Genomic DNA, 67,785 nt, shown 5'->3' with positions numbered 1-67,785 from the left:
CTGTAGAGCAGCTCCGCTGACATGGTTCTCTCTCTCTAAAGAAGCTATGCTGACCTGGTTTTTCTGGCTCTAGAGCATCTCTGCTGACCAAGTTCTCTGGCTCTAGAGCAGCTCTTCTGACCCAGTTCTTAGGCTCTAGAGCAGATCTGATGACCTGGTTCTCTGCCTCTAATGCAGATCTGCTGTCCTGGTTCACTGGCTGTAAAGCAGCTCTGCTGACGTGGTTCTCTCCCTCTAAAGCAGCTCTGCTGACCTGGTTTCTCTGGCTCTACAGCAGCTCTGCTGACCTGGTTCTCTGGCTCTAGAGCAGCTCTGCTTACCTGGTTCTTAAGCTCTAGAGGATCTCTGCTGACCTGGTTCTCTGGCTCTAGAGCAGCTCTGCTGACCCGGTTCTTAGGATCTAGAGGAGCTCTGCTGACCGGGTTCTCTGGCTCTACATCAGCTCTGCTGACCTGGTTCTGTGGCTCTAATGCAGCTCTGCTGCCGTGGTTCTTTGGCTCTAGAGCGACTCTGCTGACCTGGTTATCTGGCTCTTGAGCAGCTCTGCTGACCTGGTTCTCTGGCTTTAGAGCTGCTCTGCTGACCCAGTTCTCTGGCTCTAGAGGAGCTCTGATGACCTGGTTCTATGGCTCTACAGCAGCTCTGCTGACCTGGTGCTATGGCTCTACAGCAACTCTGCTGACCTGTTTCTCTCCCTCTAAAGCAGATCTGCTGACCTGGTTCTCTGGCTCTAGAGCAGCTTTGCTGACCTGGTTCGTAGGCTGTAGTGCAGCTCCACTGACCTGGTTCTTAGGTTCTAGAGCAGCTCTGCTGACCTGGTTTTCTGGCGCTAAAGCAGCTCTGCTGACCTGGTTCTCTGGCTCTAAAATAGCTCTCCTGACCTGGTTCTCTGGCTCTAGAGCTGCTCTGCTGACCTGGTTCTCTGCCTCTAAAGCAGCTCTGCTGACCCAGTTCTCTGGCTCTAGAGGAGCTCTAATGACCTGGTTCTATGGCTCTACAGCAGCTCTGCTGACCTGGTTCTATGGCTCTACAGCAACTCTGCTGACCTGTTTCTCTCCCTCTAAAGCAGCTCTGCTGACCTGGTTCTCTGGCTCTAGAGCAGCTCTGCTGACCTGGTTCTTAGGCTGTAGAGCAGCTCCGCTGACCTGGTTCTTAGGTTCTAGAGCAGCTCTGCTGACCTGGTTTTCTGGCGCTAAAGCAGCTCTGCTGACCTGGTTCTCTGGCTCTAAAGTAGCTCTGCTGACCTGGTTCTCTGGCTCTAAAGTAGCTCTCCTGGCCTGGTTCTTAGGTTCTAGAGCAGCTCTGCTGACCTGGTTTTCTGGCGCTAAAGCAGCTCTGCTGACCTGGTTCTCTGGCTCTAAAGTAGCTCTCCTGGCCTGGTTCTCTGGCTCTAGAGCAGCTCTGCTGACCTGCTTCTCTACCTCTAAGGCAGCTCTGCTGACCTGGTTCTCTGGCTCTACAGCAGCTCTGCTGACCTGGTTCTATGGCTCTACAGCAACTCTGCTGACCTGTTTCTCTCCCTCTAATGCAGCTCTGCTGACCTGGTTCTCTGGCTCTAGAGCAGCTCTGCTGACCTGGTTCTTAGGCTGTAGAGCAGCTCCGCTGACCTGGTTCTTAGGTTCTAGAGCAGCTCTGCTGACCTGGTTTTCTGGCGCTAAAGCAGCTCTGCTGACCTGGTTCTCTGGCTCTAAAGTAGCTCTCCTGACCTGGTTCTCTGGCTCTAACGCAGCTCTGCTGACCTGCTTCTCTACCTCTAAGGCAGCTCTGCTGACCTGGTTCTCTGGCTCTAAAGTAGCTCTCCTGACCTTGTCTCTCTGGCTCTAGAGCAGCTCTGCTGACCTGCTTCTCTACCTCTAAGGCAGCTCTGCTGACCTGGTTCTCTGACTCTAAAGCAGCTCTGCTGACCTGTTTCTCTCCTTCTAAACAGGCTATGCTGTCCTCGTTTTTCTGGCTCTACAGCATCTCTGCTGACCTAGTTCTTTGGCTCTAGAGCAGCTCTGCTGACCCATTTCTTAGGCTCTAGAGCAGATCTGCTGACCTGCTTCTCTACCTCTAAGGCAGCTCTGCTGACCTGGTTCTCTGGCTCTAAAGTAGCTCTCCTGACCTGGTCTCTCTGGCTCTAGAGCAGCTCTGCTGACCTGCTTCTCTACCTCTAATGCAGCTCTGCTGTCCTGGTTTTCTGGCTCTAAAGCAGCTCTGCTGACATGTTTCTCTCCCTCTAAAGCAGCTCTGCTGACCTGGTTTCTCTGGCTCTGCAGCAGCTCTGCTGACCTGGTTCTCTGGCTCTAGAGCTGCTCTGCTGGCCTGGTTCTTAGGCTGTAGAGCAGCTCTGCTGACCTGGTTCTCTGGCTCTACACCAGCTCTGCTGACCCGGTTCTCTGGCTTTGAAGCAGCTCTGCTGACCTGGTTCTCTGGCTCTAGAGCAGCTCTGCTGACCTGGTTCAAGCCCTGTAAAGCAGTTCTGCTGACCTGGTTCTCTGGCTCTACAGCAGCTCTGCTGACCTGGTTCTCTCCCTCTAAAGCAGCTCTGCGTACCTCGTTTATCTGGCTCTACAGTAGCTCTGCTGACCTGGTTCTCTGGCTCTAGAGCAGCTCTGCTGACCTGGTTCTCTGGCTCTAAAGCAGGTCTGCTGACCTGATTCTAGGGTTCTAAAGCAGCTTTGCTGACCTGGTTCTGAGGCTCTAAAGCAGCTCTGCTGACCTGGTTCTCTGGCTCTAAAGCGGCTCTGTTGACCTAGTTCTCTGGCTCTAGATCAGCTCTGCTGACCTGGTTCTCTGGCTCTATAACGGCTCTGCTGACCTGGTTCTCTGGCTCTGCAGCAGCTCTGCTGACCTGGTTCTATGGCTCTACATCAGCTCTGCTGACCTGGTTCTCAGGCTCTAAAGCAGCTCTGCTGACCTGGTTCTCTGACTCTAAAGCAGCTCTGCTGACCTGGTTCTATGGCTTTAAAGCAGCTCTGCTGACTTGGTTCTCTGGCTCTAGAGCAGCTCTGCTGACCCAGTTCTTAGGCTCTAGAGCAGTTCTGCTGACATGGTTCTCTGGATCTAGAGCAGATCTGCTGACCTGGTTCTCAGGCTCTAAAGCAGCTCTGCCGACCTGGTTATCTGACTCTAAAGCAGCTCTGCTGACCTGGTTCTATGGCTTTAAAGCAGCTCTGCTGACTTGGTTCTCTGGCTCTAGAGCAGCTCTGCTGACCCAGTTCTTAGGCTCTAGAGCAGTTCTGCTGACATGGTTCTCTGGATCTAGAGCAGATCTGCTGACCTGGCTCTCTGTCTCTAATGCAGCTCTGCTGTCCTGGTTTTCTGGCTCTAGAGCTGCTCTGCTGGCCTGGTTCTTAGGCTGTAGAGCAGCTCTGCTGACCTGGTTCTCTGGCTCTACACCAGCTCTGCTGACCCGGTTCTCTGGCTTTGAAGCAGCTCTTCTGACCTGGTTCTCTGGCTCTAGAGCGGCTCTGCTGACCTGGTTCAATCCCTCTAAAGCACTTCTGCTGACCTGGTTCTCTGGCTCTAAAGCAGCTCTGCTGACCTGGTTCTCTCCCTCTAATGCAGCTCTGCTGTCCTGGTTCTCTGGCACTAAAGCAGCTCTGCTGACGTGGTTCTCACCCTCTAAAGCAGCTCTGCTGACCTGGTTTCTCTGGCTCTGCAGCAGCTCTGCTGACCTGGTTCTCTGGCTCTAGAGCTGCTCTGCTGACCTGGTTCGTAGGCTGTAGAGCAGCTTTGCTGACCTGGTTCTCTGGCTCTAATGCAGCTCTGCTGTCCTGGTTCACTGGCTCTAAAGCAGCTCTGCTGACCTGGTTCTCTACCTCTAAAGCAGCTCTCGGTACCTCGTTTATCTGGCTCTACAGCAGCTCTGCTGACCTGCTTCTCTGGCTCTAGAGCAGCTCTGCTGACCTGGTTCTTAGGCTCCAGAGGAGCTCTGCTGACCTGGTTCTCTGGCTCTAAAGTAGCTCTCCTGACCTTGTCTCTCTGGCTCTAGAGCAGCTCTGCTGACCTGCTTCTCTACCTCTAAGGCAGCTCTGCTGACCTGGTTCTCTGACTCTAAAGCAGCTCTGCTGACCTGTTTCTCTCCTTCTAAACAGGCTATGCTGTCCTCGTTTTTCTGGCTCTACAGCATCTCTGCTGACCTAGTTCTTTGGCTCTAGAGCAGCTCTGCTGACCCATTTCTTAGGCTCTAGAGCAGATCTGCTGACCTGCTTCTCTACCTCTAAGGCAGCTCTGCTGACCTGGTTCTCTGGCTCTAAAGTAGCTCTCCTGACCTGGTCTCTCTGGCTCTAGAGCAGCTCTGCTGACCTGCTTCTCTACCTCTAATGCAGCTCTGCTGTCCTGGTTTTCTGGCTCTAAAGCAGCTCTGCTGACATGTTTCTCTCCCTCTAAAGCAGCTCTGCTGACCTGGTTTCTCTGGCTCTGCAGCAGCTCTGCTGACCTGGTTCTCTGGCTCTAGAGCTGCTCTGCTGGCCTGGTTCTTAGGCTGTAGAGCAGCTCTGCTGACCTGGTTCTCTGGCTCTACACCAGCTCTGCTGACCCGGTTCTCTGGCTTTGAAGCAGCTCTGCTGACCTGGTTCTCTGGCTCTAGAGCAGCTCTGCTGACCTGGTTCAAGCCCTGTAAAGCAGTTCTGCTGACCTGGTTCTCTGGCTCTACAGCAGCTCTGCTGACCTGGTTCTCTCCCTCTAAAGCAGCTCTGCGTACCTCGTTTATCTGGCTCTACAGTAGCTCTGCTGACCTGGTTCTCTGGCTCTAGAGCAGCTCTGCTGACCTGGTTCTCTGGCTCTAAAGCAGGTCTGCTGACCTGATTCTAGGGTTCTAAAGCAGCTTTGCTGACCTGGTTCTGAGGCTCTAAAGCAGCTCTGCTGACCTGGTTCTCTGGCTCTAAAGCGGCTCTGTTGACCTAGTTCTCTGGCTCTAGATCAGCTCTGCTGACCTGGTTCTCTGGCTCTATAACGGCTCTGCTGACCTGGTTCTCTGGCTCTGCAGCAGCTCTGCTGACCTGGTTCTATGGCTCTACATCAGCTCTGCTGACCTGGTTCTCAGGCTCTAAAGCAGCTCTGCTGACCTGGTTCTCTGACTCTAAAGCAGCTCTGCTGACCTGGTTCTATGGCTTTAAAGCAGCTCTGCTGACTTGGTTCTCTGGCTCTAGAGCAGCTCTGCTGACCCAGTTCTTAGGCTCTAGAGCAGTTCTGCTGACATGGTTCTCTGGATCTAGAGCAGATCTGCTGACCTGGTTCTCAGGCTCTAAAGCAGCTCTGCCGACCTGGTTATCTGACTCTAAAGCAGCTCTGCTGACCTGGTTCTATGGCTTTAAAGCAGCTCTGCTGACTTGGTTCTCTGGCTCTAGAGCAGCTCTGCTGACCCAGTTCTTAGGCTCTAGAGCAGTTCTGCTGACATGGTTCTCTGGATCTAGAGCAGATCTGCTGACCTGGCTCTCTGTCTCTAATGCAGCTCTGCTGTCCTGGTTTTCTGGCTCTAGAGCTGCTCTGCTGGCCTGGTTCTTAGGCTGTAGAGCAGCTCTGCTGACCTGGTTCTCTGGCTCTACACCAGCTCTGCTGACCCGGTTCTCTGGCTTTGAAGCAGCTCTTCTGACCTGGTTCTCTGGCTCTAGAGCGGCTCTGCTGACCTGGTTCAATCCCTCTAAAGCACTTCTGCTGACCTGGTTCTCTGGCTCTAAAGCAGCTCTGCTGACCTGGTTCTCTCCCTCTAATGCAGCTCTGCTGTCCTGGTTCTCTGGCACTAAAGCAGCTCTGCTGACGTGGTTCTCACCCTCTAAAGCAGCTCTGCTGACCTGGTTTCTCTGGCTCTGCAGCAGCTCTGCTGACCTGGTTCTCTGGCTCTAGAGCTGCTCTGCTGACCTGGTTCGTAGGCTGTAGAGCAGCTTTGCTGACCTGGTTCTCTGGCTCTAATGCAGCTCTGCTGTCCTGGTTCACTGGCTCTAAAGCAGCTCTGCTGACCTGGTTCTCTACCTCTAAAGCAGCTCTCGGTACCTCGTTTATCTGGCTCTACAGCAGCTCTGCTGACCTGATTCTATGGCTCTAAAGCAGCTTTGCTGACCTGGTTCTGAGGCTCTAAAGCAGCTCTGCTGACCTGGTTCTCTGGCTCTAAAGCAGCTCTGCTGACCTAGTTCTCTGTCTCTAGAGTAGCTCTGCTGACCTGGTTCTATGGCTCTACAGCAACTCTGCTGACCTGTTTCTCTCCCACTAAAGCAGCTCTGCTGACCTGGTTCTCTGGCTCTAGAGCAGCTCTGCTGACTTGGTTCTTAAGTTCTAGAGCAGCTCTGCTGACCTGGTTTTCTGGCGCTAAAGCAGATCTGCTGACCTGGTTCTCTGGCTCTAAAGCAGCTCTCCTGACATGGTTCTCTGGCCCTAGAGCAGCTCTGCTGACCTGCTTCTCTACTTCTTAAACTGCTCTGCTGACCTGGTTCTCTGTCTCTAAAGCAGCTCTGCTGACATGGTTCTCTCCCAATAAAGAAGCTATGCTGACCTGGTTTTTCTGGCTCTACAGCATCTCTGCTGACCTGCTTCTCTACTTCTTAAGCTGCTCTGCTGACCTGGTTCTCTGTCTCTAAAGCAGCTCTGCTGACATGGTTCTCTCCCAATAAAGAAGCTATGCTGACCTGGTTTTTCTGGCTCTAAATCAGCTCTGCTGACGTGGTTCTCTCCCTCTAAAGCAGCTCTGCTGACCTGGTTTCTCTGGACCTGCAGCAGCTCTGCTGACCTGGTTCTCTGACTCTAGAGCTACTCTGCTAACCTGGTTCTTAGGCTGTAGAGCAGCAATGCTGACCTGGTTCTCTTGCTCTAGAGCAGCTCTGCTGACCTGGTTCTCTGGCTTCGAAGCAGCTCTGCTGACCTGGTTCTTTGGCTCTAGAGCAGCTCTGCTGACCTGGTTCTCTGGCTCTAGAGCAGCTCTGCTGACCTGGTTCTCTGGCTCTACATCAGCTCTGTTGACCTGGTTCTGTGGCTCTAATGCAGCTCTGCTGACGTGGTGTCTCTGGCTCTACAGCAGCTTTGTTGACCTGGTTCTCTGGCTCTAGAGCAGCTCTGCTGACCTGGTTCTTAGGCTCTAGAGGAGCTCTGCTGAGCTGTTTCTCTGGCTCTAAAGCAGCTCTTCTGACCTAGTTCTCTGGCTCTAGAGCAGCTCTGCTGACCTGGTTCTCTGGCTCTAGAGCGGCTCTGCTGACCTGGTTCTCTGGCTCTAGAGCAGCTCTGCTGACCTGGTTCTCTGGCTTTAGAGCTGCTCTGCTGACCCAGTTCTCTGGCTCTAGAGGAGCTCTGATGACCTGGTTCTATGGCTCTACAGCAACTCTGTTGACCTATTTCTCACCCTCTAAAGCAGCTCTGCTGACTTGGTTCTCTAGCTCTAGAGCAGCTCTGCTGACCTGGTTCTTAGGCTGTAGAGCAGCTCCGCTGACATGGTTCTCTCTCTCTAAAGAAGCTATGCTGACCTGGTTTTTCTGGCTCTAGAGCATCTCTGCTGACCAAGTTCTCTGGCTCTAGAGCAGCTCTTCTGACCCAGTTCTTAGGCTCTAGAGCAGATCTGATGACCTGGTTCTCTGCCTCTAATGCAGATCTGCTGTCCTGGTTCACTGGCTGTAAAGCAGCTCTGCTGACGTGGTTCTCTCCCTCTAAAGCAGCTCTGCTGACCTGGTTTCTCTGGCTCTACAGCAGCTCTGCTGACCTGGTTCTCTGGCTCTAGAGCAGCTCTGCTTACCTGGTTCTTAAGCTCTAGAGGATCTCTGCTGACCTGGTTCTCTGGCTCTAGAGCAGCTCTGCTGACCTGGTTCTTAGTCTCTAGAGGAGCTCTGCTGACCTGGTTCTCTGGCTCTACATCAGCTCTGCTGACCTGGTTCTGTGGCTCTAATGCAGCTCTGCTGACGTGGTGTCTCTGGCTCTACAGCAGCTTTGTTGACCTGGTTCTCTGGCTCTAGAGCAGCTCTGCTGACCTGGTTCTTAGGCTCTAGAGGAGCTCTGCTGACCTGGTTCTCTGGCTCTAGAGCGGCTCTGCTGACCTGGTTCTCTGGCTCTAGAGCAGCTCTGCTGACCTGGTTCTCTGGCTTTAGAGCTGCTCTGCTGACCCAGTTCTCTGGCTCTAGAGGAGCTCTGATGACCTGGTTCTATGGCTCTACAGCAACTCTGCTGACCTGTTTCTCACCCTCTAAAGCAGCTCTGCTGACTTGGTTCTCTAGCTCTAGAGCAGCTCTGCTGACCTGGTTCTTAGGCTGTAGAGCAGCTCCGCTGACATGGTTCTCTCTCTCTAAAGAAGCTATGCTGACCTGGTTTTTCTGGCTCTAGAGCATCTCTGCTGACCAAGTTCTCTGGCTCTAGAGCAGCTCTTCTGACCCAGTTCTTAGGCTCTAGAGCAGATCTGATGACCTGGTTCTCTGCCTCTAATGCAGATCTGCTGTCCTGGTTCACTGGCTGTAAAGCAGCTCTGCTGACGTGGTTCTCTCCCTCTAAAGCAGCTCTGCTGACCTGGTTTCTCTGGCTCTACAGCAGCTCTGCTGACCTGGTTCTCTGTCTCTAGAGCAGCTCTGCTTACCTGGTTCTTAAGCTTTAGAGGATCTCTGCTGACCTGGTTCTCTGGCTCTAGAGCAGCTCTGCTGACCCGGTTCTTAGGATCTAGAGGAGCTCTGCTGACCGGGTTCTCTGGCTCTACATCAGCTCTGCTGACCTGGTTCTGTGGCTCTAATGCAGCTCTGCTGCCGTGGTTCTTTGGCTCTAGAGCGACTCTGCTGACCTGGTTCTTTGGCTCTAGAGGAGCTCTGCTGACCTGGATATTTGGCTCTTGAGCAGCTCTGCTGACCTGGTTCTCTGGCTTTAGAGCTGCTCTGCTGACCCAGTTCTCTGGCTCTAGAGGAGCTCTGATGACCTAGTTCTATGGCTCTACAGCAGCTCTGCTGACCTGGTGCTATGGCTCTACAGCAACTCTGCTGACCTGTTTCTCTCCCTCTAAAGCAGATCTGCTGACCTGGTTCTCTGGCTCTAGAGCAGCTTTGCTGACCTGGTACGTAGGCTGTAGTGCAGCTCCGCTGACCTGGTTCTTAGGTTCTAGAGCAGCTCTGCTGACCTGGTTTTCTGGCGCTAAAGCAGCTCTGCTGACCTGGTTCTCTGGCTCTAAAATAGCTCTCCTGACCTGGTTCTCTGGCTCTAGAGCTGCTCTGCTGACCTGGTTCTCTGCCTCTAAAGCAGCTCTGCTGACCCAGTTCTCTGGCTCTAGAGGAGCTCTAATGACCTGGTTCTATGGCTCTACAGCAGCTCTGCTGACCTGGTTCTATGGCTCTACAGCAACTCTGCTGACCTGTTTCTCTCCCTCTAAAGCAGCTCTGCTGACCTGGTTCTCTGGCTCTAGAGCAGCTCTGCTGACCTGGTTCTTAGGCTGTAGAGCAGCTCCGCTGACCTGGTTCTTAGGTTCTAGAGCAGCTCTGCTGACCTGGTTTTCTGGCGCTAAAGCAGCTCTGCTGACCTGGTTCTCTGGCTCTACAGCAACTCTGCTGACCTGTTTCTCTCCCTCTAATGCAGCTCTGCTGACCTGGTTCTCTGGCTCTAGAGCAGCTCTGCTGACCTGGTTCTTAGGCTGTAGAGCAGCTCCGCTGACCTGGTTGTTAGGTTCTAGAGCACCTCTGCTGACCTGGTTTTCTGGCGCTAAAGCAGCTCTGCTGACCTGGTTCTGTGGCTCTAAAGTAGCTCTCCTGACCTGGTTCTCTGGCTCTAACGCAGCTCTGCTGACCTGCTTCTCTACCTCTAAGGCAGCTCTGCTGACCTGGTTCTCTGGCTCTAAAGTAGCTCTCCTGACCTGGTTCTCTGGCTCTAGAGCAGCTCTGCTGACCTGCTTCTCTACCTCTAAGGCAGCTCTGCTGACCTGGTTCTCTGACTCTAAAGCAGCTCTGCTGACCTGTTTCTCTCCTTCTAAACAGGCTATGCTGTCCTCGTTTTTCTGGCTCTACAGCATCTCTGCTGACCTAGTTATTTGGCTCTAGAGCAGCTCTGCTGACCCATTTCTTAGGCTCTAGAGCAGATCTGCTGACCTGGCTCTCTGTCTCTAATGCAGCTCTGCTGTCCTGGTTTTCTGGCTCTAAAGCAGCTCTGCTGACATGTTTCTCTCCCTCTAAAGCAGCTCTGCTGACCTGGTTTCTCTGGCTCTGCAGCAGCTCTGCTGACCTGGTTCTCTGGCTCTAGAGCTGCTCTGCTGGCCTGGTTCTTAGGCTGTAGAGCAGCTCTGCTGACCTGGTTCTCTGGCTCTACACCAGCTCTGCTGACCCGGTTCTCTGGCTTTGAAGCAGCTCTGCTGACCTGGTTCTCTGGCTCTAGAGCAGCTCTGCTGACCTGGTTCAATCCCTGTAAAGCAGTTCTGCTGACCTGGTTCTCTGGCTCTACAGCAGCTCTGCTGACCTGGTTCTCTCCCTCTAAAGCAGCTCTGCGTACCTCGTTTATCTGGCTCTACAGTAGCTCTGCTGACCTGGTTCTCTAGCTCTAGAGCAGCTCTGCTGACCTGGTTCTCTGGCTCTAAAGCAGGTCTGCTGACCTGATTCTAGGGTTCTAAAGCAGCTTTGCTGACCTGGTTCTGAGGCTCTAAAGCAGCTCTGCTGACCTGGTTCTCTGGCTCTAAAGCAGCTCTGTTGACCTAGTTCTCTGGCTCTAGATCAGCTCTGCTGACCTGGTTCTCTGGCTCTATAACGGCTCTGCTGACCTGGTTCTCTGGCTCTGCAGCAGCTCTGCTGACCTGGTTCTATGGCTCTACATCAGCTCTGCTGACCTGGTTCTCAGGCTCTAAAGCAGCTCTGCTGACCTGGTTCTCTGACTCTAAAGCAGCTCTGCTGACCTGGTTCTATGGCTTTAAAGCAAATCTGCTGACCCAGTTCTTAGGCTCTAGAGCAGCTCTGCTGACCCAGTTCTTAGGCTCTAGAGCAGTTCTGCTGACATGGTTCTCTGGATCTAGAGCAGATCTGCTGACCTGGTTCTCAGACTCTAAAGCAGCTCTGCCGACCTGGTTATCTGACTCTAAAGCAGCTCTGCTGACCTGGTTCTATGGCTTTAAAGCAGCTCTGCTGACTTGGTTCTCTGGCTCTAGAGCAGCTCTGCTGACCCAGTTCTTAGGCTCTAGAGCAGTTCTGCTGACATGGTTCTCTGGATCTAGAGCAGATCTGCTGACCTGGCTCTCTGTCTCTAATGCAGCTCTGCTGTCCTGGTTTTCTGGCTCTAGAGCTGCTCTGCTGGCCTGGTTCTTAGGCTGTAGAGCAGCTCTGCTGACCTGGTTCTCTGGCTCTACACCAGCTCTGCTGACCCGGTTCTCTGGCTTTGAAGCAGCTCTTCTGACCTGGTTCTCTGGCTCTAGAGCAGCTCTGCTGACCTGGTTCAATCCCTCTAAAGCACTTCTGCTGACCTGGTTCTCTGGCTCTAAAGCAGCTCTGCTGACCTGGTTCTCTCCCTCTAAAGCAGCTCTGCGTACCTCATTTATCTGGCTCTACAGTAGCTCTGCTGACCTGGTTCTTTGGCTCAAGAGCAGCTCTGCTGACCTGGTTCAATCCCTCTAAAGCACTTCTGCTGACCTGGTTCTCTGGCTCTAAAGCAGCTCTGCTGACCTGGTTCTCTCCCTCTAAAGCAGCTCTGCGTACCTCGTTTATCTGGCTCTACAGTAGCTCTGCTGACCTGGTTCTTTGGCTCAAGAGCAGCTCTGCTGACCTGGTTCTCTGGCTCTAAAGCAGGTCTGCTGACCTGGTTCTAGGGTTCTAAAGCAGCTTTGCTGACCTGGAGTTGAGGCTCTAAAGCAGCTCTGCTGACCTGGTTCTCTGGCTCTAAAGCAGCTCTGCTGAACTAGTTCTCTGGCTCTAGATCAGCTCTGCTGACCTGGTTCTCTGGCTCTATAACGGCTCTGCTGACCTGGTTCTCTGGCTCTGCAGCAGCTCTGCTGACCTGGTTCTATGGCTCTACATCAGCTCTGCTGACCTGGTTCTCAGGCTCTAAAGCAGCTCTGCTGACCTGGTTCTCTGACTCTAAAGCAGCTCTGCTGACCTGGTTCTATGGCTTTAAAGCAGCTCTGCTGACTTGGTTCTCTGTCTCTAGAGCAGCTCTGCTGACCCAGTTCTTAGGCTCTAGAGCAGTTCTGCTGACATGGTTCTCTCGATCTAGAGCAGATCTGCTGACCTGGCTCTCTGTCTCTAATGCAGCTCTGCTGTCCTGGTTTTCTGGCTCTAAAGCAGTTCTGCTGACGTGGTTCTCTCCCTCTAAAGCAGCTTTGCTGACCTGGTTTCTCTGGCTCTGCAGCAGCTCTGCTGACCTGGTTCTCTGGCTCTAGAGCTGCCCTGCTGACCTGGTTCTTAGGCTGTAGAGCAGCTCTGCTGACCTGGTTCTCTGGCTCTACACCAGCTCTGCTGACCTGGTTCTCTGGCTTTGAAGCAGCTCTGCTGACCTGGTTCTCTGGCTCTAGAGCAGCTCTGCTGACCTGGTTCAATCCCTCTAAAGCAGCTCTGCGTACCTCGTTTATCTGGCTCTACAGTAGCTCTGCTGACCTGGTTCTCTGGCTCTAGAGCAGCTCTGCTGACCTGGTTCTCTGGCTCTAAAGCAGGTCTGCTGACCTGATTCTAGGGTTCTAAAGCAGCTTTGCTGACCTGGTTCTGAGGCTCTAAAGCAGCTCTGCTGACCTGGTTCTCTGGCTCTAAAGCAGCTCTGTTGACCTAGTTCTCTGGCTCTAGATCAGCTCTGCTGACCTGGTTCTCTGGCTCTAGATCAGCTCTGCTGACCTGGTTCTCTGGCTCTATAACAGCTCTGCTGACCTGGTTCTCTGGCTCTGCAGCAGCTCTGCTGACCTGGTTCTATGGCTCTACATCAGCTCTGCTGACCTGGTTCTCAGGCTCTAAAGCAGCTCTGCTGACCTGGTTCTCTGACTCTAAAGCAGCTCTGCTCACCTGGTTCTATGGCTTTAAAGCAGCTCTGCTGACTTGGTTCTCTGGCTCTAGAGCAGCTCTGCTGACCCAGTTCTTAGGCTCTAGAGCAGTTCTGCTGACATGGTTCTCTGGATCTAGAGCAGATCTGCTGACCTGGTTCTCAGGCTCTAAAGCAGCTCTGCCGACCTGCTTATCTGACTCTAAAGCAGCTCTGCTGACCTGGTTCTATGGCTTTAAAGCAGCTCTGCTGACTTGGTTCTCTGGCTCTAGAGCAGCTCTGCTGACCCAGTTCTTAGGCTCTAGAGCAGTTCTGCTGACATGGTTCTCTGGATCTAGAGCAGATCTGCTGACCTGGCTCTCTGTCTCTAATGCAGCTCTGCTGTCCTGGTTTTCTGGCTCTAGAGCTGCTCTGCTGGCCTGGTTCTTAGGCTGTAGAGCAGCTCTGCTGACCTGGTTCTCTGGCTCTACACCAGCTCTGCTGACCCGGTTCTCTGGCTTTGAAGCAGCTCTGCTGACCTGGTTCTCTGGCTCTAGAGCAGCTCTGCTGACCTGGTTCAATCCCTCTAAAGCACTTCTGCTGACCTGGTTCTCTGGCTCTAAAGCAGCTCTGCTGACCTGGTTCTCTCCCTCTAAAGCAGCTCTGCGTACCTCGTTTATCTGGCTCTACAGTAGCTCTGCTGACCTGGTTCTTTGGCTCAAGAGCAGCTCTGCTGACCTGGTTCAATCCCTCTAAAGCACTTCTGCTGACCTGGTTCTCTGGCTCTAAAGCAGCTCTGCTGACCTGGTTCTCTCCCTCTAAAGCAGCTCTGCGTACCTTGTTTATCTGGCTCTAGATCAGCTATGCTGACCTGGTTCTCTGGCACTATAACGGCTCTGCTGACCTGGTTCTCTGGCTCTGCAGCAGCTCTGCTGACCTGGTTCTATGGCTCTACATCAGCTCTGCTGACCTGGTTCTCAGGCTCTAAAGCAGCTCTGCTGACCTGGTTCTCTGACTCTAAAGCAGCTCTGCTGACCTGGTTCTATGGCTTTAAAGCAGCTCTGCTGACTTGGTTCTCTGTCTCTAGAGCAGCTCTGCTGACCCAGTTCTTAGGCTCTAGAGCAGTTCTGCTGACATGGTTCTCTGGATCTAGAGCAGATCTGCTGACCTGGCTCTCTGTCTCTAATGCAGCTCTGCTGTCCTGGTTTTCTGGCTCTAAAGCAGTTCTGCTGACGTGGTTCTCTCCCTCTAAAGCAGCTTTGCTGACCTGGTTTCTCTGGCTCTGCAGCAGCTCTGCTGACCTGGTTCTCTGGCTCTAGAGCTGCTCTGCTGACCTGGTTCTTAGGCTGTAGAGCAGCTCTGCTGACCTGGTTCTCTGGCTCTACACCAGCTCTGCTGACCCGGTTCTCTGGCTTTGAAGCAGCTCTTCTGACCTGGTTCTCTGGCTCTAGAGCAGCTCTGCTGACCTGGTTCAATCCCTCTAAAGCACTTCTGCTGACCTGGTTCTCTGGCTCTAAAGCAGCTCTGCTGACCTGGTTCTCTCCCTCTAAAGCAGCTCTGCGTACCTCATTTATCTGGCTCTACAGTAGCTCTGCTGACCTGGTTCTTTGGCTCAAGAGCAGCTCTGCTGACCTGGTTCAATCCCTCTAAAGCACTTCTGCTGACCTGGTTCTCTGGCTCTAAAGCAGCTCTGCTGACCTGGTTCTCTCCCTCTAAAGCAGCTCCGCGTACCTCGTTTATCTGGCTCTACAGTAGCTCTGCTGACCTGGTTCTTTGGCTCAAGAGCAGCTCTGCTGACCTGGTTCTCTGGCTCTAAAGCAGGTCTGCTGACCTGGTTCTAGGGTTCTAAAGCAGCTTTGCTGACCTGGAGTTGAGGCTCTAAAGCAGCTCTGCTGACCTGGTTCTCTGGCTCTAAAGCAGCTCTGCTGAACTAGTTCTCTGGCTCTAGATCAGCTCTGTTGACCTGGTTCTCTGGCTCTATAACGGCTCTGCTGACCTGGTTCTCTGGCTCTGCAGCAGCTCTGCTGACCTGGTTCTATGGCTCTACATCAGCTCTGCTGACCTGGTTCTCAGGCTCTAAAGCAGCTCTGCTGACCTGGTTCTCTGACTCTAAAGCAGCTCTGCTGACCTGCTTCTATGGCTTTAAAGCAGCTCTGCTGACTTGGTTCTCTGTCTCTAGAGCAGCTCTGCTGACCCAGTTCTTAGGCTCTAGAGCAGTTCTGCTGACATGGTTCTCTCGATCTAGAGCAGATCTGCTGACCTGGCTCTCTGTCTCTAATGCAGCTCTGCTGTCCTGGTTTTCTGGCTCTAAAGCAGTTCTGCTGACGTGGTTCTCTCCCTCTAAAGCAGCTTTGCTGACCTGGTTTCTCTGGCTCTGCAGCAGCTCTGCTGACCTGGTTCTCTGGCTCTAGAGCTGCTCTGCTGACCTGGTTCTTAGGCTGTAGAGCAGCTCTGCTGACCTGGTTCTCTGGCTCTACACCAGCTCTGCTGACCTGGTTCTCTGGCTTTGAAGCAGCTTTGCTGACCTGGTTCTCTGGCTCTAGAGCAGCTCTGCTGACCTGGTTCAATCCCTCTAAAGCAGCTCTGCGTACCTCGTTTATCTGGCTCTACAGTAGCTCTGCTGACCTGGTTCTCTGGCTCTAGAGCAGCTCTGCTGACCCAGTTCTTAGGCTCTAGAGCAGTTCTGCTGACATGGTTCTCTGGATCTAGAGCAGATCTGCTGACCTGGTTCTCAGGCTCTAAAGCAGCTCTGGCGACCTGCTTATCTGACTCTAAAGCAGCTCTACTGACCTGGTTCTATGGCTTTAAAGCAGCTCTGCTGACTTGGTTCTCTGGCTCTAGAGCAGCTCTGCTGACCCAGTTCTTAGGCTCTAGAGCAGTTCTGCTGACATGGTTCTCTGGATCTAGAGCAGATCTGCTGACCTGGCTCTCTGTCTCTAATGCAGCTCTGCTGTCCTGGTTTTCTGGCTCTAGAGCTGCTCTGCTGGCCTGGTTCTTAGGCTGTAGAGCAGCTCTGCTGACCTGGTTCTCTGGCTCTACACCAGCTCTGCTGACCCGGTTCTCTGGCTTTGAAGCAGCTCTTCTGACCTGGTTCTCTGGCTCTAGAGCAGCTCTGCTGACCTGGTTCAATCCCTCTAAAGCACTTCTGCTGACCTGGTTCTCTGGCTCTAAAGCAGCTCTGCTGACCTGGTTCTCTCCCTCTAAAGCAGCTCTGCGTACCTCGTTTATCTGGCTCTACAGTAGCTCTGCTGACCTGGTTCTTTGGCTCAAGAGCAGCTCTGCTGACCTGGTTCAATCCCTCTAAAGCACTTCTGCTGACCTGGTTCTCTGGCTCTAAAGCAGCACTGCTGACCTGGTTCTCTCCCTCTAAAGCAGCTCTGCGTACCTCGTTTATCTGGCTCTAGATCAGCTCTGCTGACCTGGTTCTCTGGCACTATAACGGCTCTGCTGACCTGGTTCTCTGGCTCTGCAGCAGCTCTGCTGACCTGGTTCTATGGCTCTACATCAGCTCTGCTGACCTGGTTCTCAGGCTCTAAAGCAGCTCTGCTGACCTGGTTCTCTGACTCTAAAGCAGCTCTGCTGACCTGGTTCTATGGCTTTAAAGCAGCTCTGCTGACTTGGTTCTCTGTCTCTAGAGCAGCTCTGCTGACCCAGTTCTTAGGCTCTAGAGCAGTTCTGCTGACATGGTTCTCTGGATCTAGAGCAGATCTGCTGACCTGGCTCTCTGTCTCTAATGCAGCTCTGCTGTCCTGGTTTTCTGGCTCTAAAGCAGTTCTGCTGACGTGGTTCTCTCCCTCTAAAGCAGCTTTGCTGACCTGGTTTCTCTGGCTCTGCAGCAGCTCTGCTGACCTGGTTCTCTGGCTCTAGAGCTGCTCTACTGACCTGGTTCTTAGGCTGTAGAGCAGCTCTGCTGACCTGGTTCTCTGGCTCTACACCAGCTCTGCTGACCTGGTTCTCTGGCTTTGAAGCAGCTCTGCTGACCTGGTTCTCTGGCTCTAGAGCAGCTCTGCTGACCTGGTTCAATCCCTCTAAAGCAGTTCTGCTGACCTGGTTCTCTGGCTCTAAAGCAGCTCTGCTGACCTGGTTCTCTCCCTCTAAAGCAGCTCTGCTGACCTGGTTCTCTGGCTCTGGAGCAGCTCTGCTGACCTGGTTCTCTGGCTCTAGAGGACCTCTGCTGACCTGGTTCTCTGGCTCTAAAGCAGCTCTGTTGACCTAGTTCTCTGGCTCTAGATCAGCTCTGCTGACCTGGTTCTCTGGCTCTATAACGGCTCTGCTGACCTGGTTCTCTGGCTCTGCAGCAGCTCTGCTGACCTGGTTCTATGGCTCTACATCAGCTCTGCTGACCTGGTTCTCAGGCTCTAAAGCAGCTCTGCTGACCTGGTTCTCTGACTCTAAAGCAGCTCTGCTGACCTGGTTCTATGGCTTTAAAGCAGCTCTGCTGACTTGGTTCTCTGGCTCAAGAGCAGCTCTGCTGACCCAGTTCTTAGGCTCTAGAGCAGTTCTGCTGACATGGTTCTCTGGATCTAGAGCAGATCTGCTGACCTGGTTCTCAGGCTCTAAAGCAGCTCTGCCGACCTGGTTATCTGACTCTAAAGCAGCTCTGCTGACCTGGTTCTATGGCTTTAAAGCAGCTCTGCTGACTTGGTTCTCTGGCTCTAGAGCAGCTCTGCTGACCCAGTTCTTAGGCTCTAGAGCAGTTCTGTTGACATGGTTCTCTGGATCTAGAGCAGATCTGCTGACCTGGCTCTCTGTCTCTAATGCAGCTCTGCTGTCCTGGTTTTCTGGCTCTAGAGCTGCTCTGCTGGCCTGGTTCTTAGGCTGTAGAGCAGCTCTGCTGACCTGGTTCTCTGGCTCTACACCAGCTCTGCTGACCCGGTTCTCTGGCTTTGAAGCAGCTCTTCTGACCTGGTTCTCTGGCTCTAGAGCAGCTCTGCTGACCTGGTTCAATCCCTCTAAAGCACTTCTGCTGACTTGGTTCTCTGGCTCTAAAGCAGCTCTGCTGACCTGGTTCTCTCCCTCTAAAGCAGCTCTGCGTACCTCGTTTATCTGGCTCTACAGTAGCTCTGCTGACCTGGTTCTTTGGCTCAAGAGCAGCTCTGCTGACCTGGTTCTCTGGCTCTAAAGCAGGTCTGCTGACCTGGTTCTAGGGTTCTAAAGCAGCTTTGCTGACCTGGAGTTGAGGCTCTAAAGCAGCTCTGCTGACCTGGTTCTCTGGCTCTAAAGCAGCTCTGCTGACCTAGTTCTCTGGCTCTAGATCAGCTCTGCTGACCTAGTTCTCTGGCTCTGCAGCAGCTCTGCTGACCTGGTTCTATGGCTCTACATCAGCTCTGCTGACCTGGTTCTCAGGCTCTAAAGCAGCTCTGCTGACCTGGTTCTCTGACTCTAAAGCAGCTCTGCTGACCTGGTTCTATGGCTTTAAAGCAGCTCTGCTGACTTGGTTCTCTGTCTCTAGAGCAGCTCTGCTGACCCAGTTCTTAGGCTCTAGAGCAGTTCTGCTGACATGGTTCTCTGGATCTAGAGCAGATCTGCTGACCTGGCTCTCTGTCTCTAATGCAGCTCTGCTGTCCTGGTTTTCTGGCTCTAAAGCAGCTCTGCTGACGTGGTTCTCTCCCTCTAAAGCAGCTTTGCTGACCTGGTTTCTCTGGCTCTGCAGCAGCTCTGCTGACCTGGTTCTCTGGCTCTAGAGCTGCTCTGCTGACCTGGTTCTTAGGCTGTAGAGCAGCTCTGCTGACCTGGTTGTCTGGCTCAACACCAGCTCTGCTGACCTGGTTCTCTGGCTTTGAAGCAGCTCTGCTGACCTGGTTCTCTGGCTCTAGAGCAGCTCTGCTGACCTGGTTCAATCCCTCTAAAGCAGTTCTGCTGACCTGGTTCTCTGGCTCTAAAGCAGCTCTGCTGACCTGGTTCTCTCCCTCGAAAGCAGCTCTGCGTACCTCGTTTATCTGGCTCTACAGTAGCTCTGCAGACCTGGTTCTCTGGCTCTAGAGCAGCTCTGCTGACCTGGTTCTTAGGCTCTAGAGGACCTCTGCTGACCTGGTTCTCTGGCTCTAGAGCAGCTCTGATGACCTGGTTCTCTGGCTCTACATCAGCTCTGCTGACCTGGTTCTCAGGCTCTAAAGCAGCTCTGCTGACCTGGTTCTCTGACTCTAAAGCAGCTCTGCTGACCTGGTTCTATGGCTTTAAAGCAGCTCTGCTGACTTGGTTCTCTGGCTCTAGAGCAGCTCTGCTGACCCAGTTCTTAGGCTCTAGAGCAGTTCTGCTGACATGGTTCTCTGGATCTAGAGCAGATCTGCTGACCTGGTTCTCAGGCTCTAAAGCAGCTCTGCCGACCTGGTTATCTGACTCTAAAGCAGCTCTGCTGACCTGGTTCTATGGCTTTAAAGCAGCTCTGCTGACTTGGTTCTCTGGCTCTAGAGCAGCTCTGCTGACCCAGTTCTTAGGCTCTAGAGCAGTTCTGTTGACATGGTTCTCTGGATCTAGAGCAGATCTGCTGACCTGGCTCTCTGTCTCTAATGCAGCTCTGCTGTCCTGGTTTTCTGGCTCTAGAGCTGCTCTGCTGGCCTGGTTCTTAGGCTGTAGAGCAGCTCTGCTGACCTGGTTCTCTGGCTCTACACCAGCTCTGCTGACCCGGTTCTCTGGCTTTGAAGCAGCTCTTCTGACCTGGTTCTCTGGCTCTAGAGCAGCTCTGCTGACCTGGTTCAATCCCTCTAAAGCACTTCTGCTGACCTGGTTCTCTGGCTCTAAAGCAGCTCTGCTGACCTGGTTCTCTCCCTCTAAAGCAGCTCTGCGTACCTCGTTTATCTGGCTCTACAGTAGCTCTGCTGACCTGGTTCTTTGGCTCAAGAGCAGCTCTGCTGACCTGGTTCAATCCCTCTAAAGCACTTCTGCTGACCTGGTTCTCTGGCTCTAAAGCAGCTCTGCTGACCTGGTTCTCTCCCTCTAAAGCAGCTCTGCGTACCTCGTTTATCTGGCTCTAGATCAGCTCTGCTGACCTGGTTCTCTGGCACTATAACGGCTCTGCTGACCTGGTTCTCTGGCTCTGCAGCAGCTCTGCTGACCTGGTTCTATGGCTCTACATCAGCTCTGCTGACCTGGTTCTCAGGCTCTAAAGCAGCTCTGCTGACCTGGTTCTCTGACTCTAAAGCAGCTCTGCTGACCTGGTTCTATGGCTTTAAAGCAGCTCTGCTGACTTGGTTCTCTGTCTCTAGAGCAGCTCTGCTGACCCAGTTCTTAGGCTCTAGAGCAGTTCTGCTGACATGGTTCTCTGGATCTAGAGCAGATCTGCTGACCTGGCTCTCTGTCTCTAATGCAGCTCTGCTGTCCTGGTTTTCTGGCTCTAAAGCAGTTCTGCTGACGTGGTTCTCTCCCTCTAAAGCAGCTTTGCTGACCTGGTTTCTCTGGCTCTGCAGCAGCTCTGCTGACCTGGTTCTCTGGCTCTAGAGCTGCTCTGCTGACCTGGTTCTTAGGCTGTAGAGCAGCTCTGCTGACCTGGTTCTCTGGCTCTACACCAGCTCTGCTGACCTGGTTCTCTGGCTTTGAAGCAGCTCTGCTGACCTGGTTCTCTGGCTCTAGAGCAGCTCTGCTGACCTGGTTCAATCCCTCTAAAGCAGTTCTGCTGACCTGGTTCTCTGGCTCTAAAGCAGCTCTGCTGACCTGGTTCTCTCCCTCTAAAGCAGCTCTGCTGACCTGGTTCTCTGGCTCTGGAGCAGCTCTGCTGACCTGGTTCTCTGGCTCTAGAGGACCTCTGCTGACCTGGTTCTCTGGCTCTAAAGCAGCTCTGTTGACCTAGTTCTCTGGCTCTAGATCAGCTCTGCTGACCTGGTTCTCTGGCTCTATAACGGCTCTGCTGACCTGGTTCTCTGGCTCTGCAGCAGCTCTGCTGACCTGGTTCTATGGCTCTACATCAGCTCTGCTGACCTGGTTCTCAGGCTCTAAAGCAGCTCTGCTGACCTGGTTCTCTGACTCTAAAGCAGCTCTGCTGACCTGGTTCTATGGCTTTAAAGCAGCTCTGCTGACTTGGTTCTCTGGCTCTAGAGCAGCTCTGCTGACCCAGTTCTTAGGCTCTAGAGCAGTTCTGCTGACATGGTTCTCTGGATCTAGAGCAGATCTGCTGACCTGGTTCTCAGGCTCTAAAGCAGCTCTGCCGACCTGGTTATCTGACTCTAAAGCAGCTCTGCTGACCTGGTTCTATGGCTTTAAAGCAGCTCTGCTGACTTGGTTCTCTGGCTCTAGAGCAGCTCTGCTGACCCAGTTCTTAGGCTCTAGAGCAGTTCTGTTGACATGGTTCTCTGGATCTAGAGCAGATCTGCTGACCTGGCTCTCTGTCTCTAATGCAGCTCTGCTGTCCTGGTTTTCTGGCTCTAGAGCTGCTATGCTGGCCTGGTTCTTAGGCTGTAGAGCAGCTCTGCTGACCTGGTTCTCTGGCTCTACACCAGCTCTGCTGACCCGGTTCTCTGGCTTTGAAGCAGCTCTTCTGACCTGGTTCTCTGGCTCTAGAGCAGCTCTGCTGACCTGGTTCAATCCCTCTAAAGCACTTCTGCTGACCTGGTTCTCTGGCTCTAAAGCAGCTCTGCTGACCTGGTTCTCTCCCTCTAAAGCAGCTCTGCGTACCTCGTTTATCTGGCTCTACAGTAGCTCTGCTGACCTGGTTCTTTGGCTCAAGAGCAGCTCTGCTGACCTGGTTCTCTGGCTCTAAAGCAGGTCTGCTGACCTGGTTCTAGGGTTCTAAAGCAGCTTTGCTGACCTGGAGTTGAGGCTCTAAAGCAGCTCTGCTGACCTGGTTCTCTGGCTCTAAAGCAGCTCTGCTGACCTAGTTCTCTGGCTCTAGATCAGCTCTGCTGACCTAGTTCTCTGGCTCTATAACGGCTCTGCTGACCTGGTTCTCTGGCTCTGCAGCAGCTCTGCTGACCTGGTTCTATGGCTCTACATCAGCTCTGCTGACCTGGTTCTCAGGCTCTAAAGCAGCTCTGCTGACCTGGTTCTCTGACTCTAAAGCAGCTCTGCTGACCTGGTTCTATGGCTTTAAAGCAGCTCTGCTGACTTGGTTCTCTGTCTCTAGAGCAGCTCTGCTGACCCAGTTCTTAGGCTCTAGAGCAGTTCTGCTGACCTGGTTCTCTGGATCTAGAGCAGATCTGCTGACCTGGCTCTCTGGCTCTAGAGCAGCTCTGCTGACCTGGTTCTCTGGCTCTGCAGCAGCTCTGCTGACCTGGTTCTATGGCTCTACATCAGCTCTGCTGACCTGGTTCTCAGGCTCTAAAGCAGCTCTGCTGACCTGGTTCTCTGACTCTAAAGCAGCTCTGCTGACCTGGTTCTATGGCTTTAAAGCAGCTCTGCTGACTTGGTTCTCTGTCTCTAGAGCAGCTCTGCTGACCCAGTTCTTAGGCTCTAGAGCAGTTCTGCTGACATGGTTCTCTGGATCTAGAGCAGATCTGCTGACCTGGCTCTCTGTCTCTAATGCAGCTCTGCTGTCCTGGTTTTCTGGCTCTAAAGCAGCTCTGCTGACGTGGTTCTCTCCCTCTAAAGCAGCTTTGCTGACCTGGTTTCTCTGGCTCTGCAGCAGCTCTGCTGACCTGGTTCTCTGGCTCTAGAGCTGCTCTGCTGACCTGGTTCTTAGGCTGTAGAGCAGCTCTGCTGACCTGGTTGTCTGGCTCAACACCAGCTCTGCTGACCTGGTTCTCTGGCTTTGAAGCAGCTCTGCTGACCTGGTTCTCTGGCTCTAGAGCAGCTCTGCTGACCTGGTTCAATCCCTCTAAAGCAGTTCTGCTGACCTGGTTCTCTGGCTCTAAAGCAGCTCTGCTGACCTGGTTCTCTCCCTCGAAAGCAGCTCTGCGTACCTCGTTTATCTGGCTCTACAGTAGCTCTGCAGACCTGGTTCTCTGGCTCTAGAGCAGCTCTGCTGACCTGGTTCTTAGGCTCTAGAGGACCTCTGCTGACCTGGTTCTCTGGCTCTAGAGCAGCTCTGATGACCTGGTTCTCTGGCTCTACATCAGCTCTGCTGACCTGGTTCTCAGGCTCTAAAGCAGCTCTGCTGACCTGGTTCTCTGACTCTAAAGCAGCTCTGCTGACCTGGTTCTATGGCTTTAAAGCAGCTCTGCTGACTTGGTTCTCTGGCTCTAGAGCAGCTCTGCTGACCCAGTTCTTAGGCTCTAGAGCAGTTCTGCTGACATGGTTCTCTGGATCTAGAGCAGATCTGCTGACCTGGTTCTCAGGCTCTAAAGCAGCTCTGCCGACCTGGTTATCTGACTCTAAAGCAGCTCTGCTGACCTGGTTCTATGGCTTTAAAGCAGCTCTGCTGACTTGGTTCTCTGGCTCTAGAGCAGCTCTGCTGACCCAGTTCTTAGGCTCTAGAGCAGTTCTGTTGACATGGTTCTCTGGATCTAGAGCAGATCTGCTGACCTGGCTCTCTGTCTCTAATGCAGCTCTGCTGTCCTGGTTTTCTGGCTCTAGAGCTGCTCTGCTGGCCTGGTTCTTAGGCTGTAGAGCAGCTCTGCTGACCTGGTTCTCTGGCTCTACACCAGCTCTGCTGACCCGGTTCTCTGGCTTTGAAGCAGCTCTTCTGACCTGGTTCTCTGGCTCTAGAGCAGCTCTGCTGACCTGGTTCAATCCCTCTAAAGCACTTCTGCTGACCTGGTTCTCTGGCTCTAAAGCAGCTCTGCTGACCTGGTTCTCTCCCTCTAAAGCAGCTCTGCGTACCTCGTTTATCTGGCTCTACAGTAGCTCTGCTGACCTGGTTCTTTGGCTCAAGAGCAGCTCTGCTGACCTGGTTCAATCCCTCTAAAGCACTTCTGCTGACCTGGTTCTCTGGCTCTAAAGCAGCTCTGCTGACCTGGTTCTCTCCCTCTAAAGCAGCTCTGCGTACCTCGTTTATCTGGCTCTAGATCAGCTCTGCTGACCTGGTTCTCTGGCACTATAACGGCTCTGCTGACCTGGTTCTCTGGCTCTGCAGCAGCTCTGCTGACCTGGTTCTATGGCTCTACATCAGCTCTGCTGACCTGGTTCTCAGGCTCTAAAGCAGCTCTGCTGACCTGGTTCTCTGACTCTAAAGCAGCTCTGCTGACCTGGTTCTATGGCTTTAAAGCAGCTCTGCTGACTTGGTTCTCTGTCTCTAGAGCAGCTCTGCTGACCCAGTTCTTAGGCTCTAGAGCAGTTCTGCTGACATGGTTCTCTGGATCTAGAGCAGATCTGCTGACCTGGCTCTCTGTCTCTAATGCAGCTCTGCTGTCCTGGTTTTCTGGCTCTAAAGCAGTTCTGCTGACGTGGTTCTCTCCCTCTAAAGCAGCTTTGCTGACCTGGTTTCTCTGGCTCTGCAGCAGCTCTGCTGACCTGGTTCTCTGGCTCTAGAGCTGCTCTGCTGACCTGGTTCTTAGGCTGTAGAGCAGCTCTGCTGACCTGGTTCTCTGGCTCTACACCAGCTCTGCTGACCTGGTTCTCTGGCTTTGAAGCAGCTCTGCTGACCTGGTTCTCTGGCTCTAGAGCAGCTCTGCTGACCTGGTTCAATCCCTCTAAAGCAGTTCTGCTGACCTGGTTCTCTGGCTCTAAAGCAGCTCTGCTGACCTGGTTCTCTCCCTCTAAAGCAGCTCTGCTGACCTGGTTCTCTGGCTCTGGAGCAGCTCTGCTGACCTGGTTCTCTGGCTCTAGAGGACCTCTGCTGACCTGGTTCTCTGGCTCTAAAGCAGCTCTGTTGACCTAGTTCTCTGGCTCTAGATCAGCTCTGCTGACCTGGTTCTCTGGCTCTATAACGGCTCTGCTGACCTGGTTCTCTGGCTCTGCAGCAGCTCTGCTGACCTGGTTCTATGGCTCTACATCAGCTCTGATGACCTGGTTCTCAGGCTCTAAAGCAGCTCTGCTGACCTGGTTCTCTGACTCTAAAGCAGCTCTGCTGACCTGGTTCTATGGCTTTAAAGCAGCTCTGCTGACTTGGTTCTCTGGCTCTAGAGCAGCTCTGCTGACCCAGTTCTTAGGCTCTAGAGCAGTTCTGCTGACATGGTTCTCTGGATCTAGAGCAGATCTGCTGACCTGGTTCTCAGGCTCTAAAGCAGCTCTGCCGACCTGGTTATCTGACTCTAAAGCAGCTCTGCTGACCTGGTTCTATGGCTTTAAAGCAGCTCTGCTGACTTGGTTCTCTGGCTCTAGAGCAGCTCTGCTGACCCAGTTCTTAGGCTCTAGAGCAGTTCTGTTGACATGGTTCTCTGGATCTAGAGCAGATCTGCTGACCTGGCTCTCTGTCTCTAATGCAGCTCTGCTGTCCTGGTTTTCTGGCTCTAGAGCTGCTCTGCTGGCCTGGTTCTTAGGCTGTAGAGCAGCTCTGCTGACCTGGTTCTCTGGCTCTACACCAGCTCTGCTGACCCGGTTCTCTGGCTTTGAAGCAGCTCTTCTGACCTGGTTCTCTGGCTCTAGAGCAGCTCTGCTGACCTGGTTCAATCCCTCTAAAGCACTTCTGCTGACCTGGTTCTCTGGCTCTAAAGCAGCTCTGCTGACCTGGTTCTCTCCCTCTAAAGCAGCTCTGCGTACCTCGTTTATCTGGCTCTACAGTAGCTCTGCTGACCTGGTTCTTTGGCTCAAGAGCAGCTCTGCTGACCTGGTTCTCTGGCTCTAAAGCAGGTCTGCTGACCTGGTTCTAGGGTTCTAAAGCAGCTTTGCTGACCTGGAGTTGAGGCTCTAAAGCAGCTCTGCTGACCTGGTTCTCTGGCTCTAAAGCAGCTCTGCTGACCTAGTTCTCTGGCTCTAGATCAGCTCTGCTGACCTAGTTCTCTGGCTCTATAACGGCTCTGCTGACCTGGTTCTCTGGCTCTGCAGCAGCTCTGCTGACCTGGTTCTATGGCTCTACATCAGCTCTGCTGACCTGGTTCTCAGGCTCTAAAGCAGCTCTGCTGACCTGGTTCTCTGACTCTAAAGCAGCTCTGCTGACCTGGTTCTATGGCTTTAAAGCAGCTCTGCTGACTTGGTTCTCTGTCTCTAGAGCAGCTCTGCTGACCCAGTTCTTAGGCTCTAGAGCAGTTCTGCTGACCTGGTTCTCTGGATCTAGAGCAGATCTGCTGACCTGGCTCTCTGTCTCTAATGCAGCTCTGCTGTCCTGGTTTTCTGGCTCTAAAGCAGCTCTGCTGACGTGGTTCTCTCCCTCTAAAGCAGCTTTGCTGACCTGGTTTCTCTGGCTCTGCAGCAGCTCTGCTGACCTGGTTCTCTGGCTCTAGAGCTGCTCTGCTGACCTGGTTCTTAGGCTGTAGAGCAGCTCTGCTGACCTGGTTGTCTGGCTCAACACCAGCTCTGCTGACCTGGTTCTCTGGCTTTGAAGCAGCTCTGCTGACCTGGTTCTCTGGCTCTAGAGCAGCTCTGCTGACCTGGTTCAATCCCTCTAAAGCAGTTCTGCTGACCTGGTTCTCTGGCTCTAAAGCAGCTCTGCTGACCTGGTTCTCTCCCTCGAAAGCAGCTCTGCGTACCTCGTTTATCTGGCTCTACAGTAGCTCTGCAGACCTGGTTCTCTGGCTCTAGAGCAGCTCTGCTGACCTGGTTCTTAGGCTCTAGAGGACCTCTGCTGACCTGGTTCTCTGGCTCTAGAGCAGCTCTGATGACCTGGTTCTCTGGCTCTACATCAGCTCTGCTGACCTGGTTCTCAGGCTCTAAAGCAGCTCTGCTGACCTGGTTCTCTGACTCTAAAGCAGCTCTGCTGACCTGGTTCTATGGCTTTAAAGCAGCTCTGCTGACTTGGTTCTCTGGCTCTAGAGCAGCTCTGCTGACCCAGTTCTTAGGCTCTAGAGCAGTTCTGCTGACATGGTTCTCTGGATCTAGAGCAGATCTGCTGACCTGGTTCTCAGGCTCTAAAGCAGCTCTGCCGACCTGGTTATCTGACTCTAAAGCAGCTCTGCTGACCTGGTTCTATGGCTTTAAAGCAGCTCTGCTGACTTGGTTCTCTGGCTCTAGAGCAGCTCTGCTGACCCAGTTCTTAGGCTCTAGAGCAGTTCTGTTGACATGGTTCTCTGGATCTAGAGCAGATCTGCTGACCTGGCTCTCTGTCTCTAATGCAGCTCTGCTGTCCTGGTTTTCTGGCTCTAGAGCTGCTCTGCTGGCCTGGTTCTTAGGCTGTAGAGCAGCTCTGCTGACCTGGTTCTCTGGCTCTACACCAGCTCTGCTGACCCGGTTCTCTGGCTTTGAAGCAGCTCTTCTGACCTGGTTCTCTGGCTCTAGAGCAGCTCTGCTGACCTGGTTCAATCCCTCTAAAGCACTTCTGCTGACCTGGTTCTCTGGCTCTAAAGCAGCTCTGCTGACCTGGTTCTCTCCCTCTAAAGCAGCTCTGCGTACCTCGTTTATCTGGCTCTACAGTAGCTCTGCTGACCTGGTTCTTTGGCTCAAGAGCAGCTCTGCTGACCTGGTTCTCTGGCTCTAAAGCAGGTCTGCTGACCTGGTTCTAGGGTTCTAAAGCAGCTTTGCTGACCTGGAGTTGAGGCTCTAAAGCAGCTCTGCTGACCTGGTTCTCTGGCTCTAAAGCAGCTCTGCTGACCTAGTTCTCTGGCTCTAGATCAGCTCTGCTGACCTAGTTCTCTGGCTCTATAACGGCTCTGCTGACCTGGTTCTCTGGCTCTGCAGCAGCTCTGCTGACCTGGTTCTATGGCTCTACATCAGCTCTGCTGACCTGGTTCTCAGGCTCTAAAGCAGCTCTGCTGACCTGGTTCTCTGACTCTAAAGCAGCTCTGCTGACCTGGTTCTATGGCTTTAAAGCAGCTCTGCTGACTTGGTTCTCTGTCTCTAGAGCAGCTCTGCTGACCCAGTTCTTAGGCTCTAGAGCAGTTCTGCTGACCTGGTTCTCTGGATCTAGAGCAGATCTGCTGACCTGGCTCTCTGTCTCTAATGCAGCTCTGCTGTCCTGGTTTTCTGGCTCTAAAGCAGCTCTGCTGACGTGGTTCTCTCCCTCTAAAGCAGCTTTGCTGACCTGGTTTCTCTGGCTCTGCAGCAGCTCTGCTGACCTGGTTCTCTGGCTCTAGAGCTGCTCTGCTGACCTGGTTCTTAGGCTGTAGAGCAGCTCTGCTGACCTGGTTGTCTGGCTCAACACCAGCTCTGCTGACCTGGTTCTCTGGCTTTGAAGCAGCTCTGCTGACCTGGTTCTCTGGCTCTAGAGCAGCTCTGCTGACCTGGTTCAATCCCTCTAAAGCAGTTCTGCTGACCTGGTTCTCTGGCTCTAAAGCAGCTCTGCTGACCTGGTTCTCTCCCTCGAAAGCAGCTCTGCGTACCTCGTTTATCTGGCTCTACAGTAGCTCTGCTGACCTGGTTCTCTGGCTCTAGAGCAGCTCTGCTGACCTGGTTCTTAGGCTCTAGAGGACCTCTGCTGACCTGGTTCTCTGGCTCTAGAGCAGCTCTGCTGACCTGGTTCTCTGGCTTTAAAGCAGGTCTGCTGACCTGATTCTAGGGTTCTAAACCAGATTTGCTGACCTGGTTCTGAGGCTCTAAAGCAGCTCTGCTGACCTGGTTCTCTGGCTCTAAAGCAGCTCTGCTGACCTAGTTCTCTGGCTCTAGAGCATCTCTGCTGACCTGGTTCTCTGGCTCTGCAGCAGCTCCGCTGACCTGGTTCTATGGCTCTACATCAGCTCCGCTGACCTGGTTCTCAGGCTCTAAAGCAGCTCTGCTAAACTGGTTCTCTGACTCTAAAGCAGCTCTGCTGACCTGGTTCTATGGCTCTAAAGCAGCTCTGCTGACCTGGTTCTTAGGCTCTAGAGCGGCGCTGCTGACCTGGTTCTCTGGCTCTAAAGCCGCTCTGCTGACCTGGTTCTGTGGTTCTAGAGCAGCTCTGCTGACCTGGTTCTTAGGCTCTAGAGGAGCTCTGCTGACCTGGATATTTGGCTCTTGAGCAGCTCTGCTGACCTGGTTCTCTGGCTTTAGAGCTGCTCTGCTGACCCAGTTCTCTGGCTCTAGAGGAGCTCTGATGACCTGGTTCTATGGCTCTACAGCAGCTCTGCTGACCTGGTTCTATTGCTCTACAGCAACTCTGCTGACCTGTTTCTCTCCCTGTAAAGCAGCTCTGCTGACCTGGATCTCTGGCTCTAGAGCAGCTCTGCTGACCTGGTTCGTAGGCTGTAGTGCAGCACCGCTGACCTGGTTCTTAGGTTCTAGAGCAGCTCTGCTGACCTGGTTTTCTGGCTCTAAAGCAGCTCTGCTGACCTGGTTCTCTGGCTCTAAAGTAGCTCTCCTGACCTGGTTCTCTGGCTCTAGAGCAGCTCTGCTGATCCGCTTCTCTACCTCTAAGGCAGCTCTGCTGACCTGGTTCTCTGGCTCTACAGCAGCTCTGCTGACCTGGTTCTATGGCTCTACAGCAACTCTGCTGACCTGTTTCTCTCCCTCTAAAGCAGCTCTGCTGACCTGGTTCTCTGGCTCTAGAGCAGCTCTGCTGACCTGGTTCTTAGGCTGTAGAGCAGCTCCGCTGACCTGGTTCTTAGGTTCTAGAGCAGCTCTGCTGACCTGGTTTTCTGGTGCTAAAGCAGCTCTGCTGACCTGGTTCTCTGGCTCTAAAGTAGCTCTCCTGGCCTGGTTCTCTGGCTCTAGAGCTGCTCTGCTGACCTGGTTCTCTGCCTCTAAAGCAGCTCTGCTGACCCAGTTCTCTGGCTCTAGAGGAGCTCTGATGACCTGGTCTATGGCTCTACAGCAGCTCTGCTGACCTGGTTCTCTGGCTCTAGAGCAGCTCTGCTGACCTGCTTCTCTACCTCTAATGCAGCTCTGCTGACCTGGTTGTCTGGCTCTACAGCAGCTCTGCTGACCTGGTTCTATGGCTCTACAGCAACTCTGCTGACCTGTTTCTCTCCCTCTAAAGCAGCTCTGCTGACCTGGTTCTCTGGCTCTAAATCAGCTCTGCTGACCTGGTTCTCTGGCTCTAGAGCTGCTCTGCTGGCCTGGTTCATAGGCTGTAGAGCAGCTCTGCTGACCTGGTTCTCTGGCTCTACACCAGCTCTGCTGACCTGGTTCTCTGGCTTTGAAGCAGCTCTATTGACCTGGTTCTCTGGCTCTAGAGCAGCTCTGCTGACCTGGTTCAATCCCTCTAAAGCAGTTCTGCTGACCTGGTTCTCTGGCTCTAAAGCTGCTCTGCTGACCTGGTTCTCTCCCACTAAAGCAGCTCTGCGTACCTCGTTTATCTGGCTCTACAGTAGCTCTGCTGACCTGGTTCTCTGGCTCTAGAGCAGATCTGCTGACCTGGTTCTTAGGCTCTAGAGGAGCTCTGCTGACCTGGTTCTCTGGCTCTAGAGCAGTTCTGCTGACCTGGTTCTCTGGCTCTAAAGCAGGTCTGCTGACCTGATTCTAGGGTTCTAACGCAGCTTTGCTGACCTGGTTCTGAGGCTCTAAAGCAGCTCTGCTGACCTGGTTCTCTGGCTCTAAAGCAGCTCTGCTGACCTAGTTCTCTGGCTCTAGATCAGCTCTGCTGACCTGGTTCTCTGGCTCTATAACGGCTCTGCTGACCTGGTTCTCTGGCTCTGCAGCAGCTCTGCTGACCTGGTTCTATTGCTCTACATCAGCTCTGCTGACCTGGTTCTCAGGCTCTAAAGCAGCTCTGCTGACCTGGTTCTCTGACTCTAAATCAGCTCTGCTGACCTGGTTCTATGGCTTTAAAGCAGCTCTGCTGACTTGGTTCTCTGGCTCTAGAGCAGCTCTGCTGACCCAGTTCTTAGGCTCTAGAGCAGTTCTGCTGACATGGTTCTCTGGATCTAGAGCAGATCTGCTGACCTGGCTCTCTGTCTCTAATGCAGCTCTGCTGTCCTGGTTTTCTGGCTCTAGAGCTGCTCTGCTGGCCTGGTTCTTAGGCTGTAGAGCAGCTCTGCTGACCTGGTTCTCTGGCTCTACACCAGCTCTGCTGACCCGGTTCTCTGACTTTGAAGCAGCTCTGCTGACCTGGTTCTCTGGCTCTACACCAGCTCTGCTGACCCGGTTCTCTCCCTCTAAAGCAGCTCTGCGTACCTCGTTTATCTGGCTCTACAGTAGCTCTGCTGACCTGGTTCTTTGGCTCTAGAGCAGCTCTGCTGACCTGGTTCTCTGGCTCTAAAGCAGGTCTGCTGACCTGGTTCTAGGGTTCTAAAGCAGCTTTGCTGACCTGGAGTTGAGGCTCTAAAGCAGCTCTGCTGACCTGGTTCTCTGGCTCTAAAGCAGCTCTGCTGACCTAGTTCTCTGGCTCTAGATCAGCTCTGCTGACCTGGTTCTCTGGCTCTATAACGGCTCTTCTGACCTGGTTCTCTGGCTCTGCAGCAGCTCTGCTGACCTGGTTCTATGGCTCTACATCAGCTCTGCTGACCTGGTTCTCTGACTCTAAAGCAGCTCTGCTGACCTGGTTCTATGGCTTTAAAGCAGCTCTGCTGACTTGGTTCTCTGTCTCTAGAGCAGCTCTGCTGACCCAGTTCTTAGGCTCTAGAGCAGTTCTGCTGACATGGTTCTCTGGATCTAGAGCAGATCTGCTGACCTGGCTCTCTGTCTCTAATGCAGCTCTGCTGTCCTGGTTTTCTGGCTCTAAAGCAGCTCTGCTGACGTGGTTCTCTCCCTCTAAAGCAGCTTTGCTGACCTGGTTTCTCTGGCTCTGCAGCAGCTCTGCTGACCTGGTTCTCTGGCTCAACACCAGCTCTGCTGACCTGGTTCTCTGGCTTTGAAGCAGCTCTGCTGACCTGGTTCTCTGGCTCTAGAGCAGCTCTGCTGACCTGGTTCTCTCCCTCTAAAGCAGCTCTGAGTACCTCGTTTATCTGGCTCTACAGTAGCTCTGCTGACCTGGTTCTCTGGCTCTAGAGCAGCTCTGCTGACCTGGTTCTTAGGCTCTAGAGCACCTCTGCTGACCTGGTTCTCTGGCTCTAGAGCAGCTCTGCTGACCTGGTTCTATGGCTTTAAAGCAGGTCTGCTGACCTGATTCTAGGGTTCTAAACCAGATTTGCTGACCTGGTTCTGAGGCTCTAAAGCAGCTCTGCTGACCTGGTTCTCTGGCTCTAAAGCAGCTCTGCTGACGTAGTTCTCTGGCTCTAGAGCATCTCTGCTGACCTGGTTCTCTGGCTCTATAACGGTTCTGCTGACCTGGTTCTCTGGCTCTGCAGCAGCTCTGCTGACCTGGTTCTATGGTTCTACATCAGCTCTGCTGACCTGGTTCTCAGGCTCTAAATCAGCTCTGCTGACCTGGTTCTCTGACTCTAAAGCAGCTCTGCTGACCTGGTTCTATGGCTCTAAAGCAGCTCTGCTGACCTAGTTCTCTCCCTTTGAAGCAGCTCTGAAGACCTGGTTTCTCTTGCTCTACAGCTACTCTGCTGACCTGGTTCTCTGCCTCTAGACCAGCTCTGCTGACCTGGTTCTTAGGCTCTAGAGCGGCGCTGCTGACCTGGTTCTCTGGCTCTAAAGCCGCTCTGCTGACCTGGTTCTGTGGCTCTAGAGCAGCTCTGCTGACCTGGTTCTTAGGCTCTAGAGGAGCTCTGCTGACCTGGATATTTGGCTCTTGAGCAGCTCTGCTGACCTGGTTCTCTGGCTTTAGAGCTGCTCTGCTGACCCAGTTCTATGGCTCTAGAGGAGCTCTGATGACCTGGTTCTATGGCTCTACAGCAGCTCTGCTGACCTGGTTCTATGGCTCTACAGCAACTCTGCTGACCTGTTTCTCTCCCTCTAAAGCAGCTCTGCTGACCTGGTTCTCTGGCTCTAGAGCAGCTCTGCTGACCTGGTTCGTAGGCTGTAGTGCAGCTCCGCTGACCTGGTTCTTAGGTTCTAGAGCAGCTCTGCTGATCTGGTTTTCTGGCGCTAAAGCAGCTCTGCTGCCCTGGTTCTCTGGCTCTAAAGTAGCTCTCCTGACCTGGTTCTCTGGCTCTAGAGCTGCTCTGCTGACCTGGTTCTCTGCCTCTAAAGCAGCTCTGCTGACCCAGTTCTCTGGCTCTAGAGGAGCTCTGCTGACCTGGTTCTATGGCTCTACAGCAGCTCTGCTGACCTGGTTCTATGGCTCTACAGCAACTCTGCTGACCTGGTTTTCTGGCGCTAAAGCAGCTCTGCTGACCTGGTTCTCTGGCTCTAAAGTAGCTCTCCTGACCTGGTTCTCTGGCTCTAGAGCTGCTCTGCTGCCCTGGTTCTCTGCCTCTAAAGCAGCTCTGCTGACCCAGTTCTCTGGCTCTAGAGGAGCTCTGATGACCTGGTCTATGGCTCTACAGCAGCTCTGCTGACTTGGTTCTTAGGCTGTAGAGCAGCTCCGCTGACCTGGTTCTTAGGTTCTAGAGCAGCTCTGCTGACCTGGTTTTCTGGCGCTAAAGCAGCTCTGCTGACCTTGTTCTCTGGGTCTAAAGTTGCTATCCTGACCTGGTTCTCTGGCTCTAGAGCAGCTCTGCTGACCTGCTTCTCTACCTCTAAGGCAGCTCTGCTGACCTGGTTGTCTGGCTCTACAGCAGCTCTGCTGACCTGGTTCTATGGCTCTACAGCAACTCTGCTGACCTGTTTCTCTCCCTCTAAAGCAGCTCTGCTGACCTGGTTCTTAGGTTCTAGAGCAGCTCTGCTGACCTGGTTTTCTGGCGCTAAAGCAGCTCTGCTGACCTGGTTCTCTGGCTCTAAAGTAGCTCTCCTGACCTGGTTCTCTGGCTCTAGAGCAGCTCTGCTGACCTGCTTCTCTACCTCTAAGGCAGCTCTGCTGACCTGCTTCTCTACCTCTAAGGCAGCTCTGCTGACGTGGTTCTCTGACTCTAAAGCAGCTCTGCTGACCTGTTTCTCTCCTTCTAAACAAGCTATGCTGTCCTCGTTTTTCTGGCTCTACAGCATATCTGCTGACCTAGTTCTCTGGCTCTAGAGCAGCTCTGCTGACCCATTTCTTAGGCTCTAGATTAGTTCTGCTGACATGGTTCTCTGGATCTAGAGCAGATCTGCTGACCTGGCTCTGTCTCTAATGCAGCTCTGCTGACCTGGTTTTCTGGCTCTAAAGCAGCTCTGCTGACATGTTTCTCTCCCTCTAAAGCAGCTCTGCTGACCTGGTTTCTCTGGCTCTGCAGCAGCTCTGCCTACCTGGTTCTCTGGCTCTAGAGCTGCTCTGCTGGCCTGGTTCTTAGGCTGTAGAGCAGCTCTGCTGACCTGGTTCTCTGGCTCTACACCAGCTCTGCTGACATGGTTCTCTGGCTTTGAAGCAGCTCTATTGACCTGGTTCTCTGGCGCTGCAGCAGCTCTGCTGACCTGGTTCTATGGCTCTACATCAGCTCTGCTGACCTGGTTCTCAGGCTCTAGAGCAGCTCTGCTGACCGGGTTCTTAGGCTCTAGAGCAGCTCTGCTGACCTGGTTCTCTGGCTCTAGAGCAGCTCTGCTGACCTGGTTCTCTGGCTTGGAAGCATGTCTGCTGACCTGGTTCTCTGGCTCTTGAGCAGCTCTGCTGACCTGGTTCTCAGGCTCTAGAGCAGCTCTGCTGACCTGGTTCTCTGGCTCTAAAGCAGCTCTGCGGACCTAGTTCTCTGGCTCTAGAGCAACTCTGCTGACCTGGATCTATGGCACTAAAGCAGTTCTGCTCACCTGGTTCTCTGGCTTTGAAGCAGCTCAGCTGACCTGGTTCTCTGGCTCTAGAGCAGCTCTGCTGACCTGGTTCATAGGCTGTAGATCAACTCTGCTGACCTGTTTCTCTTGCTTTACAACGGCTCTGCTGACCTGGTTCTCTGGCTTTGAAGCCGCTCTGCTGACCTGGTTCTCCGGCTCTAGAGCAGCTCTGCTGACCTTGTTCTTAGGCTCTAAAGCAGCTCTGCATTCCTGGTTCTTAGGCTCTAAAGCAGCTCTGCTGACCTGGTTCTCTGGCTCTAAAACGGCTCTGCTGACCTGGTTCTCTGGCTTCGAAGCAGCTCTGCTGACCTGGTTCTCTGGCTTTGACGCATCTCTGCTGACCTGGTTCTCTGGCTCTAGAGCCTATCTGCTGACCTGGTTCTCTCCCTCTAAAGCAGTTCTGCTGACCTGGTTCTCTGGCTCTAAAGCAGCTCCGCTGACCTAGTTCTATGTCTCTATAGCAGCTCTGCAGACCTGGTTATTAGGCTCTAGAGCACCTCTGCTGACCTGGTTCTCTGGCTTTGAAGCATGTCTGCTGACCTGGTTCTCTGGCTCTAGAACAGCTCTGCTGACCTGGTTCTCTGGCTCTAGAGCAGCTCTGCTGACCTGGTTCTCTGGCTCTAGAGCAGCTCTGCTGACCTGGTTCTCTGGCTCTAGAGCAGCTCTGCTGACCTGGTTCTCTGGCTTTGAAGCATGTCTGCTGACCTGGTTCTCTGGCTCTAGAACAGCTCTGCTGACCTGGTTCTCTGGCTCTAGAGCAGCTCTGCTGAACTGGTTCTCTGGCTCTAGAGCAGCTCTGCTGACCTGGTTCTCTGGCTCTAATGCAGCTCTGCTGACCTGGTTCTCTGGCTCTAAAGCAGCTTTGCTGACCTGGTTCTCTGGCTCTAAAGCTGCTCTGCTGACCTAGTTCTCTGGCTCTAGAACAACTTTGCTGACCTGGCTCTATTGCGCTAAAGCAGTTCTGCAGACCTGGTTCTCTGGCTTTGAAGCAGCTCTGCTGCCCTGGTTCTCTGGCTCTAGAGCAGCTCTGCTGACCTGGTTCTTAGGCTGTAGAGCACCTCTGCTGACCTGGTTCTCTGGCTCTACAACGGCTCTGCTGACCTTGTTTTCTGGCTTTGAAGCAGCGCTACTGACCTGGTTTTCTAGCTCTAAAGCAGCTCTGCTGACCTGGTTCTCTGCCTCTAGAGCAGCTCTGCTGACCTTGTTCTTAGGCTCTAAAGCAGCTCTGCATTCCTGGTTCTTAGGCTCTAGAGCAGCTCTGCTGACTTGGTTCTAGGGTTCTAGAGCAGCTCTGCAGACCTGGTTCTAGGGTTTTAGAGCAGCTCTGCTGACCTGGTTCTAGAGCAGCTCTGCAGACCTGGTTCTTAGGCTCTAGAGCAACTCTGCTGACCTGGTTCACTGGCTCTAAAACGGATCTGCTGACCTGGTTCTATGGCTTTGAAGCATCTCTGCTGACCTGGTTCTCTGGCACTAGAGCAGCTCTGCTGACCTGGTTCTCTCCCTCTAAAGCTGTTCTGCTGACCTGGTTTTCTGGCTCTAAAGCAGCTCTGCTGACCTGGTTCTTTCCCTCTAAAGCAGCTCTGCTGACCTGGTTTCTCTGGCTCTACAGCAGCTCTGCTGACCTGGTTCTCAGGCACTTGAGCAGCTCCACTGACCTGGTTCATAGCCTCTAGAGGAGCTCTGCTGACCTGTTTCTGAAGGCTCTAAAGCAACTCTGCTGACCTAGTTCTCTGGCTCTAGAGCAACTCTGCTGAACTGGCTCTATTGCGCTAAAGCAGTTCTGCTGACCTGATTCTCTGGCTTTGAAGCAGCTCTGCTGACCTGGTTCTCTGGCTCTACAGCAGCTCTGCTGACCTGGTTCTTAGGCTGTAGAGCAACTCTGCTGACCTGGTTCTCTGGCTCTACAGCGGCTCTAATGAACTGGTTTTCTGGCTTTAAAGCAGCGTTGCTGACCTGGTTTTCTGGCTCTAAAGCAGCTCTGCTGACCTGGTTCTCTGGATCTAGAGCAGCTCTGCTGATCTGGTTCTAGGGCTCTAGAGCAGCTCTGCTCACCTGATTCTATGGCTCTAAAGCAGCTCTGCTGACTTGGTTCTCTGGCTTTGAAGCAGCTCAGCTGACCTGGTTCTCTGGCTCTAAAGCAACTCTGCTGACCTGGTTCTATGGCTCTAAAGCAGCTCTGCTGACCTGGTTCTCTGGCTTTGAAGCATGTCTGCTGACTTGGTTTTCTGGCTCTTGAGCAGATCTGCTGACCTCGTTCTCTGGCTCTACAGCAGCTCTGCTGATCTGGTTCTCTGGCTCTAGAGCAGCTCTGTTGACCTGGTTCTCTGGCTCTAGTGCAGCTCTGCTGACCTGGTTCTCAGGCACTTGAGCAGCTCCACTGACCTGGTTCTTAGCCTCTAGAGGAGCTCTGCTGACCTGTTTCTCTTGCTCTACAATGGCTCTGCTGACCTGGTTCTTTGGATCTAGAGCAGCTTTGCTGACCTGATTCTATGGCTCTAAAGCAGCTCTGCTGACTTGGTTTTCTGGCTTTGAAGCCGCGCTGCTGACCTGGTTTTCTGGCTCTAAAGCAGCTCTGCTGACCTGGTTCTCTGGCTAAAGAGCAGCGCTGCTGACCTGGTTCTTAGGCTGTAGAGCAACTCTGCTGACCTGGTTCACTGGCTCTACAATGGCTCTGCTGACCTGGTTTTCTGGGTTTAAAGCCACGCTGCTGACCTGGTTTTCTGGCTCTAAAGCAGCTCTGCTGACCTGGTTCTCTGGCTCTAGAGCATGTCTGCTGACCTGGTTCTCTGGCTCTAGAGCAGCTCTGCTGACCTGGTTCTCTGGCTCTAGAGCAGCTCTGCTGACCTGGTTCTCTGGCTTGGAAGCATGTCTGCTGACCTGGTTCTCTGGCTCTTGAGCAGCTCTGCTGACCTGGTTCTCTGGCTCTAGAGCAGCTCTGCTGACCTGGTTCTCTGGCTCTAAAGCAGCTCTGCGGACCTAGTACTCTGGCTCTAGAGCAACTCTGCTGACATGGATCTATGGCACTAAAGCAGTTCTGCTGACCTGGTTCTCTGGCTTTGAAGCAGCTCTGCTGACCTGGTTCTCTGGCTCTAGAGCAGCTCTGCTGACCTGGTTCATAGGCTGTAGAGCAACTCTGCTGACCTGTTTCTCTTGCTTTACAACGGCTCTGCTGACCTGGTTCTCTGGCTTTGAAGCCGCTCTGCTGATCTGGTTCTCCGGCTCTAGAGCAGCTCTGCTGACCTTGTTCTTAGGCTCTAAAGCAGCTCTGCATTCCTGGTTCTTAGGCTCTAAAGCAGCTCTGCTGACCTGGTTCTCTGGCTCTAAAACGGCTCTGCTGACCTGGTTCTCTGGCTTTGAAGCAGCTCTGCTGACCTGGTTCTCTGGCTTTGACGCATCTCTGCTGACCTGGTTCTCTGGCTCTAGAGCCTATCTGCTGACCTGGTTCTCTCCCTCTAAAGCAGTTCTGCTGACCTGGTTCTCTGGCTCTAAAGCAGCTCTGCTGACCTAGTTCTCTGTCTCTATAGCAGCTCTGCAGACCTGGTTATTAGGCTCTAGAGCACCTCTGCTGACCTGGTTTTCTGGCTTTGAAGCATGTCTGCTGACCTGGTTCTCTGGCTCTAGAACAGCTCTGCTGACCTGGTTCTCTGGCTCTAGAGCAGCTCTGCTGACCTGGTTCTCTGGCTCTAGAGCAGCTCTGCTGACCTGGTTCTCTGGCTCTAGAGCAGCTCTGCTGACCTGGTTCTCTGGCTTTTAAGCATGTCTGCCAATCTGGTTCTCTGGCTCTAGAGCAGCTCTGCTGGCCTGGTTCTCTGGCTCTAGAGCAGCTCTGCTGAACTGGTTCTCTGGCTCTAGAGCAGCTCTGCTGACCTGGTTCTCTGGCTCTAGAGCAGCTCTGCTGACCTGGTTCTCTGGCTCTAATGCAGCTCTGCTGACCTGGTTCTCTGGCTCTAAAGCTGCTCTGCTGACCTAGTTCTCTGGCTCTAGAACAACTTTGCTGACCTGGCTCTATTGCGCTAAAGCAGTTCTGCAGACCTGGTTCTCTGGCTTTGAAGCAGCTCTGCTGCCCTGGTTCTCTGGCTCTAGAGCAGCTCTGCTGACCTGGTTCTTAGGCTGTAGAGCACCTCTGCTGACCTGGTTCTCTGCCTCTACAACGGCTCTGCTGACCTTGTTTTCTGGCTTTGAAGCAGCGCTACTGACCTGGTTTTCTAGCTCTAAAGCAGCTCTGCTGACCTGGTTCTCTGCCTCTAGAGCAGCTCTGCTGACCTTGTTCTTAGGCTCTAAAGCAGCTCTGCATTCCTGGTTCTTAGGCTCTAGAGCAGCTCTGCTGACCTGGTTCTAGGGTTCAAGAGCAGCTCTGCAGACCTGGTTCTAGGGTTCTAGAGCAGGTCTGCTGAACTGGTTCTAGAGCAGCTCTGCAGACCTGGTTCTTAGGCTCTAGAGCAACTCTGCTGACCTGGTTCACTGGCTCTAAAACGGATCTGCTGACCTGGTTCTATGGCTTTGAAGCATCTCTGCTGACCTGGTTCTCTGGCACTAGAGCAGCTCTGCTGACCTGGTTCTCTCCCTCTAAAGCTGTTCTGCTGACCTGGTTTTCTGGCTCTAAAGCAGCTCTGCTGACCTGGTTCTCTCCCTCTAAAGCAGCTCTGCTTACCTGTTTCTCTCCCTCTAAAGCAGCTCTGCTGACCTGGTTCTCTGGCTCTAGAGCAGCTCTGCTGACCTGGTTCTTAGGCTGTAGAGCAGCTCCGCTGACCTGGTTCTTAGGTTCTAGAGCAGCTCTGCTGACCTGGTTTTCTGGCGCTAAAGCAGCTCTGCTGACCTGGTTCTCTGGCTCTAAAGTAGCTCTCCTGACCTGGTTCTCTGGCTCTAGAGCTGCTCTGCTGACCTGGTTCTCTGCCTCTAAAGCAGCTCTGCTGACCCAGTTCTCTGGCTCTAGAGGAGCTCTGATGACCTGGTCTATGGCTCTACAGCAGCTCTGCTGGCTTGGTTCTCTGGCTCTAGAGCAGCTCTGCTGACCTGGTTCTTAGGCTGTAGAGCAGCTCCGCTGACCTGGTTCTTAGGTTCTAGAGCAGCTCTGCTGACCTGGTTTTCTGGCGCTAAAGCAGCTCTGCTGACCTGGTTCTCTGGGTCTAAAGTTGCTATCCTGACCTGGTTCTCTGGCTCTAGAGCAGCTCTGCTGACCTGCTTCTCTACCTCTAATGCAGCTCTGCTGACCTGGTTGTCTGGCTCTACAGCAGCTCTGCTGACCTGGTTCTATGGCTCTACAACAAATCTGCTGACCTGTTTCTCTCCCTCTAAAGCAGCTCTGCTGACCTGGTTCTCTGGCTCTAGAGCAGCTCTGCTGACCTGGTTCTTAGGCTGTAGAGCAGCTCCGCTGACCTGGTTCCTAGGTTCTAGAGCAGCTCTACTGACCTGGTTTTCTGGCGCTAAAGCAGCTCTGCTGACCTGGTTCTCTGGCTCTAAAGTAGCTCTCGTGACCTGGTTCTCTGGCTCTAGAGCAGCTCTGCTGACCTGGTTCTCTGGCTCTAGAGCAGCTCTCGTGACCTGGTTCTCTGGCTCTAGAGCAGCTCTGCTGACCTGGTTCTCTGGCTCTAGAGCAGCTCTGCTGACGTGGTTCTCTGACTCTAAAGCAGCTCTGCTGACCTGTTTCTCTCCTTCTAAACAAGCTATGCTGTCCTCGTTTTTCTGGCTCTACAGCATATCTGCTGACCTAGTTCTCTGGCTCTAGAGCAGCTCTGCTAACCCATTTCTTAGGCTCTAGATTAGTTCTGCTGACATGGTTCTCTGAATCTAAAGCAGCTCTGCTGACATGTTTCTCTCCCTCTAAAGCAGCTCTGCTGACCTGGTTTCTCTGGCTCTGCAGCAGCTCTGCTGACCTGGTTCTCTGGCTCTAGAGCTGCTCTGCTGGCCTGGTTCATAGGCTGTAGAGCAGCTCTGCTGACCTGGTTCTCTGGCTCTACACCAGCTCTGCTGACCTGGTTCTCTGGCTTTGAAGCAGCTCTATTGACCTGGTTCTCTGGCTCTAGAGCAGCTCTGCTGACCTGGTTCAATCCCTCTAAAGCAGTTCTGCTGACCTGGTTCTCTGGCTCTAAAGCAGCTCTGCTGACCTGGTTCTCTCCCACTAAAGCAGCTCTGTGTACCTCGTTTATCTGGCTCTACAGTAGCTCTGCTGACCTGGTTCTCTGGCTCTAGAGCAGATCTGCTGACCTGGTTCTTAGGCTCTAGAGGAGCTCTGCTGACCTGGTTCTCTGGCTCTAGAGCAGCTCTGCTGACCTGGTTCTCTGGCTCTAAAGCAGGTCTGCTGACCTGATTCTAGGGTTCTAACGCAGCTTTGCTGACCTGGTTCTGAGGCTCTAAAGCAGCTCTGCTGACTTGGTTCTCTGGCTCTAAAGCAGCTCTGCTGACCTAGTTCTCTGGCTCTAGATCAGCTCTGCTGACCTGGTTCTCTGGCTCTATAACGGCTCTGCTGACCTGGTTCTCTGGCTCTGCAGCAGCTCTGCTGACCTGGTTCTATTGCTCTACATCAGCTCTGCTGACCTGGTTCTCAGGCTCTAAAGCAGCTCTGCTGACCTGGTTATATGGCTTTAAAGCAGCTCTGCTGACTTGGTTCTCTGGCTCTAGAGCAGCTCTGCTGACCCAGTTCTTAGGCTCTAGAGCAGTTCTGCTGACATGGTTCTCTGGATCTAGAGCAGATCTGCTGACCTGGCTCTCTGTCTCTAATGCAGCTCTGCTGTCCTGGTTTTCTGGCTCTAGAGCTGCTCTGCTGGCCTGGTTCTTAGGCTGTAGAGCAGCTCTGCTGACCTGGTTCTCTGGCTCTACACCAGCTCTGCTGACCCGGTTCTCTGGCTTTGAAGCAGCTCTGCTGACCTGGTTCTCTGGCTCTACACCAGCTCTGCTGACCCGGTTCTCTGGCTTTGAAGCAGCTCTGCTGACCTGGTTCTCTGGCTCTAGAGCAGCTCTGCTGACCTGGTTCAATCCCTCTAAAGCAGTTCTGCTGACCTGGTTCTCTGGCTCTAAAGCAGCTCTGCTGACCTGGTTCTCTCCCTCTAAAGCAGCTCTGCGTACCTAGTTTATCTGGCTCTACAGTAGCTCTGCTGACCTGGTTCTTTGGCTCTAGAGCAGCTCTGCTGACCTGGTTCTCTGGCTCTAAAGCAGGTCTGCTGACCTGGTTCTAGGGTTCTAAAGCAGCTTTGCTGACCTGGAGTTGAGGCTCTAAAGCAGCTCTGCTGACCTGGTTCTCTGGCTCTAAAGCAGCTCTGCTGACCTAGTTCTCTGGCTCTAGATCAGCTCTGCTGACCTGGTTCTCTGGCTCTATAACGGCTCTTCTGACCTGGTTCTCTGGCTCTGCAGCAGCTCTGCTGACCTGGTTCTATGGCTCTACATCAGCTCTGCTGACCTGGTTCTCAGGCTCTAAAGCAGCTCTGCTGACCTGGTTCTCTGACTCTAAAGCAGCTCTGCTGACCTGGTTCTATGGCTTTAAAGCAGCTCTGCTGACTTGGTTCTCTGTCTCTAGAGCAGCTCTGCTGACCCAGTTCTTAGGCTCTAGAGCAGTTCTGCTGACATGGTTCTCTGGATCTAGAGCAGATCTGCTGACCTGGCTCTCTGTCTCTAATGCAGCTCTGCTGTCCTGGTTTTCTGGCTCTAAAGCAGCTCTGCTGACGTGGTTCTCTCCCTCTAAAGCAGCTTTGCTGACCTGGTTTCTCTGGCTCTGCAGCAGCTCTGCTGACCTGGTTCTCTGGCTCTAGAGCTGCTCTGCTGACCTGGTTCTTAGGCTGTAGAGCAGCTCTGCTGACCTGGTTCTATGGCTCAACACCAGCTCTGCTGACCTGGTTCTCTGGCTTTGAAGCAGCTCTGCTGACCTGGTTCTCTGGCTCTAGAGCAGCTCTGCTGACCTGGTTCAATCCCTCTAAAGCAGTTCTGCTGACCTGGTTCTCTGGCTCTAAAGCAGCTCTGCTGACCTGGTTCTCTCCCTCTAAAGCAGCTCTGCGTACCTGGTTCTATGGCTTTAAAGCAGGTCTGCTGACCTGATTCTAGGGTTCTAAACCAGATTTGCTGACCTGGTTCTGAGGCTCTAAAGCAGCTCTGCTGACCTGGTTCTCTGGCTCTAAAGCAGCTCTGCTGACGTAGTTCTCTGGCTCTAGAGCATCTCTGCTGACCTGGTTCTCTGGCTCTATAACGGTTCTGCTGACCTGGTTCTCTGGCTCTGCAGCAGCTCTGCTGACCTGGTTCTATGGCTCTACATCAGCTCTGCTGACCTGGTTCTCAGGCTCTAAAGCAGCTCTGCTGACCTGGTTCTCTGACTCTAAAGCAGCTCTGCTGACCTGGTTCTATGGCTCTAAAGCAGCTCTGCTGACCTAGTTCTCTCCCTTTGAAGCAGCTCTGAAGACCTGGTTTCTCTTGCTCTACAGCTACTCTGCTGACCTGGTTCTCTGCCTCTAGACCAGCTCTGCTGACCTGGTTCTTAGGCTCTAGAGCGGCGCTGCTGACCTGGTTCTCTGGCTCTAAAGCCGCTCTGCTGACCTCGTTCTGTGGCTCTAGAGCAGCTCTGCTGACCTGGTTCTTAGGCTCTAGAGGAGCTCTGCTGACCTGGATATTTGGCTCTTGAGCAGCTCTGCTGACCTGGTTCTCTGGCTTTAGAGCTGCTCTGCTGACCCAGTTCTATGGCTCTAGAGGAGCTCTGATGACCTGGTTCTATGGCTCTACAGCAACTCTGCTGACCTGGTTCTATGGCTCTACAGCAACTCTGCTGACCTGTTTCTCTCCCTCTAAAGCAGCTCTGCTGACCTGGTTCTCTGGCTCTAGAGCAGCTCTGCTGACCTGGTTCGTAGGCTGTAGTGCAGCTCCGCTGACCTGGTTCTTAGGTTCTAGAGCAGCTCTGCTGACCTGGTTTTCTGGCGCTAAAGCAGCTCTGCTGACCTGGTTCTCTGGCTCTAAAGTAGCTCTCCTGACCTGGTTCTCTGGCTCTAGAGCTGCTCTGCTGACCTGGTTCTCTGCCTCTAAAGCAGCTCTGCTGACCCAGTTCTCTGGCTCTAGAGGAGCTCTGATGACCTGGTTCTATGGCTCTACAGCAGCTCTGCTGACCTGGTTCTATGGCTCTACAGCAACTCTGCTGACCTGTTTCTCTCCCTCTAAAGCAGCTCTGCTGACCTGGTTCTCTGGCTCTAGAGCAGCTCTGCTGACCTGGTTCGTAGGCTGTAGTGCAGCTCCGCTGACCTGGTTCTTAGGTTCTAGAGCAGCTCTGCTGACCTGGTTTTCTGGCGCTAATGCAGCTCTGCTGACCTGGTTCTCTGGCTCTAAAGTAGCTCTCCTGACCTGGTTCTCTGGCTCTAGAGCTGCTCTGCTGACCTGGTTCTCTGCCTCTAAAGCAGCTCTGCTGACCCAGTTCTCTGGCTCTAGAGGAGCTCTGATGACCTGGTTCTATGGCTCTACAGCAGCTCTGCTGACCTGGTTCTATGGCTCTACAGCAACTCTGCTGACCTGGTTCTCTCCCTCTAAAGCAGCTCTGCTGACCTGGTTCTCTGGCTCTAGAGCAGCTCTGCTGACCTGCTTCTCTACCTATAAGGCAGCTCTGCTGACCTGGTTGTCTGGCTCTACAGCAGCTCTGCTGACATGGTTCTATGGCTCTACAGCAACTCTGCTGACCTGTTTCTCTCCCTCTAAAGCAGCTCTGCTGACCTGGTTCTCTGGCTCTAGAGCAGCTCTGCTGACCTGGTTTTCTGGCGCTAAAGCAGCTCTGCTGACCTGGTTCTCTGGGTCTAAAGTTGCTATCCTGACCTGGTTCTCTGGCTCTAGAGCAGCTCTGCTGACCTGCTTCTCTACCTCTCAGGCAGCTCTGCTGACCTGGTTGTCTGGCTCTACAGCAGCTCTGCTGACCTGGTTCTATGGCTCTACAGCAACTCTGCTGACCTGTTTCTCTCCCTCTAAAGCAGCTCTGCTGACCTGGTTCTTAGGTTCTAGAGCAGCTCTGCTGACCTGGTTTTCTGGCGCTAAAGCAGCTCTGCTGACCTGGTTCTCTGGCTCTAAAGTAGCTCTCCTGACCTGGTTCTCTGGCTCTAGAGCAGCTCTGCTGACCTGCTTCTCTACCTCTAAGGCAGCTCTGCTGACCTGGTTCTCTGACTCTAAAGCAGCTCTGCTGACCTGTTTCTCTCCTTCTAAACAAGCTATGCTGTCCTCGTTTTTCTGGCTCTACAGCATATCTGCTGACCTAGTTCTCTGGCTCCAGAGCAGCTCTGCTGACCCATTTCTTAGGCTCTAGATTAGTTCTGCTGACATGGTTCTCTGGATCTAGAGCAGATCTGCTGACCTGGTTCTATGGCTCTACATCAGCTCTGCTGACCTGGTTCTCAGGCTCTAGAGCAGCTCTGCTGACCGGGTTCTTAGGCTCTAGAGCAGCTCTGCTGACCTGGTTCTCTGGCTCTAGAGCAGCTCTGCTGACCTGGTTCTCTGGCTTGGAAGCATGTCTGCTGACCTGGTTCTCTGGCTCTTGAGCAGCTCTGCTGACCTGGTTCTCAGGCTCTAGAGCAGCTCTGCTGACCTGCGTTTCTGGCTCTAAAGCAGCTCTGCTGACATGTTTCTCTCCCTCTAAAGCAGCTTTGCTGACCTGGTTTCTCTGGCTCTGCAGCAGCTCTGCCTACCTGGTTCTCTGGCTCTAGAGCTGCTCTGCTGGCCTGGTTCTTAGGCTGTAGAGCAGCTCTGCTGACCTGGTTCTCTGGCTCTACACCAGCTCTGCTGACCTGGTTCTCTGGCTTTGAAGCAGCTCTATTGACCTGGTTCTCTGGCTCTAGAGCAGCTCTGCTGACCTGGTTCAATCCCTCTAAAGCAGTTCTGCTGACCTGGTTCTCTGGCTCTAAAGCAGCTCTGCTGACCTGGTTCTCTCCCACTAAAGCAACTCTGCGTACCTCGTTTATCTGGCTCTACAGTAGCTCTGCTGACCTGGTTCTCTGGCTCTAGAGCAGATCTGCTGACCTGGTTCTTAGGCTCTAGAGGAGCTCTGCTGACCTGGTTCTCTGGCTCTAGAGCAGCTCTGCTGACCTGGTTCTCTGGCTCTAGAGCAGCTCTGCTGACCTGGTTCTCTGGCTCTAAAGCAGGTCTGCTGACCTGATTCTAGGGTTCTAAAGCAGCTTTGCTGACCTGGTTCTGAGGCTCTAAAGCAGCTCTGCTGACCTGGTTCTCTGGCTCTAAAGCAGCTCTGTTGACCTAGTTCTCTGGCTCTAGATCAGCTCTGCTGACCTGGTTCTCTGGCTCTATAAGGGCTCTGCTGACCTGGTTCTCTGGCTCTGCAGCAGCTCTGCTGACCTGGTTCTATGTCTCTACATCAGCTCTGCTGACCTGGTTCTCAGGCTCTAGAGCAGCTCTGCTGACCGGGTTCTTAGGCTCTAGAGCAGCTCTGCTGACCTGGTTCTCTGGCTCTAGAGCAGCTCTGCTGACCTGGTTCTCTGGCTTGGAAGCATGTCTGCTGACCTGGTTCTCTGGCTCTTGAGCAGCTCTGCTGACCTGGTTCTCAGGCTCTAGAGCAGCTCTGCTGACCTGGTTCTCTGGCTCTAAAGCAGCTCTGCGGACCTAGTTCTCTGGCTCTAGAGCAACTCTGCTGACCTGGATCTATGGCACTAAAGCAGTTCTGCTGACCTGGTTCTCTGGCTTTGAAGCAGCTCTGCTGACCTGGTTCTCTGGCTCTAGAGCAGCTCTGCTGACCTGGTTCATAGGCTGTAGAGCAACTCTGCTGACCTGTTTCTCTTGCTTTACAACGGCTCTGCTGACCTGGTTCTCTGGCTTTGAAGCAGCTCTGCTGACCTGGTTCTCCAGCTCTAGAGCAGCTCTGCTGACCTTGTTCTTAGGCTCTAAAGCAGCTCTGCATTCCTGGTTCTTAGGCTCTAAAGCAGCTCTGCTGACCTGGTTCTCTGGCTCTAAAACGGCTCTGCTGACCTGGTTCTCTGGCTTTGAAGCAGTTCTGCTGACCTGGTTCTCTGGCTTTGAAGCATGTCTGCTGACCTGGTTCTCTGGCTCTAGAACAGCTCTGCTGACCTGGTTCTCTGGCTCTAGAGCAGCTCTGCTGACCTGGTTCTCTGGCTCTAGAGCAGCTCTGCTGACCTGGTTCTCTGGCTCTAGAGCAGCTCTGCTGACTTGGTTCTTAGGCTGTAGAGCAGCTCCGCTGACCTGGTTCTTAGGTTCTAGAGCAGCTCTGCTGACCTGGTTTTCTGGCGCTAAAGCAGCTCTGCTGACCTGGTTCTCTGGGTCTAAAGTTGCTATCCTGACCTGGTTCTCTGGCTCTAGAGCAGCTCTGCTGACCTGCTTCTCTACCTCTAAGGCAGCTCTGCTGACCTGGTTGTCTGGCTCTACAGCAGCTCTGCTGACCTGGTTCTATGGCTCTACAGCAACTCTGCTGACCTGTTTCTCTCCCTCTAAAGCAGCTCTGCTGACCTGGTTCTTAGGTTCTAGAGCAGCTCTGCTGACCTGGTTTTCTGGCGCTAAAGCAGCTCTGCTGACCTGGTTCTCTGGCTCTAAAGTAGCTCTCCTGACCTGGTTCTCTGGCTCTAGAGCAGCTCTGCTGACCTGCTTCTCTACCTCTAAGGCAGCTCTGCTGACCTGGTTCTCTGACTCTAAAGCAGCTCTGCTGACCTGTTTCTCTCCTTCTAAACAAGCTATGCTGTCCTCGTTTTTCTGGCTCTACAGCATATCTGCTGACCTAGTTCTCTGGCTCTAGAGCAGCTCTGCTGACCCATTTCTTAGGCTCTAGATTAGTTCTGCTGACATGGTTCTCTGGATCTAGAGCAGATCTGCTGACCTGGCTCTGTCTCTAATGCAGCTCTGCTGACCTGGTTTTCTGGCTCTAAAGCAGCTCTGCTGACATGTTTCTCTCCCTCTAAAGCAGCTCTGCTGACCTGGTTTCTCTGGCTCTGCAGCAGCTCTGCCTACCTGGTTCTCTGGCTCTAGAGCTGCTCTGCTGGCCTGGTTCTTAGGCTGTAGAGCAGCTCTGCTGACCTGGTTCTCTGGCTCTACACCAGCTCTGCTGACCTGGTTCTCTGGCTTTGAAGCAGCTCTATTGACCTGGTTCTCTGGCTCTAGAGCAGCTCTGCTGACCTGGTTCAATCCCTCTAAAGCAGTTCTGCTGACCTGGTTCTCTGGCTCTAAAGCAGCTCTGCTGACCTGGTTCTCTCCCACTAAAGCAGCTCTGCGTACCTCGTTTATCTGGCTCTACAGTAGCTCTGCTGACCTGGTTCTCTGGCTCTAGAGCAGATCTGCTGACCTGGTTCTTAGGCTCTAGAGGAGCTCTGCTGACCTGGTTCTCTGGCTCTAGAGCAGCTCTGCTGACCTGGTTCTCTGGCTCTAAAGCAGCTCTGCTGACCTGGTTCTCTGGCTCTAAAGCAGCTCTGTTGACCTAGTTCTCTGGCTCTAGATCAGCTCTGCTGACCTGGTTCTCTGGCTCTATAACGGCTCTGCTGACCTGGTTCTCTGGCTCTGCAGCAGCTCTGCTGACCTGGTTCTATGGCTCTACATCAGCTCTGCTGACCTGGTTCTCAGGCTCTAGAGCAGCTCTGCTGACCGGGTTCTTAGGCTCTAGAGCAGCTCTGCTGACCTGGTTCTCTGGCTCTAGAGCAGCTCTGCTGACCTGGTTCTCTGGCTTGGAAGCATGTCTGCTGACCTGGTTCTCTGGCTCTTGAGTAGCTCTGCTGACCTGGTTCTTAGGCTCTAGAGCAGCTCTGCTGACCTGGTTCTCTGGCTCTAAAGCAGCTCTGCGGACCTAGTTCTCTGGCTCTAGAGCAACTCTGCTGACCTGGATCTATGGCACTAAAGCAGTTCTGCTGACCTGGTTCTCTGGCTTTGAAGCAGCTCTGCTGACCTGGTTCTCTGGCTCTAGAGCAGCTCTGCTGACCTGGTTCATAGGCTGTAGAGCAACTCTGCTGACCTGTTTCTCTTGCTTTACAACGGCTCTGCTGACCTGGTTCTCTGGCTTTGAAGCCGCTCTGCTGACCTGGTTCTCCGGCTCTAGAGCAGCTCTGCTGACCTTGTTCTTAGGCTCTAAAGCAGCTCTGCATTCCTGGTTCTTAGGCTCTAAAGCAGCTCTGCTGACCTGGTTCTCTGGCTCTAAAACGGCTCTGCTGACCTGGTTCTCTGGCTTCGAAGCAGCTCTGCTGACCTGGTTCTCTGGCTTTGACGCATCTCTGCTGACCTGGTTCTCTGGCTCTAGAGCCTATCTGCTGACCTGGTTCTCTCCCTCTAAAGCAGTTCTGCTGACCTGGTTCTCTGGCTCTAAAGCAGCTCTGCTGACCTAGTTCTCTGTCTCTATAGCAGCTCTGCAGACCTGGTTATTAGGCTCTAGAGCACCTCTGCTGACCTGGTTCTCTGGCTTTGAAGCATGTCTGCTGACCTGGTTCTCTGGCTCTAGAACAGCTCTGCTGACCTGGTTCTCTGGCTCTAGAGCAGCTCTGCTGACCTGGTTCTCTGGCTCTAGAGCAGCTCTGCTGACCTGGTTCTCTGGCTTTTAAGCATGTCTGCCAATCTGGTTCTCTGGCTCTAGAGCAGCTCTGCTGGCCTGGTTCTCTGGCTCTAGAGCAGCTCTGCTGAACTGGTTCTCTGGCTCTAGAGCAGCTCTGCTGACCTGGTTCTCTGGCTCTAATGCAGCTCTGCTGACCTGGTTCTCTGGCTCTAAAGCAGCTTTGCTGACCTGGTTCTCTGGCTCTAAAGCTGCTCTGCTGACCTAGTTCTCTGGCTCTAGAACAACTTTGCTGACCTGGCTCTATTGCGCTAAAGCAGTTCTGCAGACCTGGTTCTCTGGCTTTGAAGCAGCTCTGCTGCCCTGGTTCTCTGGCTCTAGAGCAGCTCTGCAGACCCGGTTCTTAGGCTCTAGAGCAACTCTGCTGACCTGGTTCACTGGCTCTAAAACGGATCTGCTGACCTGGTTCTATGGCTTTGAAGCATCTCTGCTGACCTGGTTCTCTGGCACTAGAGCAGCTCTGCTGACCTGGTTCTCTCCCTCTAAAGCAGCTCTGCTGACCTGGTTTCTCTGGCTCTACAGCAGCTCTGCTGACCTGGTTCTCAGGCACTTGAGCAGCTCCACTGACCTGGTTCATAGCCTCTAGAGGAGCTCTGCTGACCTGTTTCTGAAGGCTCTAAAGCAGCTCTGCTGACCTAGTTCTCTGGCTCTAGAGCAACTCTGCTGAACTGGCTCTATTGCGCTAAAGCAGTTCTGCTGACCTGATTCTCTGGCTTTGAAGCAGCTCTGCTGACCTGGTTCTCTGGCTCTACAGCAGCTCTGCTGACCTGGTTCTTAGGCTGTAGAGCAACTCTGCTGACCTGGTTCTCTGGCTCTACAGCGGCTCTAATGAACTGGTTTTCTGGCTTTAAAGCAGCGTTGCTGACCTGGTTTTCTGGCTCTAAAGCAGCTCTGCTGACCTGGTTCTCTGGATCTAGAGCAGCTCTGCTGATCTGGTTCTAGGGCTCTAGAGCAGCTCTGCTCACCTGATTCTATGGCTCTAAAGCAGCTCTGCTGACTTGGTTCTCTGGCTTTGAAGCAGCTCAGCTGACCTGGTTCTCTGGCTCTAAAGCAACTCTGCAGACCTGGTTCTATGGCTCTAAAGCAGCTCTGCTGACCTGGTTCTCTGGCTTTGAAGCATGTCTGCTGACTTGGTTTTCTGGCTCTTGAGCAGATCTGCTGACCTCGTTCTCTGGCTCTACAGCAGCTCTGCTGATCTGGTTCTCTGGCTCTAGAGCAGCTCGGTTGACCTGGTTCTCTGGCTCTAGTGCAGCTCTGCTGACCTGGTTCTCAGGCACTTGAGCAGCTCCACTGACCTGGTTCTTAGCCTCTAGAGGAGCTCTGCTGACCTGTTTCTCTTGCTCTACAATGGCTCTGCTGACCTGGTTCTTTGGATCTAGAGCAGCTTTGCTGACCTGATTCTATGGCTCTAAAGCAGCTCTGCTGACTTGGTTTTCTGGCTTTGAAGCCGCGCTGCTGACCTGGTTTTCTGGCTCTAAAGCAGCTCTGCTGACCTGGTTCTCTGGCTAAAGAGCAGCGCTGCTGACCTGGTTCTTAGGCTGTAGAGCAACTCTGCTGACCTGGTTCACTGGCTCTACAATGGCTCTGCTGACCTGGTTTTCTGGCTTTAAAGCCACGCTGCTGACCTGGTTTTCTGGCTCTAAAGCAGCTCTGCTGACCTGGTTCTCTGGCTCTAGAGCATGTCTGCTGACCTGGTTCTCTGGCTCTAGAGCAGCTCTGCTGACCTGGTTCTCTGGCTTGGAAGCATGTCTGCTGACCTGGTTCTCTGGCTCTTGAGCAGCTCTGCTGACCTGGTTCTCTGGCTCTAGAGCAGCTCTGCTGACCTGGTTCTCTGGCTCTAAAGCAGCTCTGCGGACCTAGTTCTCTGGCTCTAGAGCAACTCTGCTGACCTGGATCTATGGCACTAAAGCAGTTCTGCTGACCTGGTTCTCTGGCTTTGAAGCAGCTCTGCTGACCTGGTTCTCTGGCTCTAGAGCAGCTCTGCTGACCTGGTTCATAGGCTGTAGAGCAACTCTGCTGACCTGTTTCTCTTGCTTTACAACGGCTCTGCTGACCTGGTTCTCTGGCTTTGAAGCCGCTCTGCTGATCTGGTTCTCCGGCTCTAGAGCAGCTCTGCTGACCTTGTTCTTAGGCTCTAAAGCAGCTCTGCATTCCTGGTTCTTAGGCTCTAAAGCAGCTCTGCTGACCTGGTTCTCTGGCTCTAAAACGGCTCTGCTGACCTGGTTCTCTGGCTTTGAAGCAGCTCTGCTGACCTGGTTCTCTGGCTTTGACGCATCTCTGCTGACCTGGTTCTCTGGCTCTAGAGCCTATCTGCTGACCTGGTTCTCTCCCTCTAAAGCAGTTCTGCTGACCTGGTTCTCTGGCTCTAAAGCAGCTCTGCTGACCTAGTTCTCTGTCTCTATAGCAGCTCTGCAGACCTGGTTATTAGGCTCTAGAGCACCTCTGCTGACCTGGTTCTCTGGCTTTGAAGCATGTCTGCTGACCTGGTTCTCTGGCTATAGAACAGCTCTGCTGACCTGGTTCTCTGGCTCTAGAGCAGCTCTGCTGACCTGGTTCTCTGGCTCTAGGGCAGCTCTGCTGACCTGGTTCTCTGGCTCTAGAGCAGCTCTGCTGACCTGGTTCTCTGGCTTTTAAGCATGTCTGCCAATCTGGTTCTCTGGCTCTAGAGCAGCTCTGCTGGCCTGGTTCTCTGGCTCTAGAGCAGCTCTGATGGCCTGGTTCTCTGGCTCTAGAGCAGCTCTGCTGGCCTGGTTCTCTGGCTCTAGAGCAGCTCTGCTGAACTGGTTCTCTGGCTCTAGAGCAGCTCTGCTGACCTGGTTCTCTGGCTCTAATGCAGCTCTGCTGACCTGGTTCTCTGGCTCTAAAGCAGCTTTGCTGACCTGGTTCTCTGGCTCTAAAGCTGCTCTGCTGACCTAGTTCTCTGGCTCTAGAACAACTTTGCTGACCTGGCTCTATTGCGCTAAAGCAGTTCTGCAGACCTGGTTCTCTGGCTTTGAAGCAGCTCTGCTGCCCTGGTTCTCTGGCTCTAGAGCAGCTCTGCTGACCTGGTTCTTAGGCTGTAGAGCACCTCTGCTGACCTGGTTCTCTGCCTCTACAACGGCTCTGCTGACCTTGTTTTCTGGCTTTGAAGCAGCGCTACTGACCTGGTTTTCTAGCTCTAAAGCAGCTCTGCTGACCTGGTTCTCTGCCTCTAGAGCAGCTCTGCTGACCTTGTTCTTAGGCTCTAAAGCAGCTCTGCATTCCTGGTTCTTAGGCTCTAGAGCAGCTCTGCTGACCTGGTTCTAGGGTTCAAGAGCAGCTCTGCAGACCTGGTTCTAGGGTTCTAGAGCAGCTCTGCTGAACTGGTTCTAGAGCAGCTCTGCAGACCTGGTTCTTAGGCTCTAGAGCAACTCTGCTGACCTGGTTCTATGGCTTTGAAGCATCTCTGCTGACCTGGTTCTCTGGCACTAGAGCAGCTCTGCTGACCTGGTTCTCTCCCTCTAAAGCTGTTCTGCTGACCTGGTTTTCTGGCTCTAGAGCAGCTCTGCTGACCTGGTTCTTAGGCTGTAGAGCAGCTCCGCTGACCTGGTTCTTAGGTTCTAGAGCAGCTCTGCTGACCTGGTTTTCTGGCGCTAAAGCAGCTCTGCTGACCTGGTTCTCTGGCTCTAAAGTAGCTCTCCTGACCTGGTTCTCTGGCTCTAGAGCTGCTCTGCTGACCTGGTTCTCTGCCTCTAAAGCAGCTCTGCTGACCCAGTTCTCTGGCTCTAGAGGAGCTCTGATGACCTGGTCTATGGCTCTACAGCAGCTCTGCTGGCCTGGTTCTCTGGCTCTAGAGCAGCTCTGCTGACCTGGTTCTTCGGCTGTAGAGCAGCTCTGCTGACCTGGTTCTTAGGTTCTAGAGCAGCTCTGCTGACCTGGTTTTCTGGCGCTAAAGCAGCTCTGCTGACCTGGTTCTCTGGGTCTAAAGTTGCTATCCTGACCTGGTTCTCTGGCTCTAGAGCAGCTCTGCTGACCTGCTTCTCTACCTCTAATGCAGCTCTGCTGACCTGGTTGTCTGGCTCTACAGCAGCTCTGCTGACCTGGTTCTATGGCTCTACAGCAACTCTGCTGACCTGTTTCTCTCCCTCTAAAGCAGCTCTGCTGACCTGGTTCTCTGGCTCTAGAGCAGCTCTGCTGACCTGGTTCTTAGGCTGTAGAGCAGCTCCGCTGACCTGGTTCCTAGGTTGTAGAGCAGCTCTACTGACCTGGTTTTCTGGCGCTAAAGCAGCTCTGCTGACCTGGTTCTCTGGCTCCAAAGTAGCTCTCGTGACCTGGTTCTCTGGCTCTAGAGCAGCTCTGCTGACCTGCTTCTCTACCTCTAAGGCAGCTCTGCTGACGTGGTTCTCTGACTCTAAAGCAGCTCTGCTGACCTGTTTCTCTCCTTCTAAACAAGCTATGCTGTTCTCGTTTTTCTGGCTCTACAGCATATCTGCTGACCTAGTTCTCTGGCTCTAGAGCAGCTCTGCTAACCCATTTCTTAGGCTCTAGATTAGTTCTGCTGACATGGTTCTCTGAATCTAAAGCAGCTCTGCTGACATGTTTCTCTCCCTCTAAAGCAGCTCTGCTGACCTGGTTTCTCTGGCTCTGCAGCAGCTCTGCTGACCTGGTTCTCTGGCTCTAGAGCTGCTCTGCTGGCCTGGTTCATAGGCTGTAGAGCAGCTCTGCTGACCTGGTTCTCTGGCTCTACACCAGCTCTGCTGACCTGGTTCTCTGGCTTTGAAGCAGCTCTATTGACCTGGTTCTTTGGCTCTAGAGCAGCTCTGCTGACCTGGTTCAATCCCTCTAAAGCAGTTCTGCTGACCTGGTTCTCTGGCTCTAGAGCAGATCTGCTGACCTGGTTCTTAGGCTCTAGAGGAGCTCTGCTGACCTGGTTCTCTGGCTCTAGAGCAGCTCTGCTGACCTGGATCTCTGGCTCTAAAGCAGGTCTGCTGACCTGATTCTAGGGTTCTAACGCAGCTTTGCTGACCTGGTTCTGAGGCTCTAAAGCAGCTCTGCTGACCTGGTTCTCTGGCTCTAAAGCAGCTCTGCTGACCTAGTTCTCTGGCTCTAGATCAGCTCTGCTGACCTGGTTCTCTGGCTCTATAACGGCTCTGCTGACCTGGTTCTCTGGCTCTGCAGCAGCTCTGCTGACCTGGTTCTATTGCTCTACATCAGCTCTGCTGACCTGGTTCTCAGGCTCTAAAGCAGCTCTGCTGACCTGGTTCTATGGCTTTAAAGCAGCTCTGCTGACTTGGTTCTCTGGCTCTAGAGCAGCTCTGCTGACCCAGTTCTTAGGCTCTAGAGCAGTTCTGCTGACATGGTTCTCTGGATCTAGAGCAGATCTGCTGACCTGGCTCTCTGTCTCTAATGCAGCTCTGCTGTCCTGGTTTTCTGGCTCTAGAGCTGCTCTGCTGGCCTGGTTCTTAGGCTGTAGAGCAGCTCTGCTGACCTGGTTCTCTGGCTCTACACCAGCTCTGCTGACCCGGTTCTCTGGCTTTGAAGCAGCTCTGCTGACCTGGTTCTCTGGCTCTACACCAGCTCTGCTGACCCGGTTCTCTGGCTTTGAAGCAGCTCTGCTGACCTGGTTCTCTGGCTCTAGAGCAGCTCTGCTGACCTGGTTCAATCCCTCTAAAGCAGTTCTGCTGACCTGGTTCTCTGGCTCTAAAGCAGCTCTGCTGACCTGGTTCTCTCCCTCTAAAGCAGCTCTGCGTACCTCGTTTATCTGGCTCTACAGTAGCTCTGCTGACCTGGTTCTTTGGCTCTAGAGCAGCTCTGCTGACCTGGTTCTCTGGCTCTAAAGCAGGTCTGCTGACCTGGTTCTAAAGCAGCTTTGCTGACCTGGAGTTGAGGCTCTAAAGCAGCTCTGCTGACCTGGTTCTCTGGCTCTAAAGCAGCTCTGCTGACCTAGTTCTCTGGCTCTAGATCAGCTCTGCTGACCTGGTTCTCTGGCTCTATAACGGCTCTTCTGACCTGGTTCTCTGGCTCTGCAGCAGCTCTGCTGACCTGGTTCTATGGCTCTACATCAGCTCTGCTGACCTGGTTCTCAGGCTCTAAAGCAGCTCTGCTGACCTGGTTCTCTGGCTCTAGAGCAGCTCTGCTGACCTGGTTCTCTGGCTCTAAAGCAGGTCTGCTGACCTGGTTCTAGGGTTCTAAAGCAGCTTTGCTGACCTGGAGTTGAGGCTCTAAAGCAGCTCTGCTGACCTGGTTCTCTAGCTCTAAAGCAGCTCTGCTGACCTAGTTCTCTGGCTCTAGAGCAGCTCTGCTGACCTGGTTCTCTGGCTCTAGAGCAGCTCTGCTGACCTGGTTCTCTGGCTCTAAAGCAGGTCTGCTGACCTGGTTCTAGGGTTCTAAAGCAGCTTTGCTGACCTGGAGTTGAGGCTCTAAAGCAGCTCTGCTGACCTGGTTCTCTGGCTCTAAAGCAGCTCTGCTGACCTAGTTCTCTGGCTCTAGATCAGCTCTGCTGACCTGGTTCTCTGGCTCTATAACGGCTCGTCTGACCTGGTTCTCTGGCTCTGCAGCAGCTCTGCTGACCTGGTTCTATGGCTCTACATCAGCTCTGCTGACCTGGTTCTCAGGCTCTAAAGCAGCTCTGCTGACCTGGTTCTCTGACTCTAAAGCAGCTCTGCTGACCTGGTTCTATGGCTTTAAAGCAGCTCTGCTGACTTGGTTCTCTGTCTCTAGAGCAGCTCTGCTGACCCAGTTCTTAGGCTCTAGAGCAGTTCTGCTGACATGGTTCTCTGGATCTAGAGCAGATCTGCTGACCTGGCTCTCTGTCTCTAATGCAGCTCTGCTGTCCTGGTTTTCTGACTCTAAAGCAGCTCTGCTGACGTGGTTCTCTCCCTCTAAAGCAGCTTTGCTGACCTGGTTTCTCTGGCTCTGCAGCAGCTCTGCTGACCTGGTTCTCTGGCTCTAGAGCTGCTCTGCTGACCTGGTTCTTAGGCTGTAGAGCAGCTCTGCTGACCTGGTTCTCTGGCTCAACACCAGCTCTGCTGACCTGGTTCTCTGGCTTTGAAGCAGCTCTGCTGACCTGGTTCTCTGGCTCTAGAGCAGCTCTGCTGACCTGGTTCAATCCCTCTAAAGCAGTTCTGCTGACCTGGTTCTCTGGCTCTAAAGCAGCTCTGCTGACCTGGTTCTCTCCCTCTAAAGCAGCTCTGCGTACCTCGTTTATCTGGCTCTACAGTAGCTCTGCTGACCTGGTTCTCTGGCTCTAGAGCAGCTCTGCTGACCTGGTTCTTAGGCTCTAGAGGACCTCTGCTGACCTGGTTCTCTGGCTCTAGAGCAGCTCTGCTGACCTGGTTCTATGGCTTTAAAGCAGGTCTGCTGACCTGATTCTAGGGTTCTAAACCAGATTTGCTGACCTGGTTCTGAGGCTCTAAAGCAGCTCTGCTGACCTGGTTCTCTGGCTCTAAAGCAGCTCTGCTGACGTAGTTCTCTGGCTCTAGAGCATCTCTGCTGACCTGGTTCTCTGGCTCTATAACGGTTCTGCTGACCTGGTTCTCTGGCTCTGCAGCAGCTCTGCTGACCTGGTTCTATGGCTCTACATCAGCTCTGCTGACCTGGTTCTCAGGCTCTAAAGCAGCTCTGCGTACCTCGTTTATCTGGCTCTAAAGTAGCTCTCCTGACCTGGTTCTCTGGCTCTAGAGCTGCTCTGCTGACCTGGTTCTCTGCCTCTAAAGCAGCTCTGCTGACCCAGTTCTCTGGCTCTAGAGGAGCTCTGATGACCTGGTCTATGGCTCTACAGCAGCTCTGCTGGCCTGGTTCTCTGGCTCTAGAGCAGCTCTGCTGACCTGGTTCTTCGGCTGTAGAGCAGCTCCGCTGACCTGGTTCTTAGGTTCTAGAGCAGCTCTGCTGACCTGGTTTTCTGGCGCTAAAGCAGCTCTGCTGACCTGGTTCTCTGGGTCTAAAGTTGCTATCCTGACCTGGTTCTCTGGCTCTAGAGCAGCTCTGCTGACCTGCTTCTCTACCTCTAATACAGCTCTGCTGACCTGGTTCTCTGGCTCTACAGCAGCTCTGCTGACCTGGTTCTATGGCTCTACAGCAACTCTGCTGACCTGTTTCTCTCCCTCTAAAGCAGCTCTGCTGACCTGGTTCTCTGGCTCTAGAGCAGCTCTGCTGACCTGGTTCTTAGGCTGTAGAGCAGCTCCGCTGACCTGGTTCCTAGGTTGTAGAGCAGCTCTACTGACCTGGTTTTCTGGCGCTAAAGCAGCTCTGCTGACCTGGTTCTCTGGCTCTAAAGTAGCTCTCGTGACCTGGTTCTCTGGCTCTAGAGCAGCTCTGCTGACCTGCTTCTCTACCTCTAAGGCAGCTCTGCTGACGTGGTTCTCTGACTCTAAAGCAGCTCTGCTGACCTGTTTCTCTCCTTCTAAACAAGCTATGCTGTCCTCGTTTTTCTGGCTCTACAGCATATCTGCTGACCTAGTTCTATGGCTCTAGAGCAGCTCTGCTAACCCATTTCTTAGGCTCTAGATTAGTTCTGCTGACATGGTTCTCTGAATCTAAAGCAGCTCTGCTGACATGTTTCTCTCCCTCTAAAGCAGCTCTGCTGACCTGGTTTCTCTGGCTCTGCAGCAGCTCTGCTGACCTGGTTCTCTGGCTCTAGAGCTGCTCTGCTGGCCTGGTTCATAGGCTGTAGAGCAGCTCTGCTGACCTGGTTCTCTGGCTCTACACCAGCTCTGCTGACCTGGTTCTCTGGCTTTGAAGCAGCTCTATTGACCTGGTTCTTTGGCTCTAGAGCAGCTCTGCTGACCTGGTTCAATCCCTCTAAAGCAGTTCTGCTGACCTGGTTCTCTGGCTCTAAAGCAGCTCTGCTGACCTGGTTCTCTCCCACTAAAGCAGCTCTGCGTACCTCGTTTATCTGGCTCTACAGTAGCTCTGCTGACCTGGTTCTCTGGCTCTAGAGCAGATCTGCTGACCTGGTTCTTAGGCTCTAGAGGAGCTCTGCTGACCTGGTTCTCTGTCTCTAGAGCAGCTCTGCTGACCTGGTTCTCTGGCTCTAAAGCAGGTCTGCTGACCTGATTCTAGGGTTCTAACGCAGCTTTGCTGACCTGGTTCTGAGGCTCTAAAGCAGCTCTGCTGACCTGGTTCTCTGGCTCTAAAGCAGCTCTGCTGACCTAGTTCTCTGGCTCTAGATCAGCTCTGCTGACCTGGTTCTCTGGCTCTATAACGGCTCTGCTGACCTGGTTCTCTGGCTCTGCAGCAGCTCTGCTGACCTGGTTCTATTGCTCTACATCAGCTCTGCTGACCTGGGTCTCAGGCTCTAAAGCAGCTCTGCTGACCTGGTTCTATGGCTTTAAAGCAGCTCTGCTGACTTGGTTCTCTGGCTCTAGAGCAGCTCTGCTGACCCAGTTCTTAGGCTCTAGAGCAGTTCTGCTGACATGGTTCTCTGGATCTAGAGCAGATCTGCTGACCTGGCTCTCTGTCTCTAATGCAGCTCTGCTGTCCTGGTTTTCTGGCTCTAGAGCTGCTCCGCTGGCCTGGATCTTAGGCTGTAGAGCAGCTCTGCTGACCTGGTTTTCTGGCTCTACACCAGCTCTGCTGACCCGGTTCTCTGGCTTTGAAGCAGCTCTGCTGACCTGGTTCTCTGGCTCTACACCAGCTCTGCTGACCCGGTTCTCTGGCTTTGAAGCAGCTCTGCTGACCTGGTTCTCTGGCTCTAGAGCAGCTCTGCTGACCTGGTTCAATCCCTCTAAAGCAGTTCTGCTGACCTGGTTCTCTGGCTCTAAAGCAGCTCTGCTGACCTGGTTCTCTCCCTCTAAAGCAGCTCTGCGTACCTCATTTATCTGGCTCTACAGTAGCTCTGCTGACCTGGTTCTTTGGCTCTAGAGCAGCTCTGCTGACCTGGTTCTCTGGCTCTAAAGCAGGTCTGCTGACCTGGTTCTAGGGTTCTAAAGCAGCTTTGCTGACCTGGAGTTGAGGCTCTAAAGCAGCTCTGCTGACCTGGTTCTCTGGCTCTAAAGCAGCTCTGCTGACCTAGTTCTCTGGCTCTAGATCAGCTCTGCTGACCTGGTTCTCTGGCTCTGCAGCAGCTCTTCTGACCTGGTTCTCTGGCTCTGCAGCAGCTCTGCTGACCTGGTTCTATGGCTCTACATCAGCTCTGCTGACCTGGTTCTCAGGCTCTAAAGCAGCTCTGCTGACCTGGTTCTCTGACTCTAAAGCAGCTCTGCTGACCTGGTTCTATGGCTTTAAAGCAGCTCTGCTGACTTGGTTCTCTGTCTCTAGAGCAGCTCTGCTGACCCAGTTCTTAGGCTCTAGAGCAGTTCTGCTGACATGGTTCTCTGGATCTAGAGCAGATCTGCTGACCTGGCTCTCTGTCTCTAATGCAGCTCTGCTGTCCTGGTTTTCTGGCTCTAAAGCAGCTCTGCTGACGTGGTTCTCTCCCTCTAAAGCAGCTTTGCTGACCTGGTTTCTCTGGCTCTGCAGCAGCTCTGCTGACCTGGTTCTCTGTCTCTAGAGCTGCTCTGCTGACCTGGTTCTTAGGCTGTAGAGCAGCTCTGCTGACCTGGTTCTCTGGCTCAACACCAGCTCTGCTGACCTGGTTCTCTGGCTTTGAAGCAGCTCTGCTGACCTGGTTGTCTGGCTCTAGAGCAGCTCTGCTGACCTGGTTCAATCCCTCTAAAGCAGTTCTGCTGACCTGGTTCTCTGGCTCTAAAGCAGCTCTGCTGACCTGGTTCTCTCCCTCTAAAGCAGCTCTGCGTACCTCGTTTATCTGGCTCTACAGTAGGTCTGCTGACCTGGTTCTCTGGCTCTAGAGCAGCTCTGCTGACCTGGTTCTTAGGCTCTAGAGGACCTCTGCTGACCTGGTTCTCTGGCTCTAGAGCAGCTCTGCTGACCTGGTTCTATGGCTTTAAAGCAGGTCTGCTGACCTGATTCTAGGGTTCTAAACCAGATTTGCTGACCTGGTTCTGAGGCTCTAAAGCAGCTCTGCTGACCTGGTTCTCTGGCTCTAAAGCAGCTCTGCTAACGTAGTTCTCTGGCTCTAGAGCATCTCTGCTGACCTGGTTCTCTGGCTCTATAACGGTTCTGCTGACCTGGTTCTCTGGCTCTGCAGCAGCTCTGCTGACCTGGTTCTATGGCTCTACATCAGCTCTGCTGACCTGGTTCTCAGGCTCTAAAGCAGCTCTGCTGACCTGGTTCTCTGACTCTAAAGCAGCTCTGCTGACCTGGTTCTATGGCTCTAAAGCAGCTCTGCTGACCTAGTTCTCTCCCTTTGAAGCAGCTCTGAAGACCTGGTTTCTCTTGCTCTACAGCTACTCTGCTGACCTGGTTCTCTGCCTCTAGACCAGCTCTGCTGACCTGGTTCTTAGGCTCTAGAGCGGCGCTGCTGATCTGGTTCTCTGGCTCTAAAGCCGCTCTGCTGACCTGGTTCTGTGGCTCTAGAGCAGCTCTGCTGACCTGGTTCTTAGGCTCTAGAGGAGCTCTACTGACCTGGATATTTGGCTCTTGAGCAGCTCTGCTGACCTGGTTCTCTGGCTTTAGAGCTGCTCTGCTGACCCAGTTCTATGGCTCTAGAGGAGCTCTGATGACCTGGTTCTATGGCTCTACAGCAGCTCTGCTGACCTGGTTCTATGGCTCTACAGCAACTCTGCTGACCTGTTTCTCTCCCTCTAAAGCAGCTCTGCTGACCTGGTTCTCTGGCTCTAGAGCAGCTCTGCTGACCTGGTTCGTAGGCTGTAGTGCAGCTCCGCTGACCTGGTTCTTAGGTTCTAGAGCAGCTCTGCTGACCTGGTTTTCTGGCGCTAAAGCAGCTCTGCTGACCTGGTTCTCTGGCTCTAAAGTAGCTCTCCTGACCTGGTTCTCTGGCTCTAGAGCTGCTCTGCTGACCTGGTTCTCTGCCTCTAAAGCAGCTCTGCTGACCCAGTTCTCTGGCTCTAGAGGAGCTCTGATGACCTGGTTCTATGGCTCTACAGCAGCTCTGCTGACCTGGTTCTATGGCTCTACAGCAACTCTGCTGACCTGTTTCTCTCCCTCTAAAGCAGCTCTGCTGACCTGGTTCTCTGGCTCTAGAGCAGCTCTGCTGACCTGGTTCGTAGGCTGTAGTGCAGCTCCGCTGACCTGGTTCTTAGGTTCTAGAGCAGCTCTGCTGACCTGGTTTTCTGGCGCTAAAGCAGCTCTGCTGACCTGGTTCTCTGGCTCTAAAGTAGCTCTCCTGACCTGGTTCTCTGGCTCTAGAGCTGCTCTGCTGACCTGGTTCTCTGCCTCTAAAGCAGCTCTGCTGACCCAGTTCTCTGGCTCTAGAGGAGCTCTGATGACCTGGTTCTATGGCTCTACAGCAGCTCTGCTGACCTGGTTCTATGGCTCTACAGCAACTCTGCTGACCTGTTTCTCTCCCTCTAAAGCAGCTCTGCTGACCTGGTTCTCTGGCTCTAGAGCAGCTCTGATGACCTGGTTCTTAGGCTGTAGAGCAGCTCCGCTGACCTGGTTCTTAGGTTCTAGAGCAGCTCTGCTGACCTGGTTTTCTGGCGCTAAAGCAGCTCTGCTGCCCTGGTTCTCTGGCTCTAAAGTAGCTCTCCTGACCTGGTTCTCTGGCTCTAGAGCAGCTCTGCTGACCCGCTTCTCTACCTCTAAGGCAGCTCTGCTGACCTGGTTCTCTGGCTCTACAGCAGCTCTGCTGACCTGGTTCTATGGCTCTACAGCAACTCTGCTGACCTGTTTCTCTCCCTCTAAAGCAGCTCTGCTGACCTGGTTCTCTGGCTCTAGAGCAGCTCTGCTGACCTGGTTCGTAGGCTGTAGTGCAGCTCCGCTGACCTGGTTCTTAGGTTCTAGAGCAGCTCTGCTGACCTGGTTTTCTGGCGCTAAAGCAGCTCTGCTGACCTGGTTCTCTGGCTCTAAAGTAGCTCTCCTGACCTGGTTCTCTGGCTCTAGAGCTGCTCTGCTGACCTGGTTCTCTGCCTCTAAAGCAGCTCTGCTGACCCAGTTCTCTGGCTCTAGAGGAGCTCTGATGACCTGGTTCTATGGCTCTACAGCAGCTCTGCTGACCTGGTTCTATGGCTCTACAGCAACTCTGCTGACCTGTTTCTCTCCCTCTAAAGCAGCTCTGCTGACCTGGTTCTCTGGCTCTAGAGAAGCTCTGCTGACCTGGTTCTTAGGCTGTAGAGCAGCTCCGCTGACCTGGTTCTTAGGTTCTAGAGCAGCTCTGCTGACCTGGTTTTCTGGTGCTAAAGCAGCTCTGCTGCCCTGGTTCTCTGGCTCTAAAGTAGCTCTCCTGACCTGGTTCTCTGGCTCTAGAGCAGCTCTGCTGACCCGCTTCTCTACCTCTAAGGCAGCTCTGCTGACCTGGTTCTCTGGCTCTACAGCAGCTCTGCTGACCTGGTTCTATGGCTCTACAGCAACTCTGCTGACCTGTTTCTCTCCCTCTAAAGCAGCTCTGCTGACCTGGTTCTCTGGCTCTAGAGCAGCTCTGCTGACCTGGTTCTTAGGCTGTAGAGCAGCTCCGCTGACCTGGTTCTTAGGCTGTAGAGCAGCTCCGCTGACCTGGTTCTTAGGTTCTAGAGCAGCTCTGCTGACCTGGTTTTCTGGCGCTAAAGCAGCTCTGCTGACCTGGTTCTCTGGCTCTAAAGTAGCTCTCCTGACCTGGTTCTCTGGCTCTAGAGCTGCTCTGCTGACCTGGTTCTCTGCCTCTAAAGCAGCTCTGCTGACCCAGTTCTCTGGCTCTAGAGGAGCTCTGATGACCTGGTCTATGGCTCTACAGCAGCTCTGCTGACCTGGTTCTCTGGCTCTAGAGCAGCTCTGCTGACTTGGTTCTTAGGCTGTAGAGCAGCTCCGCTGACCTGGTTCTTAGGTTCTAGAGCAGCTCTGCTGACCTGGTTTTCTGGCGCTAAAGCAGCTCTGCTGACCTGGTTCTCTGGCTCTAAAGTAGCTCTCCTGACCTGGTTCTCTGGCTCTAGAGCTGCTCTGCTGACCTGGTTCTCTGCCTCTAAAGCAGCTCTGCTGACCCAGTTCTCTGGCTCTAGAGGAGCTCTGATGACCTGGTTCTATGGCTCTACAGCAGCTCTGCTGACCTGGTTCTATGGCTCTACAGCAACTCTGCTGACCTGTTTCTCTCCCTCTAAAGCAGCTCTGCTGACCTGGTTCTCTGGCTCTAGAGCAGCTCTGCTGGCCTGGTTCGTAGGCTGTAGTGCAGCTCCGCTGACCTGGTTCTTAGGTTCTAGAGCAGCTCTGCTGACCTGGTTTTCTGGCGCTAAAGCAGCTCTGCTGACCTGGTTCTCTGGCTCTAAAGTAGCTCTCCTGACCTGGTTCTCTGGCTCTAGAGCTGCTCTGCTGACCTGGTTCTCTGCCTCTAAAGCAGCTCTGCTGACCCAGTTCTCTGGCTCTAGAGGAGCTCTGATGACCTGGTTCTATGGCTCTACAGCAGCTCTGCTGACCTGGTTCTATGGCTCTACAGCAACTCTGCTGACCTGTTTCTCTCCCTCTAAAGCAGCTCTGCTGACCTGGTTCTCTGGCTCTAGAGCAGCTCTGCTGACCTGGTTCTTAGGCTGTAGAGCAGCTCCGCTGACCTGGTTCTTAGGTTCTAGAGCAGCTCTGCTGACCTGGTTTTCTGGCGCTAAAGCAGCTCTGCTGCCCTGGTTCTCTGGCTCTAAAGTAGCTCTCCTGACCTGGTTCTCTGGCTCTAGAGCAGCTTTGCTGACCCGCTTCTCTACCTCTAAGGCAGCTCTGCTGACCTGGTTCTCTGGCTCTACAGCAGCTCTGCTGACCTGGTTCTATGGCTCTACAGCAACTCTGCTGACCTGTTTCTCTCCCTCTAAAGCAGCTCTGCTGACCTGGTTCTCTGGCTCTAGAGCAGCTCTGCTGACCTGGTTCTTAGGCTGTAGAGCAGCTCCGCTGACCTGGTTCTTAGGTTCTAGAGCAGCTCTGCTGACCTGGTTTTCTGGCGCTAAAGCAGCTCTGCTGACCTGGTTCTCTGGCTCTAAAGTAGCTCTCCTGACCTGGTTCTCTGGCTCTAGAGCTGCTCTGCTGACCTGGTTCTCTGCCTCTAAAGCAGCTCTGCTGACCCAGTTCTATGGCTCTACAGCAGCTCTGCTGACCTGGTTCTATGGCTCTACAGCAACTCTGCTGACCTGTTTCTCTCCCTCTAAAGCAGCTCTGCTGACCTGGTTCTCTGGCTCTAGAGCAGCTCTTCTGACCTGGTTCTCTGGCTCTAGAGCAGCTCTGCTGACCTGCTTCTCTACCTTTAAGGCAGCTCTGCTGACCTGGTTCTCTGACTCTAAAGCAGCTCTGCTGACCTGTTTCTCTCCTTCTAAACAAGCTATGCTGTCCTCGTTTTTCTGGCTCTACAGCATATCTGCTGACCTAGTTCTCTGGCTCTAGAGCAGCTCTGCTGACCCATTTCTTAGGCTCTAGATTAGTTCTGCTGACATGGTTCTCTGGATCTAGAGCAGATCTGCTGACCTGGCTCTGTCTCTAATGCAGCTCTGCTGACCTGGTTTTCTGGCTCTAAAGCAGCTCTGCTGACATGTTTCTCTCCCTCTAAAGCAGCTCTGCTGACCTGGTTTCTCTGGCTCTGCAGCAGCTCTGCCTACCTGGTTCTCTGGCTCTAGAGCTGCTCTGCTGGCCTGGTTCTTAGGCTGTAGAGCAGCTCTGCTGACCTGGTTCTCTGGCTCTACACCAGCTCTGCTGACCTGGTTCTCTGGCTTTGAAGCAGCTCTATTGACCTGGTTCTCTGGCTCTAGAGCAGTTCTGCTGACCTGGTTCTCTGGCTCTAAAGCAGCTCTGCTGACCTGGTTCTCTCCCACTAAAGCAGCTCTGCGTACCTCGTTTATCTGGCTCTACAGTAGCTCTGCTGACCTGGTTCTCTGGCTCTAGAGCAGATCTGCTGACCTGGTTCTTAGGCTCTAGAGGAGCTCTGCTGACCTGGTTCTCTGGCTCTAGAGCAGCTCTGCTGACCTGGTTCTCTGGCTCTAAAGCAGCTCTGCTGACCTGGTTCTCTGGCTCTAAAGCAGCTCTGCGGACCTAGTTCTCTGGCTCTAGAGCAACTCTGCTGACCTGGATCTATGGCACTAAAGCAGTTCTGCTGACCTGGTTCTCTGGCTTTGAAGCAGCTCTGCTGACCTGGTTCTCTGGCTCTAGAGCAGCTCTGCTGACCTGGTTCATAGGCTGTAGAGCAACTCTGCTGACCTGTTTCTCTTGCTTTACAACGGCTCTGCTGACCTGGTTCTCTGGCTTTGAAGCCGCTCTGCTGACCTGGTTCTCCGGCTCTAGAGCAGCTCTGCTGACCTTGTTCTTAGGCTCTAAAGCAGCTCTGCATTCCTGGTTCTTAGGCTCTAAAGCAGCTCTGCTGACCTGGTTCTCTGGCTCTAAAACGGCTCTGCTGACCTGGTTCTCTGGCTTCGAAGCAGCTCTGCTGACCTGGTTCTCTGGCTTTGACGCATCTCTGCTGACCTGGTTCTCTGGCTCTAGAGCCTATCTGCTGACCTGGTTCTCTCCCTCTAAAGCAGTTCTGCTGACCTGGTTCTCTGGCTCTATAGCAGCTCTGCAGACCTGGTTATTAGGCTCTAGAGCACCTCTGCTGACCTGGTTCTCTGGCTTTGAAGCATGTCTGCTGACCTGGTTCTCTGGCTCTAGAACAGCTCTGCTGACCTGGTTCTCTGGCTCTAGAGCAGCTCTGCTGACCTGGTTCTCTGGCTCTAGAGCAGCTCTGCTGACCTGGTTCTCTGGCTCTAGAGCAGCTCTGCTGACCTGGTTCTCTGGCTCTAGAGCAGCTCTGCTGACCTGGTTCTCTGGCTTTTAAGCATGTCTGCCAATCTGGTTCTCTGGCTCTAGAGCAGCTCTGCTGGCCTGGTTCTCTGGCTCTAGAGCAGCTCTGCTGAACTGGTTCTCTGGCTCTAGAGCAGCTCTGCTGACCTGGTTCTCTGGCTCTAATGCAGCTCTGCTGACCTGGTTCTCTGGCTCTAAAGCAGCTTTGCTGACCTGGTTCTCTGGCTCTAAAGCTGCTCTGCTGACCTAGTTCTCTGGCTCTAGAACAACTTTGCTGACCTGGCTCTATAGCGCTAAAGCAGTTCTGCAGACCTGGTTCTCTGGCTTTGAAGCAGCTCTGCTGCCCTGGTTCTCTGGCTCTAGAGCAGCTCTGCTGACCTGGTTCTTAGGCTGTAGAGCACCTCTGCTGACCTTGTTTTCTGGCTTTGAAGCAGCGCTACTGACCTGGTTTTCTAGCTCTAAAGCAGCTCTGCTGACCTGGTTCTCTGCCTCTAGAGCAGCTCTGCTGACTTGGTTCTAGGGTTCTAGAGCAGCTCTGCAGACCTGGTTCTAGGGTTTTAGAGCAGCTCTGCTGACCTGGTTCTAGAGCAGCTCTGCAGACCTGGTTCTTAGGCTCTAGAGCAACTCTGCTGACCTGGTTCACTGGCTCTAAAACGGATCTGCTGACCTGGTTCTATGGCTTTGAAGCATCTCTGCTGACCTGGTTCTCTGGCACTAGAGCAGCTCTGCTGACCTGGTTCTCTCCCTCTAAAGCTGTTCTGCTGACCTGGTTTTCTGGCTCTAAAGCAGCTCTGCTGACCTGGTTCTCTCCCTCTAAAGCAGCTCTGCTGACCTGGTTTCTCTGGCTCTACAGCAGCTCTGCTGACCTGGTTCTCAGGCACTTGAGCAGCTCCACTGACCTGGTTCATAGCCTCTAGAGGAGCTCTGCTGACCTGTTTCTGAAGGCTCTAAAGCAGCTCTGCTGACCTAGTTCTCTGGCTCTAGAGCAACTCTGCTGAACTGGCTCTAATGCGCTAAAGCAGTTCTGCTGACCTGATTCTCTGGCTTTAAGCAGCTCTGCTGACCTGGTTCTCTGGCTCTACAGCAGCTCTGCTGACCTGGTTCTTAGGCTGTAGAGCAACTCTGCTGACCTGGTTCTCTGGCTCTACAGCGGCTCTAATGAACTGGTTTTCTGGCTTTAAAGCAGCGTTGCTGACCTGGTTTTCTGGCTCTAAAGCAGCTCTGCTGACCTGGTTCTCTGGATCTAGAGCAGCTCTGCTGATCTGGTTCTAGGGCTCTAGAGCAGCTCTGCTCACCTGATTCTATGGCTCTAACGCAGCTCTGCTGACTTGGTTCTCTGGCTTTGAAGCAGCTCAGCTGACCTGGTTCTCTGGCTCTAAAGCAACTCTGCAGACCTGGTTCTATGGCTCTAAAGCAGCTCTGCTGACCTGGTTCTCTGGCTTTGAAGCATGTCTGCTGACTTGGTTTTCTGGCTCTTGAGCAGATCTGCTGACCTCGTTCTCTGGCTCTACAGCAGCTCTGCTGATCTGGTTCTCTGGCTCTAGAGCAGCTCTGTTGACCTGGTTCTCTGGCTCTAGTGCAGCTCTGCTGACCTGGTTCTCAGGCACTTGAGCAGCTCCACTGACCTGGTTCTTAGCCTCTAGAGGAGCTCTGCTGACCTGTTTCTCTTGCTCTACAATGGCTCTGCTGACCTGGTTCTTTGGATCTAGAGCAGCTTTGCTGACCTGATTCTATGGCTCTAAAGCAGCTCTGCTGACTTGGTTTTCTGGCTTTGAAGCCGCGCTGCTGACCTGGTTTTCTGGCTCTAAAGCAGCTCTGCTGACCTGGTTCTCTGGCTAAAGAGCAGCGCTGCTGACCTGGTTCTTAGGCTGTAGAGCAACTCTGCTGACCTGGTTCACTGGCTCTACAATGGCTCTGCTGACCTGGTTTTCTGGCTTTAAAGCCACGCTGCTGACCTGGTTTTCTGGCTCTAAAGCAGCTCTGCTGACCTGGTTCTCTGGCTCTAGAGCATGTCTGCTGACCTGTTTCTCTGGCTCTAGAGCAGCTTTGCTGACCTGGTTCGTAGGCTGTAGTGCAGCTCCGCTGACCTGGTTCTTAGGTTCTAGAGCAGCTCTGCTGACCTGGTTTTCTGGCGCTAAAGCAGCTCTGCTGACCTGGTTCTCTGGCTCTAAAGTAGCTCTCCTGACCTGGTTCTCTGGCTCTAGAGCTGCTCTGCTGACCTGGTTCTCTGCCTCTAAAGCAGCTCTGCTGACCCAGTTCTCTGGCTCTAGAGGAGCTCTGATGAC

This window comes from Triturus cristatus, unplaced genomic scaffold, assembly GCF_964204655.1.
Source record: "Triturus cristatus unplaced genomic scaffold, aTriCri1.1 SCAFFOLD_222, whole genome shotgun sequence".
Classification (NCBI taxonomy): Eukaryota; Metazoa; Chordata; class Amphibia; order Caudata; family Salamandridae; genus Triturus; species Triturus cristatus.
The sequence above is the reverse complement of the archived record's forward strand: the minus strand, read 5'-3'. Positions refer to the sequence as shown.